The sequence below is a fragment of the Triticum urartu genome, chromosome 2 (genome assembly GCF_003073215.2).
Source record: "Triticum urartu cultivar G1812 chromosome 2, Tu2.1, whole genome shotgun sequence".
Classification (NCBI taxonomy): domain Eukaryota; kingdom Viridiplantae; phylum Streptophyta; class Magnoliopsida; order Poales; family Poaceae; genus Triticum; species Triticum urartu.
The window spans coordinates 69,759,729-69,831,817 of NC_053023.1; the positions used below are offsets into that span (position 1 = coordinate 69,759,729).

At 44.5% G+C, this 72,089-nt stretch overlaps 3 protein-coding genes across 3 annotated transcripts; 1 reads left to right on the forward strand and 2 right to left on the reverse strand.

Moving 5' to 3' along the window:
• Positions 1-15,829: 15,829 nt before the first annotated feature.
• LOC125535847 (protein EARLY RESPONSIVE TO DEHYDRATION 15-like) lies at positions 15,830-16,968 on the forward strand. Its single transcript, XM_048698915.1, has 3 exons — positions 15,830-15,988; positions 16,104-16,414; positions 16,524-16,968. Exons 2-3 carry the CDS (start codon positions 16,114-16,116, stop codon positions 16,691-16,693), a joined length of 471 nt encoding a protein of 156 aa, XP_048554872.1. The 5' UTR covers positions 15,830-15,988; positions 16,104-16,113; the 3' UTR covers positions 16,694-16,968.
• Positions 16,969-18,355: 1,387 nt separating this feature from the next.
• LOC125535846 (ubiquitin carboxyl-terminal hydrolase 24) lies at positions 18,356-23,779 on the reverse strand. Its single transcript, XM_048698914.1, has 7 exons — positions 23,380-23,779; positions 21,434-22,726; positions 21,169-21,353; positions 20,427-20,668; positions 19,850-19,992; positions 19,034-19,210; positions 18,356-18,805 (listed from the first exon to the last, which is right to left on the reverse strand). Exons 1-7 carry the CDS (start codon positions 23,395-23,397, stop codon positions 18,617-18,619), a joined length of 2,247 nt encoding a protein of 748 aa, XP_048554871.1. The 5' UTR covers positions 23,398-23,779; the 3' UTR covers positions 18,356-18,616.
• A 15,862-nt stretch (positions 23,780-39,641) lies between these two features.
• Positions 39,642-58,464, reverse strand: LOC125535089 (ATP synthase subunit beta, chloroplastic-like). The gene is made up of 3 exons (XM_048698146.1): positions 57,752-58,464; positions 40,837-41,271; positions 39,642-39,704 (listed from the first exon to the last, which is right to left on the reverse strand). The coding sequence occupies exons 1-3, from the start codon at positions 58,367-58,369 to the stop codon at positions 39,642-39,644; spliced, it is 1,116 nt and encodes a 371-aa protein (XP_048554103.1). The 5' UTR covers positions 58,370-58,464.
• Positions 58,465-72,089: the final 13,625 nt, after the last annotated feature.

The following is a 72,089-nucleotide window of genomic DNA, read 5'->3' on the forward strand; positions in this document are numbered from 1 at the left end:
AATCCACGAGAAGAGAGGGAGGGGTCATAGCTATTGATAGAGTCGAAGGGAGGATTAAGTGGGTGGATGCGAGATCGATGAAGAGAGCCATCAAAATTGTGTGTGTCTGCAAGTCCAAGATATAGGGCGAATGGCCTACCGGAACGTTAGAGGGCACATGTCAAGTTTGTGTGTGGCAGGGAGACATGACTAGAGCGCTCAATGTATCAGGGGGGGGGGGGGGGGGGGGGGGGGGGAGGGGTAGGCAGAGGCCTAACTTTAGAGGTAAAATGACTCGTATATGTGTTGAGAAGGAGAGACCCAGCTATGTCTTGAGGGAGATCGGTCGACATCCATACATAACTGAAGGACGGGAAATATGATGGGACGGAGAGAGAGAGGAGAGAGAGAGAGAGAGAGAGAGAGAGAGGGAGGGAGAGGGAGGGAGAGGGGTAGAGTGCTGGATGGGTGATGGAGTTGCTTCTCGAAGATGGTGGGAGAGGCCTACTAGACAAACTGAGGCTGGAACTGCAATGTTATCAATAAGAGTGGGGATGTGTTTCTGTGTGTGCCTGTGCGTGATAGATCTGTCGGGACGCATCCATGGATGATGAAGGGGAACCATGTGTGCTAAGCAAACCTAACTAGATCGGTAGATCAATTGTTGTTTGTCGGAGGAAGGGAGAGACACAACTAATGAGGTAGATCGATTGACGTGTGGGTAAAAACGAGTTATAAGGACCTAGCTAGCTATATGTATAGCGAGAGATCGGTCGATGTACGTCCATTTGTTAGAGGCAAATAAGGCCCAGCGAGACGGAAAGACAGAGAGAATGGATCTAGGAGGTGGTGCAAGAGGCCCAACTACTAGCTAGATAGGGGGAGGAGTGTGCGGTTATGAGATCGATGAAAAGATGGGCGAGAGTTTACACGTGTGTCTGACCGTATGAGAGACACGAGGCAAGGACGCATAAAGGAGGACATTGAAGGTGTGTGTGTATGTTGTAGGCAGGCATCGCTGGAGAGGTTTATCGATTGGTGTGTGTCGGAAAGGAGTTGTGGAGACTCTGGGAGAACGGCCTAAAGAAAAAAATGAATGTGCTCGGTGGATAGAATGCCAAGGGAGGGGGAGGGCGAGGAGGGCGTGTGCATGCACGAGAGAAAGTTAGTGGTAGCTACAAAGGTTAGAGGATTGTGTGGGTGTAAGAGACTAACAAAGATCATAATTTGATATCAAAGCAGATTCATATATTTGAATAGGAGATCATGGTGTTTTAAACATTGCATGCATGAATATAGCAGTGATACACGTGTTGTGCACATGATATACCATAATGTGATAATGCATGGCGTTTGCATCTCACAGCTAAATGCTGAACAATCTAAACCATGCTATACATCAAACAATCTCACATTTTATTTGAATTTGTGATAATGTATGGCATTTGCAGCTTACAACTAAATATCAAACAATCTAAACAATACTATATATCAAACATTCTCACATTTTATTTGAATTTGTGGTAATGTGTGGTGTTTGCAACTCACATCTAAATACTTGTAGGCGTAGGGGGCGGGACACCATACATAATGTGATATACACATTATACATATGAGACATGGTTTAGATTATGAAGATCTACCTAGAGCTAGAAATGTAATGTGATTTGAAATCAAAATAAAGTGGATTCAAAAAATCTAGTTTGAGTTCATATAGTACACATAGTTCATATGTAACTCGATACTAATCATGTGGTGTGATGTGAAGATAATACACAAACGATGGTTTAACTTGACAATAATGATGATTGTAGATCTTATTAAAACAGAGAAACAAATTCAAATGCTTTGACTTCACAACAATCATTACTGTAGATCTTATTCAAATAGAGAAATGAATTCAAATTTAGTTTATATTGAAGCGGTAGTATATACGTTTGGAATGCACTACAACGTTCATTTGAGTAGAAGGTTGCATGCATTATACACGTAGCAAAATATTTTAATTGAACATAAATGAATTCAAAGTTTTGAATGACATTTGTAGTGCGCATTGATTTGGTACAGTACACGTTAGGCTTGTCTGAAAATTTCAACCCGCGCCTTGTTAGCCCGAAATATTTAAGATATATCTTTGTCTCGTTGTGCTCCGGCAACTCCCTCCATCTCAACTCGTGCCTTGCTATTCCGAAATTACAAAGCGCGCGAAAACTCCCACCTCCTGTGAAATCCCGACACGCAAAATGCCTGTGGTACCCCTGAACCGAAAGAACCGCCTCAAATCGGTGGGGGTACTTTCGTAACTTACCCCACATTTCGGACAAGCACGTCTCTAAGCCATGGTTCCCCACTTCCATCCCATCCGCCCACCCATTCGTACACCGAGGCCGCGAAAACCCGCGACGAAACCCCACACCCTGCTCCGTCCGCCACCCAGCCGGAGCCTCTTCCCCGACGATGTCGTCCACAGCAACACCTCGACGTCCCTCATCCACCGTACTGGATGAGGATCCGTCGTCGATCTCATCGTCCCGGCGGTTCAGCCACCCCGTCCTTCACCTCCAAGGAGCTGCCCCGACATTCCCCTCGTTTTTTGCGCCACCTCCATTCCCACACCGCCGTCTTCACCTGCACCACCAGAAGAGCATCATCATCACCGTTTCCTCGGATGAAGCTGCGGCCTAATCGGCGCCACCAAAGAGGTTGTACACTAATCGCCGCATTTTCTTCTTGATTCGATCTCACGGTGCTGCCGGCGCTCGGTCCCGAGCCGACACGGCACGGCTCCATCCACGGCGGCGTCGCCGGCCACTTCCTCCACGGCGTCGCTCCCTCGGCGGCGACGTCCACATCAATAGGAGCTGCTGCTGCTTTAGCTCTCGCTTGCGCTGCTGCTCTGCTCTTGCTCTCGGTCCCCTGCCTGGTCTGCTCTTGCTATTGCTCTTGCTCGCGCTACTGCTCTCGCTCTTTCTCTTGCTTGCGATGCTACTCCGATTTAGCTCCACTTCAGTCAACTGAATCGACTTTTGGGTCAGTTGATTTTCAGGCGGTGGGGGGCTCGCTAGGGTGAAGAAAGAACCAGCCGTAGCGGGGAGGGGGGCTCGCCGGAGAGGTACCCCACTATCTATCTTAGGGTTCAGGATGGGAGCGGTGGTCGCCGGCGGTGACGGGGCGTTGGCGGGGCGGTGGCGAGGGGATCGCCGGAGAAAAAGCTCGGCACGGGGGGCCTAGAGGGATGGCCGGGGCGGCGGCGGACCGACGGTGGGGAGCGTTTTCGGGGTGGGCGGGGTGGCGGGGGGCTGCTGTTTGGCCGGTGGTGGCTGGCGGCTCAGGGGGTGGAGGTTGAAGATGAACCGTGGGCCCTTGATTTCGTATCCAACGGCTGCAAAATCGACTGACCAGAGATGAAAAAGTCAGTCGACTGACGTGTAGCCTCACCTTGCTAGTGCGTTCAGTTTCGACAGCCAAATTCAGTTGCGACAGCAAAATTCAGTTTCGACAGTAAAGTTCAGTTTCGACAGTTAAGTTCAGTTTCGATAGTTAAGTTCATTTTCGACAGTTAAGTTCAGAGATGAGCAGATGATGTATTTTACATCTAGCACTTTGTGGTTATGTATTTTACGTCATGTATTGGAGATGCTATTAGAATTCCACTCAGGTTAACGTTGTTCGTTGTCTCTCTTGTCCTGCTTCAGCCTCGGCGTCGTACAACTCACCGGATCTACTCCAACGACGAAACCCTCCATCACAGCGGAGCAGTACCTCGGGCTCCATCTCCAGACGCCTAAGATCTTCCTCCCCTCCTCCGACAGCAAAGTCAGCCGGAGCATCCTCATCGGCCAACCCAATCACACTGAGATCGACATGGCTTCGCCAAAGAGGTTGACTTGTTGCATCTCTTTTTTACTCTACATGTTATATATATTGTCCACTGAGCACACGGATTTGTTCCTTTAGTGTATCCTTGAAATAAAAAACATAGGGATTTTAATTTTCACTTGTCCTCCTTTTCAAATTCCTATTCATGAAGCACAAGACTAAGAGATAGTAGCATAATAGCATCATAACCGTACATTTTCTTGTGGTTTGACTTAATCTCACCATGCTTCTTTGCATCCTGTGATCTTCCAATTGTTGTGAATCAAACACCCAGATTGGCAGAAATCCTGTGTTTTTAAATTATCTATTTTGCACGTGCATTCCTATCCTATTCCTGTCTATTTCCTATCCCTGCATTGTTGGAATCCTCCAATTCAAACGAGCCCTTGTAGAATTACTTCTCTTACAGATAGTTGTCAAAGAAAACCTTGCGTGGTTTGTCCCGCTCCTGTTGCACCGTCGTCCACCCCAGCTCAGCTGCTCCAACGACAGAAGGGTCCAGCACAGCAGGGATCCGGCCTCCAGACTGTCTTTCGCCGCCTCAGATCTTCTTCCCCGCCGCTGGCAGCCATGAAAACTGCATTACCATCATCAACCGAGCAGATGACCTCGAGGACTACACGGGTCCGCAAGAGAGGTCGCACTCTTTCGTGTCTGCTTACGTTATGCATCGCTTAATATTACATGCTACTTTATCGTCCTGTTCACCGATTAGACTCTAAGTCAGCTCCAAACTAATGGTCAAACTTGAGTTTTTAAATGGTTGTGGGGAACATATCGGGCCGCTATCAATAGTATCTATCTACTATCTAGTTAATCTCCGGTGTCTACTATGAGTTTCATGTTGGGTGGGAAACAAACGGTAAAGAAGCCATTATCTGTATTTTTTAACTGAAGCCATTATCTGCCTGCTATTATTGGTTTTGGGTCTATCCACAGGTTGCTACCACCACTCTGGATTTCTGCATGCACTCCTTACATAATCTCACTATGTTTTATTCCTATGCATGACAGTTATTGTAAACAATGGAACTGAACATGTAGAGCAAAAGAGACGAGCCTTGCGTGGCAATAAAATTTCATGCAGACGTCGCTCCATGGTAGGCGCAAAGGCAGCCCCCTCCACGCATTTCGGATTGTAATCGAGAGGAAGATATCTGTTCTGAGGGGGATTCAGAAGGAGAAGACAACTCCTATTTACCCCCTGAGGTCTTCGCTCTAACTTGGCATGCTGATGTTGGTTATATCATGCATATGGTGTCTTGCATTGCTTACTTTATACATCAAATATGCCATCTGCTTAGTTTAGACATCCTTTGTGCGAATGTCATATGTTTAGTTTATTCATCATTTATGTGAATTATGCAACGCCATCTTGTTTAGCCAGGCATCATATATGTGAATTTTGCAGTGTCATCCTGCTTAGCTAGTCATCTTATATGTAAATTATATCAGGCCATCCTTTTTTTGTTACATATTACATTTGTCAACAATGTTAGTACAGTCAACTGCTCTTCGTGTGCATCAGCCATTTGACATGGTGATCGCAAATTCTGGAGTGAAAACAAGGTCTTCAGAGCAGACTATGCTATCTGACGAAGCGCATACCTCGGTGGTTACGGATAGCTCCTCAGAGGAGGATTCAGAGATAGATGACCAGTCCTATTCCCCCCCCAAGGTGTATGCTCTAACTTGGCATGGTTATGTTGCTCATATCGTGCGTATGGTGTCTCGCATTGCTATGTCATTTGATTAGTTTAGACATGCTTTGTGTGAATGCCACCTGTTCAGTGTCTAATTACCATATATGTGAATTATGCATTGCCATCTTGTTGCAAGACATTATATATGTGAATTATACAATGCTATCTTGTTGCAAAGGCATTATATATGTGAATTATGCAATGCCATGCTGTTTAGCCAATCATCATGTATGTGAATTATATCATGCTATCATTTTTTTGTATTATGTGTTCCATTTGTCGACAACATTTGTATATTCAACTACTCTTCTTGTGCATCAGCCATTTGAAGCGGTGATGGAAGTATCTGGAGTGAAAACAAGGTATTCAGAGCAGACAATGCTACCTGCTGAAGCAGACATCTTGCTGGTTACAGAGAGCTCCTCAGAGGAGGATTCAGAGATTGATGACCAGTCCTATTCCCCCCCCCCGAGGTCTATGCTCAAACTTGGCAGGGTTATATTACCCATGTCATGCATGTTGTCTTGCATTGCTTAGCTTTTACATCATATATGGATTGCCATCTGCTTACTTGCTTACTATATAAATCATATATTTGAATTATATCATGCCATCATGTTTACATAGTACATACACATCATCTATCTGAATTATGGCATGGCAACCCATTTAATAAAGACATCATATAGTTATATCATCTCATCCTGTTTAGTGTTTACAGTCATCATATTTTGAATTATGGCATTCTATCCGTGATTGTATGTGAATTATGGCATGCCAACCTATTTAATAAACACATTATATAGTTATGTCATGTCATCCTGTTTACATAGTCTCATATTTTGAACTATGTCTTTCCATCTTTTTTAGTTAGCTATCATAATGTGAAATTGTGTCATGCTATCCTGTTTAGTTAGCCATCATATATGTGAAATTGTGTCATGCTATCCTATTTGGTTAGACAACATAAATATGAATTATTTCATGCCCTCTTTTATTCCCCACTATCCATTGCACTTGTCTATCATACAATGTCTATACTTTCAATTACTTTTCTTGTTTATCAGCCATTTGAATTGGAGAGCGTGATGGCAGTATCTAAGGGAGTAACAACACGGTCTTCAAAAAAGATAGTGCTACCAGTTGATGCAGATAGAACCACGGTTGTACTTGCCCAAGGACCAGATCCACCACACATAACCCAGACTCTCGCAGATTGTACCCCTACCCAGTTGGACAGAGAATCGGGTACACCCCTTCTAACCCCAACCCCGGCAGATAGTAACCCAGTTCCAGTTGACACAGCACCGTCTCCACCACAGAGCACCCAAACACGAGCAGTTAGTAAGGTAACTGCAATGCCCAAAGCACGAGGACCACCACTCTGAATCCTAACTCAACGCTTAAAGGAGAAGAAGATTTGTTCTCAGGTCAGGTTCTGTAGCTATGGTTCATACTCCTTTGCTCTTGCATTACTGTATTTACTCATACCAACTATTTTCAAATTTGAAGGATGGAACTGAAACTCCAATGGCGCAACAGGTATGTTTTAAACCTGTTTCTTTAACTGGTTTGCTGTTGTAACCTGCTCTATGTTGATTTCAGTTTCAATTGAATAAACAGTTATGTTCTCATGTCATGCACATTACAAGTGTTGTTATTGCTCTATAGTTACCCACACTTATATTCTGTCTATTCTGCTTTGTCTTGAACAAATATTATTTGAACTATGTCTCTATCTTGATTTGGCAACAAAAACTAGAATGATATAGACCATAAAGTGACCATGGTACATAGATATATGTTTGTTTCATGTTGTTATCCTGTCCACTTTACTACTGAACTCATTTACCAAAATGAGTCTCATATACAACATGGTAAACATGTGATGTGTCTGCTTGTTTCTCTTTTAGAATGCAGACAAAATATTGGAGAACAGTACCGCGCTATCCAATGGTAAAGGAAGTAATGCAGATAAGGTTCAAGATAGTGAGACATCCCTGTTGGTCTCCAAGAAAGCTGATAAAAACTATCTTGACGACAGTGAGGGAACCCAAAAGTCCTGTCTTGATGCAGTGTTCGAGTTACTGGCCACTACTGCTCGCACAAGCTCTTCGAACTCGCTGCCTGAATCAGTTCGTCTTCTTGAGTCTCAACTTCAAGTTGAAAGACATCGATCAGATGTGCTGCGACAGGAAGCTGAAGGACTGAGGAAGTCCCTGCAGAATTCAGATGAATTTTTTCTGGTGCAACAGCAAGCGCTGGAGGATTTAAGTGCCAAAAAAGAGAAAGTTAATAAGCTTGCTAAGCATCTTGCCAGCATTATGGGTACCCAGGATATTGTTTCTTGAGATCTTCTGAAGTGGTTTCAGTTCTGGATTTATTTTGCTGCGGCGTTTATTTGCGTTGGTCGCCAACTTTGACAACCGGTGTATATGATATGCTACTTTGTTCCCTATATTTGCACTGGTGGCGAACTTTGATGCCCAGTGGATGTAATATGAAGCCTAGCGTTAGTTGCTTGCTTATTTATTTCCTTGTTGTCTTGTTTATTTGTTTGCTTGTAGTCATTGCAGTTCTTTTTCCGCGGTTAGCTAGTGGCTGCAATAACCTATTTTTTAAAACTAGGCCACAATAACCATGGGCTAATATTTACTGTAGTGACACTGGGCCTCCTACTGGTCGTAGAAACAGTGGGCCTTCTACGGGCCGTAGAAACAATGGGCCTTCTGCGGGCCGTATCATCAATGGGCCTTATACGGGTCGTATGATCGATTGGCCAAACATGGGCCAAACAGACCGCATTATGGCCGTAAACGGGCTAGAGTTGGAATCGTCCGTTCATGGGCCAACCATAACGGGCCATCGTTAATAGGCCGTATTTGATGACGCTATGAAAACGACCCAACGTATTAACGGACCACAAACGGGCCAACTGTAACCACGGGTTGAATTTGGCCCACAAGCAGAAAATGACAGTAAATGGCCGTAAGTAAACGAATGCTGGAAATGAGCCCAAGAATAAATGGGCTCTGAGAAGGCCGAAAGATAACATGGGCTGGAAACGGCCCAACGGAATAACGGGCCGTTAATGGGTATAAAGTGATACACTGTTTATTATGGGCCAGTTTCACCATGGGATGTTAATGGGTGTAAAGTGATACACTGTTCATTACGGGCTAGTTTCACCATGAGCCGTTAATAGGCCAAGAGTTACATAGGGCCTCATATGGGCCGGAAGACGTCATGGGCCATACATGCGCCAGAAGTGAAAACAAGCTGGAATCATATTGGATGGCCCAGATGACGCTATTGGGCCAAATTCGGATAGGGCGTAACGGGCCTTGGGTTAGCGGGCTGTAAATGGGCTATATGCGAACAGGCCGTTAACAGGCTTTCCATGGGCTGGCCCGCCACCTTTTGACCAAGTCAAACGAGCCGGCCTTTTCACAAGAATGGGCCTCTGTTGGGCTGTGCCATGTGTCGACGTATCATAGGCGCCTTCCGTCCAATGAGTGGATGACATCTGTCCCAACGATGAGCCGACACGTGTTTCCTCCAGCCAATGATGATTTTACACATGGAAAATCCCCATTGGTCGGGGCTGTTAACGGGTTATCGGATCCAAAACCCAACCCGATAGCTTAACGGCGTTCCGTTACGGTGGATGCCACATGTCGGTCACCCTTGACGAAAGCACTTCTGTGACGCGCAATTTATCGTCATGGAAGTGGACACTTCCGTGATGATAATTTTGGTAATGTCAGGGAACACTTCTACAACAGCACAGGTATGACTATCTTGATTATGTCATAAAATCGTCACGGATGTACATGCATGACAAAAAACGTGACCTACTGTGACAAACACGTATCATCATGGAAGTGTTTTTTTTGTAGTGCAAGACCACCACTGATGCATATCAAAGGGTGCCCAGAAGGCAGAGGTCTGCAGCAGTGCCAATGACAGATACTAGAGCTACCACCTCCTACAGCCACAAATTCAGTTGCCCCTTCGGTTGCAACTCCACCAGCTCCTTCAACCTCCTCAGATGCATTTGTTGCAGGACTCCTCTCCACGCCACCTCCCTAGGATCAAGCTTAGAGAGCCGCATATCACTATGCATTTTCGAGCTTTTTGGTAACTTGTTGCCAAAGGGGGAGAAAGTGTATAGATCATAGGCTTCGAGAGAGAGAGGGACATTTGCTTCTTTTTGCCTCTTTTGCTACTTATTTGCTACTTGTGTGTTTGCTTGCTTGGATGATACACTATGGTTATGTGTGTGAGATACTTGTATGTTCATGTGTTTGATCATATCATACTTTAACGTTTGTGCTTGGACGACGATATTCTCTATCTCTCATGTATGATCACTCACTTTGTCTTGGTGATGAGTGTATATTTCACATGCTATCATTTTGAGCGCTCCACCAAGATGTATGTGACATGGAAGAGTAACCCATGTTCCTAATCAATTGTGCATTTGCATTCCAAAGCAAATTTTAAACAATGCACAAATTTAGGGGGAGCTCTTGCTTATCACATACTTCTCAAAGCAACGATGTATTTCATTCTTATTATCATTTGTCAAAGCTTTGATCTATATGTTGTCATCAATTACCAAAAAGGGGGGAGATTGAAAGTGCAACTAATCCTTGGGTGCTTTTGGTAATTTTTAACAACATATAGCTCATTGAACTAATACTATTTCAAGATGATCATTTCAGAAAGTTCATTGATTGGCTTGGCATGGGCTAGAGATGTGGACCCCTCAAAATACTAAGGACACATATTGGCAAAAGCACAAGACTCTACATTTTCATTTTAGTGATCCAAGATCACATTGATTCCATAAGAAAAGCCAATACTACTAAAAGGGGATGAGGTGTTGCTTAATGGATTGCTTGCTCAAAATGCTTAGTAATATGCTCCAAAAGCCCTCAACCACTTTCTCAATTCCACATATGTCCTAAACCTAAAGTCAAACTCGGCCCCTCCGATTTGATCTACCCGGCGCCACCGAGTTCAATTGACATAGCCATAGCCGAAAACCCTAATCAGCTCGGTCTCACCGATAGGGATCTCAGTCTCACCGAGATGGGATTGCAAACTCTATGTTTTCCTTCGTAACGTTTCGATCTAACCGAAATGAGCGATCGGTCCCACAGAGTTCGCAATGCAAACTCTCTGTTTCCTTTTCGTAATATTTCGGTCTTACCGAAATGAGCGATCGGTCCCACCGAGTTTGCCTGACCAACTCTCTGTTTGCCTATTACTGAAATCGGTCTCACCGAGTTCATGTGATCGGTCTCACAGAGATCAGGTTATGCCCTAACCCTAGCACATCGGTCCCACCGAGTTGATCATGTCAGTCCCACCGAAAAGCCTAACGTTCACATTTTGAATTGAATCGGTCTAACCGAGTTTCACTATTTGGTCCCACCAAGTTTGGTAAATTGTGTGTAACGGTTAAATTTTGTGTGGAGGCTATATATACCCCTCCACCCTTCCTCCATTCATGGGGAGAGCCATCAGAACATGCATACACTTCCAACATTCATTTTCTGAGAGAGAACTACCTACTCATGTGTTGAGACCAAGATATTCCAATCGAACCACAAGAATCTTGATCTCTAGCCTTCCCCAAGTTGCTTTCCACTCAAATCATCTTTCCACCATATCCAAATCTGTGAGAGAGAGTTGAGTGTTGGGGAGACTATCATTTGAAGCACAAGAGCAAGGAGTTCATCATCAGCACACCATCTATTACCTTTTGGAGAGTGGTGTCTCCTAGATTGGTTAGGTGTCACTTGGGAGCCATCGTCAAGATTATGGAGTTGAAGCAAGGAGTTTGTAAGGGCAAGAAGATCGCCTACTTCATGAAGATCTACCCTAGTGAGGCCAGTCCTTCGTGGGCGATGGCCATGGTGGGATAGACAAGGTTGCTTCTTCGTGGACCCTTCGTGGGTGGAGCCCTCCGTGAACTCGCGCAACCGTTACCCTTCGTGGGTTGAAGTCTCCATCAACGTGGATGTACGATAGCACCACCCATCAGAACCACGCCAAAAATCTCTGTGTTTACATTGCGTTTGCTCCCTCTAAACTCCTCCCCTTTACCTCCATATGTAATGATTTACATTCCGCTGCTATACCTCTTAGAATTGCATGTGTAGGTTGATTGCTTGACTTGTGCCAAGTTTCTAAAATCTGCCAAGACTTAAAATTGGGAAAAGGCTAGATTTTTATTTGCTCAAGTAGTCTAATCACCCCCCCCCCTCTAGACATACTTTGGATCCTACACGGGCCCATGTCCAAGGCCAGGAAGAAGGGCGCCTGATTCCAGGCGGCAGCCATGGCGAGCGATGGTGGCGGCGTAGAAGAATTCAGGAAGGTTCAATTGGCTAATCCATGTAAGCACCGATCCTCAAAACTAGATGTGGTTCTGATGTGAATGTCCAGAATGGTGTGATCTCCATGTATGTCGGGCGAGGCGAGATAGGAGAATCCAGGGATGTTTTCACTTTGGTGGAGGCACCTGACTTGTTTTCCTCGATGATGAAAATACAAATCAAATGTTATTTTTGAATTAGAAAAGAAAGCTCGGGAACATACTATCAATGTTGCATATGATACCAGAAAAGCAAACACCAATTTGAACAATTTTCATTCCATACCATTCCACCAACCAAACATGGAGACGTAACCATTCCATTCCACTACATTATTATACCAAACACGGAGATGGAACCATTCCATTCCTATGGAACAGAACCATGACATTCCATTACACTTCATTCCCGAACCAAACACACCCTTAAGAAAGCAGTAGCAATAAACTGAACGATCATATGCAAGCTAACGGATGTGTTTTGTCCATCACATCATTCTCCTAATGGTGTGATCTCGTTATCAAGTGACAACACATGTCTCTAGTTAAGAAACCTTAACCATCTTTTGATCAACGAGCTAGTCTAATAGAGGCTTACTAGGGACACGGTATTTGTTTATGTATCCACACATGTATTTAAGTTTCCGGTCAATACAATTCTAGCATGAATAATAAACCTTTATCATGATTAAGGAAATATAATAATAACCACTTTGTTATGGCCTCTAGGGCATATTTCCAACATCAACTACGGTGATGTAGTGAAGAAGATTGCCGCAGCAGCGTGGACAAATGCGGCAAGTTCCCACCGAGTTTCACGGCATAGCTCCTCGCCGGAGTGGCTTCGGGCGCGGGCTTGGACTATAGGATGGAATACGGACTCGAAGGAAAAAGGCAGATGAACTGAGGAGGAGGATGGAGGGGTATTTATAGCCGAAGGCTTAACCACTTCGCCGAAATCGATGGTCCTCAAGCGATGGACGTTCCACATTCAACGGGTACAATCACGATTGTGGAGATTGTGGGCACGTGCCAAAATGTCGGGAGTGGAGCGGGAGACCGAAAGGTTTGAAGGGGCTTATGCCAAAAATAGATAAAAGTTCGAAGTCCATTTCTTTCGCAACCTAGGATGTTGGAAGGAAATTTTCTTCAGATTAAATTACATGCTGACAGGCAACATAGATTTAGACGAGAGAGAATAGAGGGGAAACATGGTCCAAAACAAAAACACTCAGCCAAAAAAGAAAGACGAAACAACAACTCTGAGTGAGTTGTTCATCGTACGAAACAAAAACACAACAGACGGCAACAAAACGAGTCAAACAAACAAAAGAAACAGACAAATGAGGGGCAAATAGCAACAACAATATACATCTCATGGCTCATGATTAGCGAAGGAAATCCCTGAGATTGTTCCTTCAAGAAGGGTTAGTTAGTTTTCACTACGCACACTTGTCTGGGAAGTGGAGACCTCATTTTTCTGGATTGAGCAAGAAACAATTTTCTTTGTTGTCCTATGGAGGTCACCTGTGCATTGCGAATGTAATCATATGAATATGCATTGAAATTATTTTCAGAGACATGAATGTAGTGATTTGAGGAAGTACGCATGTACTCCTTCTAACGGGAGTTTAACATGATTCCTTTCGAAGGAATAGCAACTCCGTTCTACAAGTGGTATTCATTTCTCCGGAGAGAAATATCATGCATGATGAGGTTAGCTGAGACAGATAGATTTTCAATTATGTTGTATCGTCAATAATCGTTTTCTTTGCGATATCTCAAGGATAAGAGGATGAGCATTCGTGGTGTTGGTGTGTCTTCATGGTAAGAGTCATCCCTCCAAGGGCGGCTAGCTTTCCTCCAAGTTAACTTCGAGGAACATTCTCATCTTTGTATCTTGAGTTATCTCTCTACCCCCTACTTGCGATTTACTTGGGCCACTTAGCCTTTGCATTCAGTATATCTAGTTGAACACATTGTATTGCATTGGTTATCTCACCGAAGCAATCGCTAGGCTCACATTTATATTCTACATTTCCTAGACTTTCTAATAATCAAATTAAATTTAATTGTACTTATTCACCCATCTCTGGATCCATCTCGATCCTTTTAGTTGTCTTCCTCCATGGAGGCCCTGTTGTGGTCTTATACTCCCCTCACTCGTCCCTTGTAAGTCTTCCGGGTGAAAATCCTACTCTGTTGGGTGGCGGCACTAGGGTGGGCAGCTCCATCTATCAACGGTGCCACGCCTTTCGAGCCGAGGCAAGAAGGTTGGAGCCTCCTCCCGTAATGGAACGAACGATTGTTTCGTGCAATGACCTCAGTTGTTTTGACGACTGCATGCCCTTATTTTGCTCGCGGGCTTTCGCCTTTCGAGCTGGCATGTTCCTCTTCTCCTATGTGGTGTTCGCGGAACAGGGCATTGATGTCTCCAACCTTCGTTTTTTTTGTCTTCCTATTCTCCGAGCTTGTAGCATTTGTTGCTTTGTGAGCTCTTTCTTCATCATCTTTGTATCAGTCGTGTTGCCGTCTCTTTTTTCTGTTTTTGTTCATGATTGTAATCATGGCCAGTTGATGACTTTATTAATTCAAAGTCAGACTCAAATTGTGCCTATTCTCTAAATAAACAAATCAAATTTCACTTACAACGTCTAAATGTCCTTACAATATTATCGATATCTAAAATTTCTCTTTTTGGTTTCGCAGATATCAAATTTGGTCACCCAATAGACGAGACATTGTGTCCACACAACAAAATTTTCTAAAAAAGCAAGTTCATGATATCTAGAATATATGACCGGCCAACTAGACTACATGGCTCGTACTTGAAGAACATATTTCACACTAGTTGCTCTCCCGAATCCTTCATAGCAAAAGTCGGTCGGTCCCCTCGGTGTACGTTCACATCGAAATGGTACCATGCGTTCACGTTTACTTCCTCCTCCGAGATATTTCTGAGACACCCTTCTTCCAGATATGCATCGGCTCTGGAATTTTTTGAGACGATCACGACAGTGACTTGGCATGCTCAGCCAGGAGGAGGATGCCAACGTGTCCTCCTTAAGATCGTGTAACCTGATCGTAATTTGGCCCACTGATGCTCATCAGCTCAGCTCACATAGCTGTCGAGATCAGTAACTGCTCCTCCTTTTCCCCCCGGCACCGGTGAACCGTGAGGCAGTGTGTGGTTCATGCGCCATGCGACCGTGTCCACTACTTTTTCCTAGCTTTCCGTCGACGACGCCACCGCCCGCCCTCAACTGGTTCCGGTTCTGGATCGCGACGCATTTGTTCGTACGTGAAAGCGCCCGATCTAACGTGACTATTCATCCGTGGTTTTGCTCCTGATGCTAGCTCATATAAGCATATAGTAATATCCTTATTTTAAAGCATACGTACGAACGAACGCACATACACAATAACAAAGGTCGTGCTCATGGCGCTTGCCCTTGGAAAAATCCGCCGAACCCCTCGTCTGCATGCGTTCACATCAAGCGGTGGGCCAGTGCGTGCTCCACGGGGTTGCCCGATTAAATTTCCAAAAGGTTGCGATGCGTACATAAAAAATGGTTCGCGAATTACGACCGACAGGCAGGTCGGGTGCGTTTGACTCGGCCCCAAACCAACCAAGCAACCGTCCGCGGGAAGGCAGAAGCTTCCGGCCGTTCCAGCCAAACCAAACCAAACCCATCAGCGCTCCACCGCCGCGGCGCCCACAGAAAATCCACCCCGCGCCGCGCACGGCAAAGCGCAGTGTACACCGCGGCGCCAGAGGTCTCCTCCCCATTGGCCGCGCCCCACCGCGTCACGGAAGAAGCCAGGCCGACCCGTCGCCGTCCCCCCCACACACACCCACCCCGGAGCCGCCCCCACCCCGACCCGACCCACCGCACTCCCCCCCGCCCCCTATAAACACCCCCTCCCCCCCACCCGGCACGGGCACGGCGAAACACCCCAGAAATCCCACCCGTCTCCACCCAGATAACCACGAGAGATATTTCGTCCGCCCCGACGACCGACGAACGGCAGAGAAAAGGTAAGCAAGAACGCCGGGAATTGGCCGCGATGCACAGATCTGTGGTGGCCATGGCGTGGTTACAGTACCGATCGATATGATGATCGGAAGCTGATTGGTTTGCTTCTGCGTGTAGTGAGGTGATCATGAGCACCATGGCGATGTCGGCGCTGAACCCGGACGCGCCCATGTTCATCCCGGCGGCGTTCAAGAAGGTGGAGGACTACTCGCCCGAGTGGTGGGAGCTGGTCAAGACCACCGCCTGGTTCCGCGACCACTGGTTCCGCCAGCACCAGCTCTACGAGGACCTCGCCGACGACGTCGACGTGGACGACGTCGCCGCCCTCCTCCCCGACGACTCCGTCGACCTGCTCGACGCCGACGACCTCTTCTACTCCCCGCCGTCGCCCCAGCCCCAGCCCGACTTCTACCACTACAAACCAGCAGGTACGGTACACCTCCCACCGTCTGTCCATCTCCTCCTCCTCACCGGGGCAGAGGTAGTATAGCAGCAGCCGGAAGCTGACCAGCGAACTTGATCGCTCTGAATTTGCAGGGTTCGGCGGCGACATGGACGCGGTGCTGAAGACGCTGAGCGTGAACTCGCCGAGGGGCGGCGGCCCGGCGCCAGCCTGGGCGCCGATGAGGCACGCCGAGAAGCCGGCGCAGCACGTCGGCCCCAGGGCCGGCGGCGGCGCCCGCCGCGCCATCCACCAGCCGCGCTAGAAGCTAAACGGGCCGGCCCTTGGCCGCCGCCGCTGCTGCTGTGTAGTGTAACCTTGAGTTCAGTTCAGTCGGGTTCAGTCTAGTCTCTCCCTGCATCTGTGTATACAGCTGAAAAATGAAGGGGAAAACAAACTGCAGGCCCCTGCTTGCTAGCTAGTGATCTCCCTTCCCTCCTCCCGTGTCCAGAAATGGGTCAAGAACAAAAGCCAAAAAAAAAAAGATCATGTGTAATATGATGAGATGGTAATCAGGTCCAACGCTGGACCTTTTCTCAAGTGCTTCTCTCTTTTGGCTTTGCTTCCACTGTGTTTTTTTCCTGATTTTGTGCATGATTCTTCACTGTCTGTGATTGCCATGAAGGGCTTAAAATAGAAGGAGAGAGATCACTGTCTGATTTTGTCATGGAGAGCTTAGCATGGAAGTGATTGATCAAGAAGGTTTCCGAGGGAGATCCCTTGGTCCGATTTGGCCATCAAGAGCTTAAATTGGAAGTGGATTGATCAAGAAGGTATCCGGCAGAGATCGCTCTGTCCTCTGCGCATAAGAGGAAAACACCTTTGTTGAGCAAGATACCTGTGTACAACAGGTAGTAGAGGGCAAACAAGAAGCTGCTTTTAGATTGATCTCCGGTACAGAGGCCTTGTTTGTTTCAGCTTTAGAGAGAAGATTCTAGTAGGAAAAATCAATCTGGATTCGGACCATTCTCGGTGCAATTGCCTGAAGCATGTCCAAGTTTACTTCAGTTGCGAAGCGAACCCGCATATGATTTGAAGCCAATTGAAGCTGAAACAAACAGGGCTCTGCATTCTCCGTGCCTCTCTTTCTGACTGAGCGGTTCATCACACGCATCGGAACTTGGAAATACAGGCATGCTACTTGATCATCTGCCACCATTAGGCCTTGTAAACCTGATTTTTCTGGCACCAGTGCCTAATTTTACATGAGACGTCTAATTAATCGTCTATTCTATGCAAATAAGCACCGGTGCTCAAAGAAACAGTGGTTTATTTATCTAAGCACCTCCACTGAACGCCTTGCATTGTACAATGCCTTGGCTTACAAGTTAAGATGCTGCAAGAGTGCATGTGTCAACGTATGGTTGTCTGAAGTGGAAGGAAAGCAATAAGCAGCAGGAAGGAGAACACTGGCCGTCACGAGATATCAACTGTCAGGTAGTACCAAGGTCAAGCCACCCAGCCGAGCACAGCGCAAGTGGATACTAGTTTGAATGGGTTAGTGGTCTGCACGTATGGAGAGAGGTCGTTGTTCAAAGTCTTCTATACATGCCATACGTCAAATAATAAAGCACTGACGTTTGGCTGCTGGAAGAACTGATGACCAGGATTCAACACCTTGAAATGGAAATGCTTTCAAGCTTTGCCAAATTGACCAGTGACTCTTGCAACTGTTCTTTCTCTTTGGTTGCTAAAAGGTATGAGATCAACAAAAACCAGATACCGGCTTTTCGAGAAGAAATGGCTCTCTTTGGTTGCTAAAGCTTTGAGATCGACAAAACCCAGATGCCGGCATTTCAAGAAGAAATGGCGCATGGTCGGTCATCCAATCGTGAGTGAGGCAGCCGAAGACTGGCCACTTTCAATTAGGTCGCCTAAAATGTAAAGAAGTGCACACATCACATCGCCATAACACGAGCACAAAGGATGAATAGCAACCTCATGGTTACCAAGATGAGCAGGTGCATTTTACAGGACCTCAAAAATGGGCTGAGCGGGAATGCCCACCCCCCTCATCACTACGTTACCAGGCATATATATAAATAGGGTCACGCAACCAGGGTACTTGACACACTCGATTCTGCGGTTACACGGCAGCTACCATTTAACACAACCATAGTTAGACAGTATAACTCACTGTTCCAGCAATGAGAGGAAGGGTGCGATCAACCGCATGGTAACACCAGACTTAAACTTGCTTGTAGAACAGGATATACGCTGGGTTATGCAAGACCTTGTTCACGTTGATGGGCATGACATGGCCGTCATCGAACCGAAGCCACTGCCCACCGTCACGCTTTGCATCAGCGGTGTAATGGCCCCTGGACGGGCCGCTCCCGTGATGAGTGATGGTTGCAACGAGCCCGTATCTTCTACCCTGCACTCAACCAAAGGCGAGATGTTAGATGAAGTAATCAATGTGTAATAACCAAGAAACAGCTGTTACATCTGATTTTACAAAGGGCTGTACAAACTTATAAAGAAGTCTAATCCCACACACTCATCAAGGATAAAGAAGACAAGATGATAAAAGCATAATTGACCAAATAGTAGATATACCAACTATATTGGCAATAATAAAATTGAGTGTCAAGGAAATTATCACCTCTGATGATGGTGAGCTCAGCAGATCCCGATTGAGGACCAGTTCAAGAGGGAAGTGGAGTGGCTTGTACAGTTTAGTACACCCACGATTTCCATAACTGAACCTCTTCAAGTGCAGTATCATTATCTTTGAAAGTTCATGTATCTTGAATGATTTCCTAGCTGTCACCACTCCGGCCTGCAAGATCAAGTTTCATCAGTCAATATTATAGCTAATTTCAAAAGGATAATTGTGAAGAGAACCATACTGTTGCACTGAGGTGTACAGTACATAGGTATAGTTCAACAACCTAGTTTCAGATTATAGCGGTATCAACAGAGTACTAAGATCTAGATCAAAGAAGGCAACCAACCAACTAATCAGGTACTCCCTCTGTTCCTAAATATAAGACCTTTCAGGGATTCCACTATAGACTATGTACGGTGCAAAATGAGTGAATCTACACTATAAAGTACTCCCTCCGTCCGGAAATACTTGCCATCAAAATGAATAAAAGGAGATGTATCTAGATGTATTTTAGTTCTAGATACATCTTTTTTTATCCATTTTGATGACGAGTATTTTCAGACGGAGGGTGTATGTCTATATACATCCGTATGTACTAGTTCATAGTGGAATCTCTAAAAGGTCTTATATTTAGGAATGGAGGGAGTAGTTTATAATATAATGCATCAGAGATGAATGGCGCTAATGCAGAATGCATGATGTCCCTTATATGTAATATAATTCTGAAATAATGTAAGCAAATTCTCTGACGAGCTAAGTAATTGCAAAATTCAGGAGTCAAAACTACTGAGCACAGATTTCAGTAAGAACCTTTCCAGCAGTTGTTCTGTATCCTTCCAAAGATTCAGGGGTGGAAAACAGATGAAGTGCATCGTCAAGCGTTTGAACAGCATCTGGAAATATATCAAGATGGAGCAGCAGGAAAGGCTGAACGGTTGCTGATGCTTTGTTACCTATAATGAATGGATCCGAAAAGAAGATACAAAATGAGGGTAAGAAACTTCATAACTGAAACTCCCTCATTTTTTACCAAACAACGCTAATGATTTCAATTTACAGTGAGAATTTGCTTCAGATAACCGACACAAATCTAATGCAGGATTTCTGACAACAATGATAAGAAACTTCTTTGCACAAATGAACAGTTGACGTGTTTTTATTTAAAGTTCAAGGATAAGCAAAAATGTCTTTTCCTTGACAGCACTTCTGCATGTTTAGGGAACATCGTTTCTATTACAAGCTAAGTTACTAGTATTTCCAGGGAAAACTTTACACGAGCACAAATATAGCTAGAATCAGGAGATAAAACCTTCCCAAAAGGGCATCTAGTTGATAGATCAGAGTTAAAAGGAAAGAACTGAAATTTCTCAGCACAAGAAACAGTTACCTGCAGCTTTCACTACACTTTGTAGCTTGCCTCCAAAAATAGCACTTAGATCGGAGGGAACAAAACTCTGTGTCCTCATGATTGCAGATTTGTTCTTCCTACCTACAGTCTCCCAGGCATCGTCATCATCAGAAGAAACAACCATACCTTCCTTTGAATTTGAACCATTGCCATTAAGCCTCAACAGTTCATCATGCATTCTATCCATGGCAAAACTTAGGAACTCTTGGGCATCTTCTTGTCTGCAGAAATGCAAAGCATCATAAACTGAATTAAGAAGCCATGTTACTAGGAAAATAAATTTTAACACATGATATTTACAGTAACACAAAATCAGACCAGCATGCATAATGTCCATGCATTCAATACAGCAAAATATATTGTTTGAACCAATTTCAAGCTAAGAGCCTAAGATGGCATCTATCTCAGTTCAATGTTCCATAAGTTTCAAGAATAAGATATTACTGGGAAGCTTCTGATTCTAGTGAAGTTCATCATGCTCATAAGCATTAGTTATAGTTTCAATGTCAAATTAGGATTCTAGTAAAGGACAAACAGGATATATTATGATACTGATGGGATCCATGTCTTGCTATACAAAAAGATGCCAAAAAGGCAAAAATAAGCACAAACAGGAAAAAAGAATGCTATTCTCAAGTAGTGCCTATGACAGCCCAAAATTAGCATCACATTTCATTAATTTCACTTCAAAAATTAATAACCAAGAACAGCGTCAACTTACCTTGGCCGAGCAGATGTTCCAGCCGGTACATCTGGAGTAAAATTTCTCAGAACTTGATCGAACATGGTAGGATTGATTACTTTTGCAGCGACTAAAGCAAACCTCTCGTCTTTCATAGTAGACTCGTCAAGTACATCAAACTGAGAGACGAGCTCAATGAATGCACTCAGAGTAGGGTAGCCAGCCTAAAATTAGCAGTAGTCAGAACAAAAGCCAATGAAATCAGCAGAGAGGACATTGAACTGATTAATTTAGGTAGTAGTACCTTAGGTATACTCCGGTTCCTCAGGCCTTGTACAAGCTGAACAAAAGGGAAGCATGAAAGGAAAGCCTGCAAAGTTGCATTCAGGAAGCATATATTTCCTGTATTCTTCAAACCATGAGGAAGCAACGGCTTATTCTGATAGTCTTCCTTATTTAAAATTGTGACGGAATCATCTGCTGGAGCTGCAATAATAGGTGCATCAGCACCTGTGCTTCCATTCTCAGTTACTAACATAGCTGAACTGCTGCTTTCTGTACATCTGAGACCATCATGGTGCGGCCCTGGCCCTTCAATTGGTGTTGAACTGCTAATGCTCTTGATAGGCGCAACTGAAGGAACCACAGATTCAGTCTTCTTTACAGTGTTAGCAGGGCCAGGTGAAGGAACTGTAGCTTCAGCCTTCTTCTCATTGTTGACAGGCCTGGGTGAAGGGACCGTAGCTTCAGCCTTCTTCACATTGTTGACAGGCCCGGGTGAAGGAACCGTAGCTTCAGCCTTCTTCACATTGTTGACAGGCACAGGTGAAGGAATCGTAGCTTCAGCCTTCTTCACATTGTTGACAGGCCTAGCTGAAGGAACTGTAGGTTCAGCCTTCTTCACATTGTTGGCAGACACAGCTGAAGGGGGCGTGGCTTCAGCCTTCTTCACATTGTTGGCAGGCCCAGCTGAAGGAGCCGTGGCTTTAGCCTTCTTTACATTGTTGACAGGCCCAGCTGAAGGAACTGCAGCGTCCTTCTTTACATTGTTGACAGGCCCAGCTGAAGGAACTGTAGCGTCCTTCTTTACATTGTTGATCGGCCCAGGTGAAAGAGCCAGAGCTTCATTCTTCTTTACATCGTTGACAGGACGAGCTGAAGGAACTTGAGCTTCAGTCTTCTTTACATTGTTTACAGGGCCAGCTAAAGCAACCGTTGCTTTGTTCTCCTTTAAATTGCTGACAGGCCCAGCTGAAGGGACCGAAGCTTCAGACTTCACATTCTTGAGAATACCATTATTAGGAGAAACTTCGGCAGGAAATCCATTGAACAGCACTGGTCCACCATTTGGTAAGGTAGATGTTACAGTTTCCTTCTTATTACTGCCAGCGTGATCCTTTGTATGGCCATAAGTTGGCTTTGGAGAATGAGCAGAGCCTTCAGTGATAGCATTCGATGCTTTCTCTAAACTTAGCACAGAAAAATTCAGTGAACCAAACTGGATCTCAGGCAGTTCCCATGATTTCTCCTCACTTTTAGCAGGCTGCCCCTGGAACAACTTAGTCTCATCCTCCGTGAAGGACCCAAACAACACAACCTGCATTACAGAAGAAACTATGATGAGAACAAATGACTACCTGAAAAACTTGTACTAAAGCGGCTTGCGTCGCGTCCAAACAACCACTATAGCAAGATATCAGTGTTAAATTGCTAGAAAAAGTGTATCTTTAACCACACCTGAAAATTTTGTACTAAAGCGGCTTGCGTCGCGTCCAAACAACCACTATATCAAGATATCAGTGTTAAATTGCTAGAAAAGGTGTATCTTTAACCGCTTCTATACAACTTTCACGCTGGCCGTCTGGCCTAAGGAAACTCAACTCTGGATCCCATCTGATCATACACACTTCCATAATGTGTACTCCGCACGACTCCAAGCAACAACACTTAAAAGCACTGATCATCTAGGTAACCACCAAATAAGCCTACATCATCAGTGCTTCGGCATCTAGTGCCGCAAGCATGCTTGACACACACGGTAGCATCACATCAGCCAGGCTAGACAGTGCTCCAAAACGGCAAAACCGCATCAATTCACTCAGGCCACCCAACTAGAACCCGCCCCCGCCGTAATTAATGCGGCGGCCGAGCACGGCGGCAGCATCGAGGATTAATTAAATCACGCGATTAATCGATGTGAATGCGCACGAACGCCCGGATGGGCGGATGTATGGATGCGATGTATTATACCTTGTCGGCGCCGCTCATCTCCGCTGCGGCGAGGGGACCGTGCACTGGGCGGGTGTGGGGGTGGAGCTGACCGCGCGGGGAGCCGCCTGGGAGCAGAGGGAGCCGAGGCGGCGGGTGGGAGACATCAAAGGGGGCGGCCGGCCGCGGGGGGTGGCGCCTAGATGCCGGCGGCCGCGCTGCCCTGCCGGCCACAGGAACGGCGCGGCGCGGCGGCGCGGGGGGCTGGGGACGGGGAGGAGGCCGGCGATCAGCGAGAGGCGGGGCGGGGGGGGGGGGGCGCGGGGCCGGCGGCGGAGGCGAGGGCGTAGGGTTTGGATTCGGTGTGGTTTAGGCGTGGGGAGAGAGGAGTTGGGAAGGAAGGGGGCGTGTGGGGGGAGGGCTGGCTGTTGCCTATGTGGGCGGCGACCCCGTGGTGGGCCGTGCCGCTGGGGTTTTATGGCCTCGTTCCGCTGCGCCGCGCGGTCTCATTGGGTGCCCTGCGGTGCCGTGCCATCATTTTCCCAATACAAAAATTCCTTTCTACTCCACTATTTTCGTCAAAATTGTCAAAACAGAAACATTTTCTAAAACAGTTTTGCTAAAGATGTGCTCTGAGTATTGCACATCTAACTCCTACATCATTGATTTTACGTGAAGATTCGTGTAAGCATTTTCATTAGTCTATTTTCTTTTTCTTTCTAATTTGATTGAGTCACTTAAATATGCAATAACTATAGCATATCTAGATGTGACATAGATAAACCATTTTTAAAACCATATGATACATGTGGTAAGCAATTCAAACAATTTGAAAAAAACATTTTCTAAATGAAAAAGGCCTCCAATACATACTAGTTCTGTTCAGAAAAATAGTATACATTTTCTGCCAACAAAATTTGTATGCGATGGTACTAATTAGTAATCTCCGTTATCACATTGTCACTGTATATTGGAATTTCATGAAAGGCGAGACGGCGACAATGACTTCTTGAAGATGAAATCAGATTCTCCCCGCCTAGCCCTCGTTCCAATGATGTGTCTTGCATCGGTCAAGGGCATGTGGGGTGTATCTCCGGCATATCTCATGTGAATTGGTCGGTTTTTGTCTTCGGTGGATCCGGTCTTCATCCTTCTGCGTTCATGTGTGTACTGATTGGATCCTTTTTATCTACATTTCTCTTCATCGGCAGCGATTGTTGTTTCGGTGTGCTGGTCCTTTGGGGCCTTAGCACGACGACTTCTTAGTTGTCTACTACAACATGGTTTGGCCGACTCCAGTGAGGGAGGGGCGATGATGACGGCACACCTTCGGCTTGCTCCAGTGTTTGTAGTTGTCGCTAGGTGATCTTAGGATCTAATTTTGTTTTACTTCTCGTGTCCTTTGTACTACCATGATGCTTGATGAATAGATCGGAAGTTATTTATGAAAAGAAAAAAGAAAGAAAAGAAGAGTGAAAGCGTAAATAACACGAGAGACTAGCCACATTAGTATAGTGCAATAGCAACGGTAACTCTATGTTTACATAATTAGTAGCTGGACTGCGATTAAGTATCGCTTCCCTCTCTAATATGGTTATAATTGTCCGAAACCTGGATGGCAGGTTATGATGTTGAGTATATTAGATGATTCCCTGCACGTTGTTGCGGGAAAATATTGCCTAAAATTGATGTTTTACTATGCAAACTGAGTGTCCTAAAAAGATTTACAGAATAATTTGAAAATGATTTTGGTTTGACAACGATCTTTGGAATGATACATGACTATAGTGGTACATAGGTAAGTAATATTGATCCTTCTACTTATTTCGTTCAAAGTTTGGACTATACATGAACAATCAGAATGTAGGATTATATTGTCATCACCCATGGAACCAACTGGTTTAAAGCTTCACTATAAGATACCAAGTCTGTGGGATCGCAAGGGAAAAAACTTTCAAGCTACAACAGAAACATCACCACCTTGGTATACCATATAAACCCAAGTCTTGACCATGCGCAATATCCATTAGAGCTCGGGCTCCCATGTACATTTACTTGTATCCATCTCGCATGAGGTAAAAAATGTCATACAAATGGCATTAGTCATGATAGAGTCGTAAGGCTTCACCTTGTAAACATATGTGGATAGCATAACTCTGCAGAAAAAACTAACAAAGTAATCCACGAATGGGTGATTATCTTTACAAAAATGGAATCATCAAGGTGGTGCCAAGCTTGCAAAAAAAGTACCTCAACTCTCAAGGTTCATACATTCATATGCAGAAGAATTTGTAGTTGAGAGTTGAGACACAATGAGAAAAGGAGAAGAACCGAGATCTGGACTTGTCTAGAATTTTAAATTTTATACTATGCATAACCATTTATATCTACATTCTCGCCCACCAATATATCGAGTGTGAACCAAACATTTCATATTCAATTCATTATGCTATTCCTCAATGCATAAATTGGCATTTGTGTAATAAATAAGGTTTTATTACCTTTAAAACATAAAGCTGTTCGAGAAATAGGGATACATGGAAATACTATCGGACACTGTGTACACAGCCATGGCAGGGAAAAATATCTTTACCTTCCTTCATTATCCTAACATTTGACATCACTATAAGTAGGAGAGTCAGTAGTGGCATGCATACATGTTGAAGCCAAGTACACTGTATATTAACACATGAAACTCATAGAAAGGAAACTGCAGAGTAAAGAAAAAAGTGACATGTAAACATCAAAATACTCCTGTCATTCATAAAAGGCACATCCATAATTAATAAAGTGGTCGTATGCATCGCCCAGATGCAGAGGCCGGGGATCATCCTCCTTTTCTAAAAAATAGGTTGCATCAAAGAATACCTTCAGATGGCTGCGTGAGTGGGAAGTTATATTCAGTAAGAAAATGAAAGTTAGAATAAAGTTCAGAGTTAGACTGCACCAACTAACACATCACTTCCAAACTGCTTGAGTTATTTTGTTTATCAGTGCCCCTTTCCAGGAAGAATCAAGATACTGTTTTAACATGATGTACGATACTGCAAACCACCATTTTTAATTAATAATTACATCTCTGTGAGAAGTATACCACTACAAAATATTGTGATGGGGAAAGGGGAGTCCACGGGGACGATGGTCAGTGTTGGGTTTCGTAGTAATTTCAAAAAATTTCCTACGCACACGCAAGATCATGGTGATGCATAGCAACGAGGGGGAGAGTATTGTCTACGTACCCACGCAGACCGACTGCGGAAGCGTTGACGCAACGTAGAGGAAGTAGTTGTACGTCTTCACGATCCAACCGATCAAGTACCGAAACTACGGCACCTCCGAGTTCGAGCACACGTTCAGCTCGATGACGATCCCCGGACTCCGATCCAGCAAAGTGTCGAGGAAGAGTTCCGTCAGCACGACGGCATGGTGACGATCTTGATGCACTACAGCAGCAGGGCTTCGCCTAAACTCCGCTACAGTATTATCGAGGAATATGGTGGCTGGGGGCACCGCACACGGCTAAGGAATAGATCACGTGGATCAACTTGTGTCTTTCTGGGGTGCCTCTGCCTCAGTATATAAAGGAGCCAAGGGGGAGGGGGGCGCCGGCCAGGAGGAGGGCGCAGGAGGAGTCCTACTCCTTCCGGGAGTAGGACTCCCCCCCCCAATCCTAGTTGGACTAGGATTCCCCGAGGGGGAAAGAGAGAGAAGGGGGGCCGGCCACCTCTCCTAGTCCTAATAGGACTAGGGGGAGGGGGAGGCGCGCGGCCACCTTGGGCTGCCCCTTTCTCCTTTCCACTAAAGCCCATCTAGGCCCATATGGTTCCCGGGGGGTTCCGGTAACCTCCCGGTACTCCGGTAAAACCCTGATTTCACCCGGAACACTTCCGATATCCAAACATAGGCTTCCAATATATCAATCTTTTACGTCTCGACCATTTCGAGACTCCTCGTCATGTCCGTGATCACATCCGGGACTCCGAACAACCTTCGGTACATCAAAATGAATAAACTCATAATATAACTGTCATCGTAACCTTAAGCGTGCGGACCCTACGGGTTCGAGAACAATGTAGACATGACCGAGACACGTCTCCGGTCAATAACCAATAGCGGGACCTGGATGCCCATATTGGCTCCTACATATTCTACGAAGATCTTTATCGGTCAGACCGCATAACAACATACGTTGTTCCCTTTGTCATCGGTATGTTACTTGCCCGAGATTCGATCGTCGGTATCCAATACCTAGTTCAATCTCGTTACCGGCAAGTCTCTTTACTCGTTCTGTAATACATCATCTCGCAACTAACTCATTAGTTGCAATGCTTGCAAGGCTTATGTGATGTGCATTACCGAGAGGGCCCAGAGATACCTCTCCGACAATCGGAGTGACAAATCCTAATCTCGAAATACGCCAACCCAACATCTACCTTTGGAGACACCTGTAATGGTCCTTTATAATCACCCAGTTACGTTGTGACGTTTGGTAGCACCCAAAGTGTTCCTCTGGCAAACGGGAGTTGCATAATCTCATAGTTATAGGAACATGTATAAGTCATGAAGAAAGCAATAGCAACATACTAAACGATCGGGTGCTAAGCTAATGGAATGGGTCATGTCAATCAGATCATTCAACTAATGATGTGACCTCGTTAATCAAATAACAACTCATTGTTCATGGTTAGGAAACATAACCATCTTTGATTAACGAGCTAGTCAAGTAGAGGCATACTAGTGACACTTTGTTTGTCTATGTATTCACACATGTATTATGTTTCCGGTTAATACAATTCTAGCATGAATAATAAACATTTATCATGATTATAAGGAAATAAATAATAACTTTATTATTGCCTCTAGGGCATATTTCCTTTAGTCTTCCACTTGCACTAGAGTCAATAATCTAGATTACACTGTAATGATTCTAACACCCATGGAGCCTTGGTGCTGATCATGTTTTGCTCGTGGAAGACGCTTAGTCAACGGGTCTGCAACATTCAGATCCGTATGTATCTTGCAAATCTCTATGTCTCCCACCTGGACTAGATCCCGGATGGAATTGAAGCGTCTCTTGATGTGCTTGGTTCTCTTGTGAAATCTGGATTCCTTTGCCAAGGCAATTGCACCAGTATTGTCACAAAAGATTTTCATTGGACCCGATGCACTAGGTATGACACCTAGATCGGATATGAACTCCTTCATCCAGACTCCTTCATTTGCCGCTTCCGAAGCAGCTATGTACTCCGCTTCACATGTAGATCCCGCTACGACGCTTTGTTTAGAACTGCACCAACTGACAGCTCCACCGTTTAATGTAAACACGTATCCGGTTTGCGATTTAGAATCGTCCGGATCAGTGTCAAAGCTTGCATCAACGTAACCATTTACGACGAGCTCTTTGTCACCTCCATATACGAGAAGCATATCCTTAGTCCTTTTCAGGTATTTCAGGATGTTCTTGACCGTTGTCCAGTGATCCACTCCTGGATTACTTTGGTACCTCCCTACTAGACTTATAGCAAGGCACACATCAGGTCTGGTACACAGCATTGCATACATGATAGATCCTATCGCTGATGCATAGGGAACATCTTTCATATTCTCTCTATCTTCTGCAGTGGTCGGGCATTGAGTCTTACTCAATTTCACACCTTGTAACACAGGCAAGAATCCTTTCTTTGCTTGATCCATTTTGAACTTCTTCAAAATTTTGTCAAGGTATGTTGTTTGTGAAAGTCCAATTAAGCGTCTTGATCTATCTCTATAGATCTTTATGCCTAATATGTAAGCAGCTTCACCGAGGTCTTTCATTGAAAAACTCTTATTCAAGTATCCCTTTATGCTATCCAGAAATTCTACATCATTTCCAATCAGTAATATGTCATCCACATATAATATCAGAAATGCTACAGAGCTCCCATTCACTTTCTTGTAAATACAGGCTTCACCGAAAGTCTGTATAAAACCAAATGCTTTGATCACACTATCAAAGCGTTTATTCCAACTCAGAGAGGCTTGCACCAGTCCATAAATGGATCGCTGGAGCTTGCACACTTTGTTAGCTCCCTTTGGATCGACAAAACCTTCTGGTTGCATCATATACAACTCTTCTTCCAGAAATCCATTCAGGAATGCAGTTTTGACATCCATCTGCCAAATTTCATAATCATAAAATGCGGCAATTGCTAACATGATTCGGACGGACTTAAGCATCGCTACGGGTGAGAAGGTCTCATCGTAGTCAATCCCTTGAACTTGCCGAAAACCTTTCGCGACAAGTCGAGCTTTGTAGACAGTAATATTACCGTCAGCGTCAGTCTTCTTCTTGAAGATCCATTTATTCTCAATTGCTTGCCGATCATTGGGCAAGTCAACCAAAGTCCATACTTTGTTCTCATACATGGATCCCATCTCAGATTTCATGGCTTCAAGCCACTTTGCGGAATCTGGGCTCACCATCGCTTCTTCATAGTTCGCAGGTTCATCATGATCTAGTAGCATGACTTCCAGAACAGGATTACCGTACCACTCTGGTGCGGATCTTACTCTAGTTGATCTACGAGGTTCAGCAGTATCTTGATCTGAAGTTTCATGATCATTATCATTAGCTTCCTCACTAACTGGTGTAGGTGTCACTGAAACAGTTTTCTGTGATGTACTACTTTCCAATAAGGGAGCAGGTACAGTTACCTCGTCAAGTTCTACTTTCCTCCCATTCACTTCTTTCGAGAGAAACTCCTTCTCTAGAAAGTTTCCGAATTTAGCAACAAAAGTCTTGCCTTCGGATCTGTGATAGAAGGTGTATCCAATAGTTTCCTTTGGATATCCTATGAAGACACATTTCTCCAATTTGGGTTCGAGCTTATCAGGTTGAAGCTTTTTCACATAAGCATCGCAGCCCCAAACTTTCAGAAACGACAACTTTGGTTTCTTGCCAAACCACAGTTCATAAGGCGTCGTCTCAACGGATTTTGATGGTGCCCTATTTAACGTGAATGCGGCCGTCTCTAGAGCGTATCCCCAAAATGATAGCGGTAAATCAATAAGAGACATCATAGATCGCACCATATCTAGTAAAGTACGATTACGACGTTCGGACACACCATTACGTTGTGGTGTTCCGGGTGGCGTGAGTTGCGAAACTATTCCACAATTTTTCAAATGTACACCAAACTCGTAACTCAAATATTCTCCTCCACGATCAGATCGTAGAAACTTTATTTTCTTGTTACGATGATTTTCCACTTCACTCTGAAATTCTTTGAACTTTTCAAATGTTTCAGACTTATGTTTCATTAAGTAGATATACCCATATCTGCTTAAATCATCTGTGAAGGTGAGAAAATAACGATATCCGCCACGAGCCTCAATATTCATCGGACCACATACATCTGTATGTATGATTTCCAACAAATCTGTTGCTCTCTCCATAGTACCGGAGAACGGTGTTTTAGTCATCTTGCCCATGAGGCACGGTTCGCAAGTACCAAGCGATTCATAATCAAGTGGTTCCAAAAGTCCATCAGTATGGAGTTTCTTCATGCGCTTTATACCGATATGACCTAAACGGCAGTGCCACAAATAAGTTGCACCATCATTATCAACTCTGCATCTTTTGGCTTCAACATTATGAATATGTGTATCACTACTCTCGAGATTTAATAAGAATAGACCACTCTTCAAGGGTGCGTGACCATAAAAGATATTACTCATATAAATAGAACAACCATTATTCTCTGATTTAAATGAATAACCGTCTCGCATTAAACAAGATCCAGATATAATGTTCATGCTCAACGCTGGCACCAAATAACAATTATTTAGGTCTAATATTAATCCCGAAGGTAGATGTAGAGGTAGCGTGCCGACCGCGATCACATCGACTTTGGAACCGTTTCCCACGCGCATCGTCACCTCGTCCTTAGCCAATCTTTGCTTAATTCGTAGCCCCTGTTTCGAGTTGCAAATATTAGCAACGGAACCAGTATCAAATACCCAGGTGCTACTGCGAGCATTAGTAAGGTACACATCAATAACATGTATATCACATATACCTTTGTTCACCTTGCCATCCTTCTTATCCGCCAAATACTTTGGGCAGTTCCGCTTCCAGTGACCAGTCTGCTTGCAGTAGAAGCACTCAGTTTCAGGCTTAGGTCCAGACTTGGGTTTCTTCTCTTGAGCAGCAACTTGCTTTCCGTTCTTCTTGAAGTTCCTCTTCTTCTTCTCTTTGCCCTTTTTCTTGAAACTAGTGGTCTTGTTGACCATCAACACTTGATGCTCCTTCTTGATTTCTACCTCCGCAGCTTTCAGCATTGCGAAGAGCTCGGGAATAGTCTTGTTCATCCCTTGCATATTATAGTTCATCACGAAGCTCTTGTAGCTTGGTGGCAGTGATTGGAGAATTCTGTCAATGACGCAATCATCTGGAAGATTAACTCCCAATTGAATCAAGTGATTATTATACCCAGACATTTTGAGTATATGCTCACTAACAGAACTGTTCTCCTCCATCTTGCAGCTATAGAACTTATTGGAGACTTCATATCTCTCAATCCGGGCATTTGCTTGAAATATTAACTTCAACTCCTGAAACATCTCATATGCTCCATGACGTTCAAAACGTCGTTGAAGTCCCGATTCTAAGCCGTAAAGCATGGCACACTGAACTATCGAGTAGTCATCAGCTTTGCTCTGCCAGACGTTCATAACATCCGGTGTTGCTCCAGCAGCAGGCCTGGCACCTAGCGGTGCTTCCAGGACGTAATTCTTCTGAGCAGCAATGAGGATAATCCTCAAGTTACGGACCCAGTCCGTGTAATTGCTACCATCATCTTTCAACTTTGCTTTCTCAAGGAACGCATTAAAATTCAACGGAACAACAGCACGAGCCATCTATCTACAATCAACATAAACAAGCAAGATACTATCAGGTACTAAGTTCATGATAAATTTAAGTTCAATTAATCATATTACTTAAGAACTCCCACTTAGATAGACATCCCTCTAATCCTCTAAGTGATTACGTGATCCAAATCAACTAAACCATAACCGATCATCACATGAGATGGAGTAGTTTTCAATGGTAAACATCGTTATGTTGATCATATCTACTATATGATTCACGCTCGACCTTTCGGTCTCCGTGTTCCGAGGCCATATCTGTATATGCTTGGCTCGTCAAGTATAACCTGAGTATTCCGTGTGTGCAACTGTTTTGCACCCATTGTATTTGAACGTAGAACCTATCACACCCGATCATCACGTGGTGTCTCAGCACGAAGAACTTTCGCAATGGTGCATACTCAGGGAGAACACTTCTTGATAATTTAGTGAGAGATCATCTTATAATGCTACCGTCAATCAAAGCAAGATAAGATGCATAAAAGGATAAACATCACATGCAATCAATATAAGTGATATGATATGGCCATGATCATCTTGTGCTTGTGATCTCCATCTCCGAAGCACCGTCGTGATCACCATCGTCACCGGCGTGACACCTTGATCTCCATCGTAACATCGTTGTCGTCTCGCCAAGCTTATGCTTCCACGACTATCACTACCGCTTAGTAATAAAGTAAAGCATTACATCGCGATTTCATTGCATACAATAAAACGACAACCATAAGGCTCCTGCCAGTTGCCGATAACTCGGTTACAAAACATGATCATCTCATACAATAAAATTCAGCATCATGTCTTGACCATATCACATCACAACATGCCCTGCAAAAACAAGTTAGACGTCCTCTACTTTGTTGTTGCAAGTTTTACGTGGCTGCTACGGGCTTAAGCAAGAACCAATCTCACCTACGCATCAAAACCACAACGATAGTTTGTCAAATAGACTCCGTTTTAACCTTCGCAAGGACCGGGCGTAGCCATACTTGGTTCAACTAAAGTTGGAGAGACAGTCGCCCGCAAGCCACCTGTGTGCAAAGCACGTCGGGGAAACCCGTCTCGCGTAAGCGTACGCGTAAGGTTGGTCCGGGTTGTCTCGTCCAACAATGCCGCCGAACCAAATTATGACATGCTGGTAGGCAGTATGACTTATATCGCCCACAACTCACTTGTGTTCTACTCGTGCATATAACATCAACATAAATAACCTAGGCTCTGATACCACTGTTGGGTTTCGTAGTAATTTCAAAAAATTTCCTACGCACACGCAAGATCATGGTGATGCATAGCAACGAGGGGGAGAGTATTGTCTACGTACCCACGCAGACCGACTGCGGAAGCGTTGACGCAACATAGAGAAAGTAGTCGTACGTCTTCACGATCCAACCGATCAAGTAGCGAAACTACGACACCTCCGAGTTCGAGCACACGTTCAGCTCGATGACGATCCCCGGACTCCAATCCAGCAAAGTGTCAGGGAAGAGTTCCGTCAGCACGATGACGTGGTGACGATCTTGATGCACTACAGCAGCAGGGCTTCGCCTAAACTCCGCTACAGTATTATCGAGGAATATGGTGGCTGGGGGCACCGCACACGGCTAAGGAATAGATCACGTGGATCAACTTGTGTCTTTCTGGGGTGCCTCTGCCTCAGTATATAAAGGAGCCAAGGGGGAGGGGGGCACCGGCCAGGAGGAGGGCGCAGGAGGAGTCCTACTCCTTCCGAGAGTAGGACTCCCCCCCCAATCCTAGTTGGACTAGGATTCCCCGAGGGGGAAAGAGAGAGAAGGGGGGCCGGCCACCTCTCCTAGTCCTAATAGGACTAGGGGGAGGGGGGAGGCGCGCGACCACCTTGGGCTGCCCCTTTCTCCTTTCCACTAAAGCCCATCTAGGCCCATATGGTTCCCGGGGGGTTCCGGTAACCTCCCGGTACTCCGGTAAAACCCTGATTTCACCCGGAACACTTCCGATATCCAAACATAGGCTTCCAATATATCAATCTTTACGTCTCAACCATTTCGAGACTCCTCGTCATGTCCGTGATCACATCCGGGACTCCGAACAACCTTCGGTACATCAAAATGCATAAAGTCATAATATAACTGTCATCGTAACCTTAAGCGTGCGGACCCTACGGGTTCGAGAACAATGTAGACATGACCGAGACACGTCTCCGGTCAATAACCAATAGCGGGACCTGGATGCCCATATTGGCTCCTACATATTCTACGAAGATCTTTATCGGTCAGACCGCATAACAACATACGTTGTTCCCTTTGTCATCGGTATGTTACTTGCCCGAGATTCGATCGTCGGTATCCAATACCTAGTTCAATCTCGTTACCGGCAAGTCTCTTTACTCGTTCTGTAATACATCATCTCGCAACTAACTCATTAGTTGCAATGCTTGCAAGGCTTATGTGATGTGCATTACCGAGAGGGCCCAGAGATACCTCTCCGACAATCGGAGTGACAAATCCTAATCTCGAAATACGCCAACCCAACATCTACCTTTGGAGACACCTGTAATGCTCCTTTATAATCACCCAGTTACGTTGTGACGTTTGGTAGCACCCAAAGTGTTCCTCCGGCAAACGGGAGTTGCATAATCTCATAGTTATAGGAACATGTATAAGTCATGAAGAAAGCAATAGCAACATACTAAACGATCGGGTGCTAAGCTAATGGAATGGGTCATGTCAATCAGATCATTCAACTAATGATGTGACCTCGTTAATCAAATAAAAACTCATTGTTCATGGTTAGGAAACATAACCATCTTTGATTAACGAGCTAGTCAAGTAGAGGCATACTAGTGACACTTTGTTTGTCTATGTATTCACACATGTATTATGTTTCCGGTTAATACAATTCTAGCATGAATAATAAATATTTATCATGATTATAAGGAAATAAATAATAACTTTATTATTGCCTCTAGGGCATATTTCCTTCAGTCAGGACCCATAACCTGAACTTCACGCTGGCACCGGTAACGACAGTTTGCACGGGGACGTAGTTGCTGCAGCCGTGAGGACCCCCCTGCCAGTACGGAAGGAATGTGTGTTGCCGCCTATCCTCCACTGGTCTCGCCTTGTTGAGCGACGTGTGCGTCGACTGCTTCCTCCAGTGCCTCACTGCCGCCCGAGAGGGTTTATTCTTGGGCATGGACACCGGTGGCGAGTCAGGGTGTGACATCCAATCTGATGTTGACTTATTATTACTGAAGAGCCAATCGCAAGAGTCAGTGAAAGGAAATAGGATTCAACGTTCATCTGTTGAATTGGAACTCATGATGGCAAAATCACAAATCCAAATCTAACCTCGGATCTTTTAGAGCACCAGGCACCTCCCACCTTCCAAACGGGTGATGGCGAGAATATGACACGGCTCGCGGCTTCTCCGGGTAGGCTACCGATGCAGCGGTAGATCGTAGGCAACCACTACCCATGCGGCAAGGCACACATGGGCGACATGAGGTGAGGGCGGAGGCGTGCCGCGTGGTAGCCATCGATAGAGCAGAAAGGTAGGTGGAGAGATGAAGACGTAGGGATCGAGAGAGGAGTGGAGAATAAAGAAGGTTCAGGATGCAGCGGGCCCAATGGGCACAAGCTAGTGCTGGTGGATTTTTATGGTGCGGGAGAGTGGTCCGTAGAACAGAAAGTTTGCTAGTTATGTGGAAGGCGAAAGAGGAAGAGACAAGTCGGTTCAGTGACCATGGGATGGCTAAGCAAAGAAAAAATGTATCAATGATTTGTGGATTTGTGGGTGGATTGCTGACCAGGCTAAATTGATTTGCTGAGGTGGAATGTTGCTGATGTGGACAGCTTGCATCTCTAGAGAAATAAGACTGTGGGGTAGTATGTTGATGAGTTCAACAAATTATCTCGCTATGCCCCAGATGATGTGGCCACAGATGCCACTAAACAGGAGAAGTTTCTCGAGGGACTCAATGATGAGCTGGGAATGCAGCTAATGGTGGCTACCTTCAACAACTACCAGGAGCTGGTAGACAAGGCCACCATACTTGAAGGCAAGCAGCAGCAGATTGATAGCCGCAAAGAGGAAGTATAGCCAGGGGAAGTACAACTCCGGAGCTCGGCAGAAGCCCCGCTATGCCCCATACTCGGGAGGACATACCCATCACAACCATGGAGGACATAACCATGGAGGGAATGGAAACAATCGCAACCACGACAACAACTCCAAGTCAGGCAATGGAGGCAATGGCAACCAGCACCGTCCTACTCCGGCTCAGAAGGATCTGAGTCATATCACCTGTTTCAAGTGCCAGAAGACAGGACACTATGCCACCGATTGTCCGGAGGCCAAGAAGAGGAATGGAAACGACAACGGCAATGGAAGCTCAACAAAGATGCCCAACCCTTTTCCTCATGCTGAGGTGAATCACATTAACATGGAGGACGTCTATGATCAGCCAGACATTGTGGTTGGTAAGTTTTTATTAAATTCACGTCCAATGTTGGTACTCTTTGATTTCGGTGCAACGCATTCATTCATATCAAGGGTAGTTGTGGAAAAGTACGGGTTGCCCACTAGGACCCTTAGAACCCCGCTCCAGGTCACTTCCCCAGGAGGAGAGATGATGGCGGGCTTAGGTTGTCATTCAACCCTCAGCATCGGAAATCATGATTTTTTTCCATAGACCTCATAGTCTTAGAATCCCAGGGATTGAATGTGATCCTAGGCATGGACTGGTTGACGAAGTTTGAAGGGAACATTGATTGTGCCCGCAAGACGATTTTGCTCACCACCCCGGAGCAGAAGAGTTGTATGTATCTAGACGCACACCGATGAAGAATCAGGTGAATTCCCTCACGGGAGTTGTTCAGGAGGAAGTGCCTGTAGTACAAGATTTTTCGGATGTATTTCCGGAGGAATTACCAGGAATGCCACCGGACAGAGAAATAGAATTTTTGATCGAGTTATTACCTGGCACAGCCCCAATATCCAAGAGACCTTATCGGATGCCCCGGAATGATTTGGAAGAGATCAAGCAACAGATCAAGGAATTATTGGAGAAAGGATATATTCACCCAAGTTCGTCACCTTGGGGAACCCCAGTTCTTTTGGTAGAGAAGAAGGATGGAACCCTGAGAATGGTTGTAGATTATCGTTCATTGAACGACGTGACCATCAAGAATAAGTACCCTCTGCCGATGATTAATGATTTATTTGATCAGCTAGTCGGAGCCAAAGTATTTTCCAAGATCGATCTTCGATCAGGGTATCATCAGCTGAAGATTCGTGAACAGGATATACCCAAAATAGTTTTCACCACCAGGTATGGTTTATATGAGTATACCGTCATGTCATTCGGATTGACTAATGCCCCTGCGTATTTCATGAGCATGATGAACAAGGTATTTATGGAATATCTGGACAAGTTTGTCGTGGTGTTCATCGATGGCATATTGGTTTTCTCCAAGAGCGAGGAAGAGCATAAGGAACATCTGCGTCTAGTTCTGGAGAAACTCCGAGAACATCAGTTATAGGCCATGTTTAGCAAATGTGAATTCTGGTTGAAGGAAGTCGGATTCCTCGGACATGTTATTTTAGGAGAAGGAATAGCATTCGACCCCACCAAGGTTGAATCGGTCACCAACTGGCAGTCCCCCACCTCAGTCAAGGAGATCCGTAGTTTTCTCGGACTTGCAGGATATTATCGGAGATTTATTGAGAATTTCTGCAAGATTGCTAAGCCCATGACGGAGCTGTTGAAGAAGGAAACTAAGTACGTTTGGATCGAGGATTGTGAAGCCAGTTTTCAGGAGTTGAAGAAACGTCTGGTTACAGCCCCAGTGCTCATTTTGCCGGGCATACACAAGGATTACCAGGTATATTGTGATGCTTCTCGTCAAGGACTCGGAGGAGTGCTCATGCAGGAAGGAAAAGTTGTAGCTTATACCTCCAGACAGCTACGACCTCACGAGATGAATTATGCCACACACGATTTGGAGTTAGCAGCCATAGTGCACACACTCAAGACATGGAGACATTTCCTTGTCGGAAATAGTAGTGATGTTTACACGGATCATAAGAGCTTGAAGTACATTTTCACGCAGAAGGAGTTGAACCTCGGACAGAGGAGATGGCTTGAATTGATCAAGGACTATGACATGAGATTGCATTATCACCCAGGGAAGGAAAATGTTGCAGCAGATGCCTTGAGCCGTAAAAGCTATGTGAACACCCTCATAGCTGGAGGATTATCTCAGGAATTAGCCGACGATCTCAGAGAGCTCCGACTGGAGATAGTACCAAGAGGATTTGTCGCCACCTTGGATATACAGTCCACTCTGACCGAAAGATTTCGTGAAGCGCAGAAGACGGACAAGGAAATTGCAGAGATAAAGGAAAAGATGAGTAACGGAAAGGCTAAAGGTTTTCATGAGGATGAACACGGAACTTTATGGTTTGAGGATCGTATCTATGTGCCCAATGACCCAGAGGTCAGGAAGTTAATTCTTTAGAGGGCCCATGATTCACCGTACTCAATTCACCCAGGCAACACCAAGATGTATCTGGATTTGAAAGAAAGTTTCTGGTGGACAGGTATGAAGAAGGATATTGTCGAGTACGTAGCAGTATGCGATGTTTGTCAGCGAGTAAAGGCGGAACATCAGAAGCTGGCAGGGTTACTTCAACCATTGCCGATTCCCGAGTGGAAATGGGAAAAACTTGGAATGGACTTTATCACAGGAGTACCCAGGACCCGTTCAGGTTATGACTCCATCTGGGTAGTAGTTGATCGCTTGACCAAGGTAGCTCATTTCATTCCCGTGAAGACTATATATACCAACGCTAAGTTAGCCAAGATATACATGACCAGGCTCGTATGTCTGCATGGAGTTCCGAGGAGTATCATGTCAGATAGAGGAACACAATTTACCTCAAAGTTTTGGAATCAGTTGCATGAAACTTTGGGTACGAGGCTGGAGTTCAGTACAACTTTTCATCCGTAGACAGATGGACAGACCGAGAGAGTCAACCATATTCTGGAGGACATGTTGAGAGCCTGTGCGCTAGACTACGGGTCTAGCCGGGATGACAATTTGCCATACGCAGAGTTCTCGTACAACAACAGCTACCAGACCAGTCTGAAGATGGCCCCTTTCGAAGCTCTATACGGAAGGAGGTGCAGAACACCATTGTTGTGGGATGCTGTTGGAGACCGAAAACTTTTTGGTCCCGATCTTATCAGAGATTCTGAAGAGAAGGTCAAGCTGATTCGAGACCGACTTAAGATAGCCCAGTCGAGACAGAAGAGTTATGCCGATAGTAAACACAATGAGATAATGTATGAAGTTGGAGACCGAGCATATCTCCGTGTGTCCCCACTTCGAGGAATCAAGAGGTTTGGTGTTAAAGGAAAATTAGCACCCAGGTTCATTGGCCCCTACAAAATCCTCGAACGCAGAGGAGAAGTTGCATATAAGCTGGAATTGCCAGAAGGATTGTCAGGAGTTCACGATGTCTTTCACGTATCCCAGCTGAAGAAATGCCATGCCGAGATGGACGATATTCCTTTGAGAGACACAGTACCCCTAGAGGCCATACAGCTTGACAGTGATCTGACTTATGAGGAGAAACCCGTTAGAATTCTCGAGACTGCGAATAGAGTTACCTGCAACAAGATCATCAAGTTTTGCAAGGTTCTATGGAGCCACCACTCCGAGGAGGAAGCCACCTGGGAGCGAGAAGAAGATCTCCGCCGAGACCACCCGCACCTATTTGCTAGCCAACCCGAATCTCGAGGGCGAGATTCATCTTAAGGAGGGTAGGTTTGTAACATCCCAAATTTTAAATTTGGAATGTTTTACAATTATTAGTTAAGCATCTGTGTATATTGTTTGAAATTGTGTGGCATTTGGAATTTTCAAAGGCATTTGAGTTTTGTTTGAATTGGATTCAACTTGGCATTTGATAATTTACTTCAAATATCCCTGACAAATACTTGATCAAAAGTATGACAGGAGCTAACATGACACTCCAAAAATGTCAGAACAAAAATATGGCCAAAAAGTTTGAATTCAAATTTGAATTTTATTTGGGATTTCCGGAAAATGTTTTTTTAGTTTGTGTTTTGCCTCTGGAAAAATGTCCACGTTTTAGGATTATTTCCCCTGAGAATTTTGATATATATATATGTCATATATAAAAATACTATAGTTTTTTCTATATTTAGTTTTCTCTCTGTGGTTATTCAAAAAAACAAATAGGAAAAAAACCCAGGCGCGCCAGGCGCCAGGCCAGCAGGCCCAGTCGCCAAGGCCGCAGCCCACTAGCGCCGAGCCGCCAGCCCAGCGCAGCGCGCCGCACGCCCGAGCCGCCTCCGCTTCGGTCGCCCGCTCGCCTCCTCCCCTCTCTCTCCCACTGGCCCGCGGGGTCCACCCTATCCCTAACCACTCGCCCACGTCATGCCGCACCAGAGCGCGACCGCCGCCGCCCGTCGCCGCGATCTTCTCGGGATTGCGATCCCGCGTTGCCTCCTCGCCCACGATCATGCCCTATATAAAGCCTTGCCCCTTCTCTTCTGAACCCCCCCAAAAACCCTACCCCAACACCCACCATAGCTCGCGCCATCTCCAAACGCATCTCGCCGCCGCCGCCTCGGTTCACCGCCGTTTCTGCCGCCGGTGAGCATTCCCCTTGCTTCCAAGCTACACCACCCAAACCCCTTCTCGTCCCGCACCTCTTTGACATCCTATCGTCGCCCAGGAACCATTGAAGCCGTTGCCCCGAGCTCGACCGCCGCTCGCCGGAGCTGCAGCTCACCAGGGAGCAGTCGTCGTCGCCCCGACCGCCACCGTCGTCCCCAAGCTCCAACAACTCCACCACCACCTCCGCCTCGCTCCGTCGCATCTCCCTGACATCACCGCCGTCGCCCCGGACCACCGGAGCCCCTCCGCCACCGATGCCCGAGTCGCCCCTGTCATCTTCGTCCGTCGCCGCCGTCCACTGTAAGCCCGAGCTCCCCTCCACCGTTAGATCTCGCATGTACGGCTTAGATTAGATCCGCGAAGGGTTAGGTTATTTTCAATAGATCGGTTTAGTTTACGATTTATTTTCCGGTTTAGTTAGACCGGACCGATCGGTTTTTTACTTAGCCCGTATATGTTTTAGTTAAAGGTCGCTCGCGCGTTAGATAGTTTTAGAGCGCTCACTGTTTCGGCCCGTTAGCGCATTAGTTTATTTTAGTTTTATTCCAGTTTCTATTTTTAGCAGAATAGTTCTGTTTTTGTAAAATATATATCTTTTAGGTTATTTATTATTTTCAGTTGATTATTTTTTTTGTTAGTTTACAAATTTCCTATAGTTTCTGTAGAAAATAGATTCGGCCATGTTTAAGTTTATAAAAATAGTTTTATATTAGTTTTAGTCAGATTAGTATTTCTACTATAATTTGAGTTAGGATTATTCCTTTTTAGTGATTCTTTTTGTCACTGCTTTGTTTTGACCTTGCCTAACACTAGGAATTTATTTGGGTATTTTTAGTCTTTATTAAAAATAGTTTTACTCGAAATCAAGCTTTTCTAGTTTTTTAGCTGGCTGCTGTTTTCTGTTGTTCTAATTAATTTTGGATTTTATTTCACCTCTGTTATAGTTTGTTTTAGATTAGTTTCTGTAGTTACAGAGGGTGAACTTTTATTTACAGAAAAAATAAAATGTTTTTTCTTGCTAGTTGTTGGTTTGGAGTTCTTCGAGTTTTCTTTGGTTTTGGTTTGAGTGCTTGTGTGATTTCCTTTAGCTTGCTGTTATGATATTTAGTGGAATATTTATTTGTGCTATTGTTTAACTCGATAGAATTTTTGAAGTGCGAAGCTTGCTATCTCGAGTCACTAGCGTTTGAAGACTGTCAGCCAGGCAAGTCATTTGATCATGTTTTACAATACCTATGATTTTGTTGCATTAGAATTATTCCTCCCCACCATGCATGCAGTAGGAGAATTTTAAGTTATGTCTTGAGTAGTATCATGAGGTAGGATGAACCCATTTCCCCTTGTTACTATTGCCCGGGACGATGTAGTTTATTTTGCTATGCTTGTAGACGGGGTTGGTTGAGAGATTCATAAGGGAGATGTGAGAGTCAAGATGATGACAACCCCATGACTTCAAGCTCAAGATGGACTTCAAATTCACTACTGGGTGGAGGACGGTTGACGGGCACCCTGGAGGAACCAGCGGATGGCCGGGATGCATGGAGAAGCGCCATGACATCTTGCGGAAAGCTTCACCCAGCCACGAAGAGACGGATGGATACCCCTTAACCGGAAGCTTACCTGTGTAGCCGCAAGCCATTATGGGCTCTGGCTGGGTTGACCTTAGGCGTGACTCTGGACGGACGATGCCAGCAGATGTAGAAGAACGGTAGGACATGGATGGGCACCGATAGTGCCCAGAGAAACTCTACGGAAGACCCTGTTTCGTTCGTCCCGTCTTCAAACACCAGGCAGTGCGAGGACATAAAGGAGGGAACGAATCTTGCGGGTAAAGTGCAGAAGACTCTGCAGAGCAACAACCTAATCGATTAGCCGTGTCCCCGGTTACGGACATTTGAGCCTCTGGAATTGGAGTATTTCCAAAATCTCAACACCGAACAAATAAATTAATTGAGGGGTTAATTAATAATTGGGAATGAGACATTGGTTGGCGGAACCATCTCAATAACTACCAACATTTTGTAGTAATTGCAAGCAAGACCTTTGTTGCAGGGAAAAACTGCCTTTTCGCAAAAATATAAAACTTAGAGCCCCACAGCCAAATTGCATATAGTGTTAGCATTATCATTTGCTGTTTTCTCTATGACTTGTCGGCATATTCAAAATGCCGACCTACACGGCTGCAATGTCTCATGTTGCAGAGGATTTTTCCGACCAGGCGTGAGGCTACGATCTACGCTTGGCGATTGCCCTATGGAGTCGGATGGACTCGCTATTCGTCTACGCTTCCGCAGCTTTATTTAGTTTATTTCTCATGAGTTGGCCTTCGGCCGAATTTATTATGATGTAATAAAGACTCAATATGAGAATCGTGTAATAAATTCAGGAGTGATTGAACTTTGAATCTTTTCATCAATGTACTGTGTGTGCCAGCATGATCTTGGGATGGTACAGCTACACAGAGACTTGACCGATTTTGGGTCGGGTCATTACAGAGATGGTATCACTATAAGTAGGAGAGTCAGTAGCGGCATGCATACATGTTGAAGCCAACTACACTGTATATTAACACATGAAACTCACAGAAAGGAAACTATAGAGTAAAGAAAAAAGTGACCTATAAACATCAAAATACTCATGTCATTCATAAAAGGCACATCCATAATTAATAAAGTGGCCGTATGCATCGCCCAGATGCAGAGGACGGGTGTCGGTGTCAAAACCAGCGGATCTCAGGTAGGGGGTCCCGAACTGTGCGTCTAAGGCGGATGGTAACAGGAGGCAGGGGACACGAAGTTTACCCAGTTTCGGGCCCTCTTGAAGGAGGTAATACCTACGTCCTGCTTGGTTGTTCTTGATGATATGAGTATTACAAGAGTTGATCTACCATGAGATCGTAGAGGCTAAACCCTAGAAGCTAGCCTATGGTATTATTGTATGTTCTCCTACGGATTAAACCCTTTGGTTTATATAGACACCGGAGGGGGCTAGGGTTACACAGAGTCGGTTACAAGGGAGGAGATCTACATATCCGTATTGCCTAGCTTGCCTTCCACGCCAAGGAGAGTCCCATCCGGACACGGGACGAAGTCTTCAATCTTGTATCTTCATACTCCAACATTCTGGCCAAAGGATATAGTCCGGCTGTCCGGAGACCCCCTAATCTAGGACTCCCTCAGTAGCCCCTGAACCAGGCTTCAATGACGATGAGTCCGGCACGCAGTATTGTCTTCGGCATTGCAAGGCAGGTTCCTCCTCCGAATACTCCATAGAAGATTTTGAACACAAGGATAGTTTCCGGCTCTGCAAAACAAGTTCCACATACCACCGTAGAGAGAATAATATTTCCACAAATCTGATCTGCTGACACGTTTTGCCCACATGACATCACGTCATGGCCCTGTCATTATTCGAACTGTTTTTCTCAACCAGCACCGCACATATCGCGAGGCGGTTTTCTCGACACGTCTTGTCGAAGCAGAGATCGTGTCCCCCTTATTACGGGATTCTCATCAATACGGACGTGGGTAACCCAACCGTGCCCGTTGGTATGACTTGATGACCCACAAGTATAGGGGATCTATCGTAGTCCTTTCGATAAGTAAGAGTGTCGAACCCAACGAGGAGCAAAAGTAAATGATAAGTGGTTTCCAGCAAGGTATTCTCTGCAAGTACTGAAATAAGTGGTAACAGATAGTTTTGTGATAGGATAATTTGTAATGAGCAACAAGTAACAAAAGTAAATAAAGTGCAGCAAGGTGTCCCAATCCTTTTGTAGCAAAGGATAAGCCTAGACAAACTCTTATATGATGTAAAGTGCTCCCGAGGACACATGGGAATATCGTCAAGCTAGTTTTCATCACGTTCATATGATTCGCGTTCGGTACTTTGATAATTTGGTATGTGGGTAGACCAGTGCTTGGGTGCTGCCCTTACTTGGACAAGCATCCCACTTATGATTAACCTCTATTGCAAGCATTCGCAACTAGAACAAAAGTATTAAGGTAAACCTAACCATAGCATGAAACATATGGATCCAAATCAGCCCCTTACGAAGCAACGCATAAACTAGGGTTCAAGCTTCTGTCACTCTAGCAACCCATCATCTACTTATTACTTCCCAATGCCTTCCTCTAGGCCCAAACAATGGTGAAGTGTCATGTAGTCGACGTTCACATAACACCACTAGAGGAGAGACAACATACATCTCATCAAAATATCGAACGAATACCAAATTCACATGACGACTAATAGCAAGACTTCTCCCATGTCCTCAGGAACAAAAGTAACTACTCACAAAGCATAAACATGTTCATAATCAGAGGGGTATTAATATGCATATAGGATCTAAACATATGATCTTCCACCGATTAAACCAACTAGCATCAACTACAAGGAGTAAGTAACACTACTAGCAACCTACTAGCACCAATCCCGGACTTGGAGACAAGAATTGGATACAAGAGATGAACTAGGGTTTTGAGATGAGATGGTGCTGATGAAGATGTTGATGGAGATTGCCCTCTCCTGATGAGATGAGTGTTGGTGATGACGATGGCGATGATTTCCCCCTCCGGGAGGGAAGTTTCCCTGGCAGAACAGCTCCGCCAGAGCCCTAGATTGGTTCCGCCAAGGTTCCGCCTCGTGGCGGCGGAGTTTCGTCCGAGAAGATGGCTTATGATTTTTTTCCAACGAAAGACTCCATATAGCAGAAGATGGTCACCGCAGGGCCACCAGGGGGCCCACGAGGTAGGGGGCGCGCTCTAGGGGGTAGGGCGCGCCACCCACCCTCGTGGGCAGGGTGTGGCCCCCCTGGTGAGTTTCTTCCGCTGAGTATTTTTTACATATTTGGAAAACATCTCCCGTGAAGTTTCAGGACTTTTGGAGCTGTGCAGAATAGGTCTCTAATATTTGCTCCTTTTCCAGCCCAGAATCCCAGCTGCCGGCATTCTCCCTCTTTATGTAAACCTTGTAAAATAAGAGAGAATAGGCATAAGTATTGTGACATAATGTGTAATAACAGCCCATAATGCAATAATATTGATATAAAAGCATGATGCAAAATGGACGTATCAACTCCCCCAAGCTTAGACCTCGCTTATCCTCAAGCAAAAAGCCGAAGTCGAAAAATATGTCCACATGTTTAGAGATAGAGGTGTCGATAAAAATAAAATACGGACATGAGGGCATCATGATCATTCTTAGAACAACAACTTATATAATTCTTGTCATATAATCTCTTACGCTAGAGTAATAATTCAATCACAATATCAAGTATGAATTGTAAACTTCATTGAAAACTAACAAACTACAATCTCAGTCATTGAAGCAATTGCAATTTATCATAACATAGGAAAGAGTCAATGTATAAGAGTTTTTCAGCAAGTCCACATACTCAACTATCATATAATCTTTCACAATTGCTGACACTCACGCAATACTTATGGGTATGGAGTTTCAATCGGACACAGAGAAAGATAGGGGCTTATAGCATTGCCTCCCAACGTTTTACCTCAAGGGTAATGTCAACAATAATAGTTCATGAAAACTCACATCCAATTAGCCATATATACCAGGATCTTTCCAACATATTGTGCTTGCCAAAGGAAAAAATGTAAAAAGGAAGGGTGAAGATCACCATGACTCTTATGCAAGGTAGGAGGTAAAAGTAAAAGATAGGCCCTTCGCAGAGGGAAGCAGAGGTTGTCATGCGCTTTTATGGTTGGATGCACAAAATCTTAATGCGAAAGAACGTCACTTTACATTGCCACTTGTGATACGGACCTTTATTATGCAGTTTGTCGCTTTTATTTCTTCCATATCACACGATCGTATAAAGCTTATTTTCTCCCACACTAATAAGTCATACATATTTAGAGAGCAATTTTCATTGCTTGCACCGATGACATCTTACTTAGAGGATCTTACTCAATCCATAGGTAGGTATAGTGGACTCTCATGGCAAAACTGGTTTAAGGGTATTTAGAAGCACAAGTAGTATCTCTACTTGGTGCAATGAATTTGGCTAGCATGAGGGGGAAAGACAAGCTCATCATGTTGGAAGATCCAAGACAATATAATTCATCTTAGATGTAAGAAAACATAACCCATTATGTTGTCTTCCTTGTCCAATGTCAACTCTTTAGCACGTCATATTTTAATGAGTGCTCACAATCATAAAAGAGGTCCAAGATAGTATATTTATATGTGAAGACCTCTCTTTCTTTATTACTTCCTATTAATTGCAACGATGACCAAAACTGAGTTTGTCAGGCCTCAACAACTTTTATTCATCACACTCTTTCTATGTGAGCTCATTACTCTCCATAAGACTCACATGATCTCTTTGTTTCTTTTTATTTCTTTCTCTTTTCTTTTATTCCCTTAGGATCATGGAAAAATAATTAAGCCCTTGACTCAACACTAATCTTTATTATATAGCTCACGGACTCAATTACATAGAAGGATAATAAAGCAAAACTCATGACTAAATCATACTAAGAACTTTTATTCTACTAGATCAAGATATTACCAAAAGGATAGAACTAAGAAAAACGGTAAAGATAAAAGTGATGGTGATACGATACCGGGGCACTCCCCCAAGCTTGGCAGTTGCCAAGTGGAGTGCCCATACCCATGTGATTATGTCTCCTTCGTTGGTGAAGAAGGTGGGGTTGTTGATGATGGATAGTCGCACATCGGTCGTAGGAGGTCTTCTAACTTGCGGATAATGCCCTTGAGTGCGATGATATGCTCCTTCAACAAAATATTTTCACGTGTGAGATACTTATTTTGTATACGAGCTAACTCAATCATCTTGAAAGCTTCGATCTCTGTTGGGGTAAGAAGATTGTGATCAAGTTGAAAGGTGTCTTCTGTTGCCGGAACTTGGTCCTCCATGGCCTTCTTGATCCCTTCATCCTTGTTGATCTCCATGGGTTCTTCTCTCTTCAGCTCTATCTTCATTAGCCAAGCATCGTTGCCCTCATGATTGGAGGAGGAGGGAGATGACATAGTGCCTGGCCTTGACAACCCTGACAGAAAACAGCTCGAAACAAAGACATGAGATTTTTGCGTGATACGGGAGTCAAAACCCCCGGGAGATTATATAATGAATTTTTACCGACCAAAATACGTGTCGTGTACAAAAACGAAGTCCGGAGAGCACACGAGGTGCCCACGAGGTAGGGGGGCGCGCCCAGTAGGGTAGGGCGCGCCCTCCACCCTCATGGAGCCCTCGTGTCCTTCCCAGACCGCTACTTATTTTCCTATTTTTCTAAATATTCCAAAAAGGAGAAATATTGCCTTAAAAACTGTTTTGGAGTCGGTTTACTTATCGTACCACATACCTATTCCTTTTCGGAGTCTGAAACGTTCCGGAAAGTGTCCCTTATGTATTCCTCCGGGGTTACGGTTTCAATAACATTGGTTACAACATTTATGGGATTACCTGATATATAATGTTTGATTCTTTGACCGTTCACCACCTTCCGATTTGTGCCTTCGAAGTTGTTGATTTTTATGGCACCGGAACGGTAGACCTCATCGATAACGTAAGGACCTTCCCATTTAGAGAGAAGTTTTCCTGCAAAAAATCGTAAACGAGAGTTGTATAGTAATACATAATCACCTACATTAAACTCACGCTTTTGTATTCTTTTGTCATGCCATCTTTTAACTTTTTCTTTAAACAACTTGGCATTTTCGTAGGCTTGGGTTCTCCATTCATCAAGTGAGCTAATATCAAATAACCTCTTCTCACCGGCAAGTTTAAAATCATAACTAAGTTCTTTAATAGCCCAATAAGCCTTGTGTTCTAGTTCGAGAGGTAAGTGACATGCTTTTCCATAGACCATTTTATACGGAGACATGCCCATAGGATTTTTATATGCAGTTCTGTAGGCCCATAATGCATCATCTAGTTTCTTGGACCAGTTCTTTCTAGACCTATTAACAGTCTTTTGCAAAATTAATTTGAGTTCTCTATTACTCAATTCTACTTGACCACTAGACTGAGGATGATAAGTACATGCAATTCTATGATTAACATCATATTTAGCATGCATTTTACGAAAAGCACCATGAATAAAATGTGAACCACCATCGGTCATTAAATATCTAGGGACTCCAAATCTTAGAAAAAATAACTTCTTTAAGCATTTTAATAGAAGTGTTATGATCAGCACTACTAGTTGGAATGACTTCTACCCACTTAGTAACGTAATCAACAGCAACTAAAATATGTGTATAACCATTAGAGGAAGGAAAAGGTCCCATATAGTCAAAGCCCCAAAAATCAAATGGTTCAATAACAAGTGAATAGTTCATAGGCATTTCTTGACATCTACTAATATTACCAACTCTTTGACATTCATCACAAGATAAGACAAACATGCGGGCATCCTTGAAGAGAGTAGGCCAATAAAAACCAGATTGCAATACCTTATGTGCAGTTCTATCTCCAGCATGGTGTCCTCCATAAGCTTCGAAGTGACACTTGCGTAGGATCTGTTCCTGTTCATGCTCAGGTACACAACGTCTAATAACACCATCTACTCCTTCTTTATAAAGATGTGGGTCATCCCAAAAGTAATGCCTCAAATCATAGAAGAACTTTTTCTTTTGCTGGTATGTGAAACTAGGTGGTATAAACTTAGCAACAATGTAATTAGCATAATCAGCATACCATGGAGCAGTATGAGAAGCATTTATGACATTTAATTGCTCATCAGGAAAGCTATCATCAATAGGTAGTGGGTCATCAAGCACATTTTCTAACCTAGACAAGTTGTCTGCAACGGGGTTCTCAGCTCCTTTTCTATCAACAATATGCAAATCAAATTCTTGTAGCAAGAGAACCCATCTAATAAGTCTAGGTTTAGCATCTTTCTTTTCCATGAGATATTTAATAGCAGCATGATCAGTGTGAATAGTTACTTTAGAATCAACAATATAAGGTCTGAACTTATCACAAGCAAATACAACCACTAAGAATTCTTTTTCAGTAGTAGCATAATTTCTTTGAGCATTGTCTAGAGTTTTACTAGCATATTGAATAACATTTAGTTTTTTTTATCAACTCTTTGTCCTAGAACAGCACCTACAACATAATCACTAGCATCACACATAATTTCAAAGGGTAAATTCCAATCAGGTGGCAGAGATCAATGCTTTCTTAAGTATTTCAAATGCTTCTACACAATCATCACAAAAACAAATGGTATATCTTTTTGTAATAAATTAGTCAGAGGCCGAGAGATTTTTGAGAAATCCTTAATGAACCTCCTATAAAAACCGGCATGACCAAGGAAACTTCTTATACCTTTGATGTCCTTGGGACATGACATCTTTTCAATAGCATCAACCTTGGCTTTATCAACCTCAATACCTCTTTCAGAAACTTTATGCCCCAAGACAATACCTTCATTAACCATAAAGTGACACTTTTCCCAATTCAAGACAAAATTAGTTTCTTCACATCTCTGCAAAACTCGCTCAAGGTTGCTCAAGCAATCATCAAAAGAAGATCCATAGACGGAAAAGTCGTCCATGAAAACCTCACAAATCTTTTCACAAAAGTCAGAAAAATATAGCCATCATGCATCTTTGAAAGGTAGCAGGTGCATTACATAGACCAAAAGGCATACGTCTATAAGCAAAGGTACCAAAAGGGCATGTAAAAGTAGTCTTTGATTGATCTTTGACTGACACAGGTATTTGAGAGAAACCAGAATAACCATCTAGAAAGCAAAAATGTGTATGTTTGGACAATCTTTCTAGCATTTGATCGATAAAAGGTAAGGGGTAATGATCTTTTTTAGTAGCCTTATTTAATTTGCGGAAATCAATTACCATCCTATAACCTGTAATAATTCTTTGAGGAATCAATTCATCTTTATCATTAGGAACAACAGTAATACCTTCCTTCTTAGGGACACAATGGACATGACTTACCCACTGACTATCAGCAATGGGATAGATTATACCTGCCACAAGGAGCTTTAGTATCTCCTTTCTTACCACTTCTTTCATTTTAGGATTCAGTCGGTGTTGATGATCACGAACTGGTTTAACATCTTCTTCCAAATTAATTTTATGTTGACATAGAGTGAGACTAATGCCATTAAGATCATCAAGAGTATACCCAATAGCAGCACGGTGCTTCTTCAGAGTTTTCAATAATCTCTTGAGCGATGATTTCTCCTTCATGAGGCCAAAAATCTTATATTTACTAATTGGAGGCAGCTTTCTAGCATTTACATTAATCCACATCATCAAGATTAATTTATCCATTAGATTAAAATTTTAATGGCTAAGATCTGTTAAAAGTCCGTGACTTATATAAAGATATGGCGTACGTAAAGAATAGAACATGCACGTATATAAAAGATAGACACAACCTTATAATATAGAAAAGGGAATCACGCTTTCCAAAAGAGAAAAAATAGAGAAGGGAATCACGTAAACAAGAGTCCTCATGCTACAAGAAAAGACCATAGTACAGAATCATATAAAAAAGAGTCCTCATGCTACAAGAAAAGACCATAGTACAGAATCATATAAAAAAGAGTCCTCATGCTACAAGAAAAAGAGCCATCATGACTTTATAACAAAAAGGCCATTATGACACACGACCAAGTTTTCCTTTGACAATATCTGCCTTCTCCCATTGCAAAAGAAATATACTCTTCTGTTTTTTATAAAAAGTAAAAAAGATACATAAGAATACTCACGTTCTGTCTTCTGAACAAAAGAAAATGCATAAGTACAAAATTTAATGGTCAAGATTTTTCAGAAGTCTCGGCTTATAAATGTACACCACTACTTGCAGAATTGTACCAACACGTATAATGAGAGGACACGGCTTTATCTAATATAAGAGAAAAATATCCGGTACAAAAAAGGACCCCTCATGCTATAGAGAAGGAGATATCACAGTTTTAAAAAATGTCATCATCTCACACGTGCAAGTTCTAAAATATTTGTGTTATCTGTTTTTAAGACAGAGAAAAGATGATAAGTACAAATAATCACAAGACTTCTTCCAAAAAAAGAAAAAAACTAAAACTAAAAGATGTACGAATAAATAATCTTCTCCTCCCGTGAAAAAAGCACACATCCCAGTTCGCGCCAAAATAAAACTACTTGCATCCTTCTCTTGAAAAAAGACAAAAGGATCTTAAAATATAGGAGTCGACTAGCCGCATGTTAGAAGTAAAGTCTATGCCTGATTGAAAAAGAAATTTCAATCTCACCACATGCAAAAATAAGACCAATTGAGATATTACTGTCAAGGTCATTAATGTGCGAAATTGCTTAATCTATACACATAAAAATATATCATACTCCCTCCATCCCAAAATAAGTGTCTCAATAGTGTACTAACTTTAGCCGTCAGAAAATAATACATGTGATTATTGTTTGTTACAATTGTTTCAAATAACTTATAATTTGTTCAATATTATGATATCTAAAATTTAACCTCCTATCTTATACATGTTAATATAATTTTGTTAACAATTGTCTCCAAATAATAGCTAGACCGTGCAGGTGCACCGGATGATGACTAGTTATATATAAAATTGCGATCGCGATGAACAAGATGCATAGGATAAAACTTCTGATGAAATTCCAATTTCAATCGTTTGTAATTCCAAGACCTCATATCATCACATAGCCTATACCATGTCGATGCATCTCCCCTCAAAGATAAAGGGAAGACCTTCTTCTTAACAACATCCCCGGGTACACCTGCAAGCTTAAATAATCCACAAACTTCATCCACATATATCAGATGTTCATCAGGATATTTTGTTCCATCTCCTAGAAAAGGATTAGCTAGCAGTTTTTCTATCATACCCGCAGGAACTTCAAAGCAAGCATTTTCATTTTTATATTCATTTTCAGTAGGTCGAGTAGGTTGAGGAGCAACTCTTTGCTCTACTGGTCGAGGTGAAGATACCCCGAACAAGCCCCTCAGAGGATTACTTTCCATTGTAACAAGTGACAATAAATTTCAGCACACTATATAATTTTTTCCTTACCAAATTCCACCTACCAAAGGCGCTTCACTCCCCGGCAACGGCGCTATAAAAGAGTCTTGATGACCCATAAGTATAGGGGATCTATCGTAGTCCTTTCGATAAGTAAGAGTGTCGAACCCAACGAGGAGCAGAAGGAAATGATAAGCGGTTTCCAGCAAGGTATTCTCTGCAAGTACTGAAATAAGTGGTAACAAATAGTTTTGTGATAGGATAATTTGTAACGAGCAACAAGTAACAAAAGTAAATAAAGTGCAGCAAGGTGGCCCAATCCTTTTGTAGAAAAGGACAAGCCTGGGCAAACTCTTATATGATGTAAAGCGCTCCCGAGGACACATGGGAATATCGTTGTGGGAGTCATGGATTAGGGGGTCTCCGGACAGCCGGAGTATCTTCATTGGACGGACTGTTAGACTATGAAGATACAAGATTGAAGACTTCGTCTCGTGTCCGGATGGGACTCTACTTGGCGTGGAAGGCAAGCTAGGCAATACGTATATGGATATCTCCTCCTTTGTAACCGACCTTGTGTAACCCTAACCCTCTCCGGTGTCTATATAAACCGGAGGTTTTAGTCCGTAGGAGAACAATCACAACATACAATCATACCATAGGCTAGCTTCTAGGGTTTAGCCTCTCTGATCTCGTGGTAGATCTACTCTTGTAACACCCATATCTTCAATATTAATCAAGCAGGACGTAGGGTTTTACCTCCATCAAGAGGGCCCGAACCTGGGTAAAACTTCGTGTCCCTTGCCTCATGTTACCATCCGGCCTAGACGCACAGTTCGGGACCCCCTACCCGAGATCCGCCGGTTTTGACACCGACATTGGTGCTTCCATTGAGAGTTCCTCTGTGTCGTCGCCGTTAGGCTTGATGGATCCTACTATCATCGATAGCGATGCGATCCAGGGTGAGACTTTTCTCCCCGGACAGATCTTCATATCCGACGGCTTTGCACTGCGGGCTAATTCGCTTGGCCATCTGGAGCAGATTGAAAGCTACGCCCTTGGCCATCAGGTCAGATTTGGAAGTTTGAATTACACGGCCAATATCCATGGGGACTTGATCTTCGACGGATTCGAGCCACAGCCGGGCGCGCCGCACTGTCGCGATGGGTATGACCTAGCTCTGCCGCCGAACAGTACCCCAAAAGCCGCGCCCACATCAGCTCCGACCCTCAGTTCGGAGCCAACTGCGCTAATCGAGGACGGGTGGTTAGACACCACCTCAGGGGTTGCAGTCTCAACGGCGATCAAGCCGAACACTAGCATAAATCTCCGCGCAGCCCGTGATTCCAAGGCATTAGACTCTTTTCCGGACTCTAAACCATCCGCACTCCTGCCGATCGAATCCAATGGGGCGCCAATCATGGAATTCACCGCCGCGAGTATCTTTCAGCACTCGCCCCTCGGCGACATTCTGAATTCACTAAAGTCTCTCTCTTTGTCAGGAGAGCCCCGGCCGTATTATGGCCAACAGGATTGGGATGCAGACGACGAAGAAATTTGACACCCACCCACCACCCACTTAATAGCCACTGTCGATGACTCAACCGACATGCTCGACTTCGACTCCGAAGACATCAACGGTATGGACAACGATGCGGGAGGCGAACAGGAGCCACCACCCACAGGGCGTTGGATGTCCACTTCATCATATGACGTATACACGATGAACACACCACAAGACGACGACGAGGAACAGAACGATGCACCGAAGGCTTGTTCCCTCGAGAAGTAGTCAAACCGGCGACGCAGGCACCGTCCCAAATCCCGCCTCGCCAGGAATAACGATCACACAGACCCAGCGTTGGAGCAGGGCGAACCACTGCCGGACCACGGCCATAAGGAGAGTCAAACCGAACAAACCAATTCGGTCAAAGATAATAGTCCGGCCGACACAACGCCGGACAAGCACCCGGAGCAGCAAAATGCCCGTCAAAGGCTTGTGGCCACCGCGAGGAGTCTGAAAAAGCAGAAGCAAAGGCTCAAGGCTGCGCAGGACACACTCCAAATCAGATGGAGTAAAGTACTCAACACAGCAGCGAAGTACGGCGACAATCGCCCCACCAAGAGCTACCCAAAGCGGAAGTTGCTACCCGAATTCGATGAGGAGGCCTCAGACCCCTCACAACCAAAAATCAAAACAGCCACCTGGCCGGATAGACGACCTCACGACCAACATAGAGCGGCAAACAATGCCACTCACAAGACAATATGCGATCCACGCGAGGGCTTGCACCAAAAGGACAGCGCAACCAGATCCATCTATGGACCACGCAAGCGCGCCCCAGCATATGATATAACACAACAAACATCCGAACAACGCGGTACACCCAGATACAGGGGTGCCGCACACCCCCTATGTTTCACCGATAAGGTGCTGGATCATGAATTTCCAGAGGGATTCAAACCTGTAAACATAGAGGCATACGACAGAACAACAGACCCTGGGGGTCTGGATCGAGGACTATATCCTCCACATCCATATGGCTCGAGGAGATGATCTCCACGCCATCAAGTATTTACCACTCAAACTCAAAGGGCCAGCCCGTCACTGGCTTAAAGGCATCCCCGAAAACTCGATTGGAAGCTGGGCAAAGCTCGAAGACGCTTTTCGGGCAAACTTTCAAGGGACCTATGTCCGACCTCCGGACGCGGATGATTTGAGTCATATAACTCAACAGCCCGGAGAGTCAGCCCGAAAGCTTTGGAACAGGTTTCTTACCAAAAAGAACCAAATTGTCGACTGTCCGAACGCCGAAGCCTTGACAGCTTTTAAGCACAGTGTCCGTGACGAATGGCTTGCCCGACACCTCGGCCAAGAAAAACCAAGAACAATGGCAGCACTAACAAGCCTCATGACCCGCTTTTGCGCGGGTGAGGACAGCTGGCTAGCCCGATGCAGCACCAGCGACCCCAGTACATCTGAAGTTAGAGATGGAAACGGGAAATCACGGCGCAACAACAATAACAAACGCTGGAATAAAGGAGACATCACGAAGAGCACGGCAGTAAACGCCCGATTCATAAGCTCTCGGCCAGGTCAGCAAAAGCCGCCCTCTAAAGGTGCTAGAGATGAACTGTCCAGCCTAAAAAAAATTCTGGACCAAATATGTCAGGTCCATAGCACCCCCGGCAAACCAGCCAATCATATCCACAGAGAATGTTGGGTCTTCAAGCAGTCCGGCAAGCTCAATGCCGTACATAAGGGGGAGGAAACGCCAAGCAAAGATGAGGATGAGCCTCTCAAGAAAGACACCGGGGAACAAAAGAAATTTCCACCAGAAGTCAAAACAGTAACGTGTTACACGCGATCAATGGAAAAAACAAAACGACACTCCCAGAAAAATACGCCCGAGGGCCTATCACCGCGGAGTCCTGCCACTGGTCGTCTCAACCGATCACTTTCAACCATCATGATTACTCAGCAAGTATCCGGCGTGCAGGATGGGCTGCCCTGGTATTAGACCCAATAATTGATGGATACCACCTCACACGAGTCCTGATGGACGGTGGCAGCAGTCTAAACCTGATATACCAGGATACAATCCGCAAAATGGGGATAGACCCAGCAAAAATTTGCCATAGCAATACTACCTTTAAAGGAGTAACGCCAGGCCCAGGGGCTCATTGCACGGGCTCCCTGCTACTAAAGGTTATATTCGGCTTCCCCGATAACTTCCGTAGCGAACATTTAACCTTCCACATTGCCCCCTTTCAAAATGGCTATCAAGCACTATTCGGACGCGAAGCTTTCGCTCGCTTTAACGCAATACCACACTACGCTTCCCTCACACTCAATATGCCCGGTCCACGTGGCATCATTACAGTGAACGGAAGTATTAAGCGATCCCTGCACGCCGAAGAGCGTGCGGCTGCCTTGGCAGCCGCACACTAAAAATGGCCTCACGACCTCGGACACGGTTAGACGAGTCCGGCACAGCTATATGCAATTTATACCGGATCAAGGGTCACACCCCTATTACAAATACAAGGGGCTCAATGCGCGCAGGCAAGTGGCAATTTTTACTCATCTTGAATAATACATGGTTTCTTTAATTGCACGACAACTTTTTCACCTAAGTCCCTCTTTTTTACAGATGATCATCGTGCTACACCCGTCCAAGATACGGCACAATGGAGACACAGGCGCAGACGTGCAGCAGGGACCCGCTCCAAGGATTCTTTTTAGATTAAGACCCTGCGTAAACCTTTTTTTACCGTCTCTTGTTGATATATCCACCGAATTCTCAGCACAGTTGAGAAGGATGTTGACGTCTTGGCATGTGGCCATGCCAGAATAATGCACGTACCTGGACACAAGGGGCTTCTTACAAAGGGCACTACTTTGGCCCGGTTTATACCATAAAGACTGAATACCTTAGGGAGTGTTCGGCGTCGCGAGTTTGGCCTTATATGCATCAGCTCCGAATCATTGTCTTTGGTCAAATGTTGGGTTTGCCCGGCTCTTGTGTTTTGGTGCCTTACGTTCCACTTTCCTGCTAAGGTAGCACCGGGAGAACTACTGCGATTGTGCCCTGGTTCATCCGGACGAGCACCTCGGTAGAGAAAGCCGAAAACTGTCTGTCATGATATAGCGTGAGACTGGTCAACCACTCGATGACCTATCGGAATGTTAGAATTCCTCCGCCTTAACGAAGGGCCGTTTTCTGGCCAGGCATGTACGCACCCCACGATCGGGAGAGTGCGGAGCCACCAGGGGCTATCTAGTAGCCCCATTGTCAAACTCCTATGGCTAAGTGAAAGTGTTAAAGCATTATAGTCCTCTTCCGATAATTCATCCAAGCCAAGAATTGCGATAATGTCCTGAAGTTCTTTGTAACGTTGTAAAGTTTCCTTAACTCTTTGCGCAGTTTCATAATGTTCGTTGCCAACGATCCGAGGCTGTAACATAGTCGAGGTTGAATCTAAAGGATCTACTGCTGGATAAATACCCTTGGAAGCTAATCCTCTGGAAAGTACGGTAGTAGCATCCAAATGTGCAAATGTTGTGGCAGGGGCAGGGTCGGTCAAATCGTCTGCAGGTACATAAACTGCTTGAATCGAAGTTATAGATCCCTTTTTAGTAGAAGCAATTCTTTCTTGCAAAGAACCCATTTCTGTACTAAGAGTAGGTTGATAACCCACTGCGGAGGGCATTCTCCCTAATAAAGCGGATACCTCTGATCCTGCTTGAACAAAACGAAAGATATTATCGATAAATAAAAGCACGTCTTGCTTATTAACATCTCGGAAATATTCCGCCATAGTTAGGGCAGTTAAACCAACTCTCATACGAGCTCCCGGTGGTTCATTCATTTGGCCATAGACTAGAGCTACCTTTGATTCCTCAATATTTTTTTCATTAATTACTCCGGATTCCTTCATTTCCATATAAAGATCTTTCCTTCACGAGTCCGTTCCCCTACTCCACCGAATACGGATACGCCCCCATGAGCTTTAGCAATGTTATTGATTAATTCCATGATCAGTACTGTTTTACCTACTCCAGCCCCCCGAAATTATCCATCTTTGAAACAGGTATTAAGGTCGTCGATAAGGAGCTAAAAGATCGACGACCTTAATACCTGTTTCAAAGATGGATAATTTCGTATCTAACTCGATAAAGGCAGGCGCAGATCTATGAATAGGGAACGTTGCACTACTATCTACAGGACCCAAATTGTCAACAGGCTCCCCAAGAACGTTGAAAATTCGTCCGAGAGTAGCTCCACCGACCGGAACACTGAGAGGATCTCCCGTGTCAATCACTTCCATTCCTCTCATCAACCCGTCCGTAGCACTCATAGCTACAGCTCTAACTCGATTATTTCCTAATAATTGTTGTACCTCACAAGTCACATTAATTTGCTTATCGGCAGTGTCTCTACTCTGGACTACCAAAGCGTTATAAATATAAGGTAACTTGCCTGGGGGAAAAGTGACATCCAGCACGGGTCCAATAATTTGATCGATACGACCTGTACTTTTTTCTTCAATTGTGGAAACCCCGGGAGGAGAAGTAGTAGGATTGGTTCTCATAATTATCACATAATTAAAAAAAAGGAATTTGTCGAATTTTTTCTTTTTTTATGGTTGCCTCGCTCGCTGCGCTATCACCTCCTTATTAGGACCAAGACATTGGGTTAAGTGTGAACACGCGTTTTTTGCAAGCACCCCCGCATTATATGCGTGGGGGTTGAAGCCGACGGCTGCAATCTTTCAGGTTATACACATGTATACATAAACGGCTGCACAGGAGGCATCACACTACTTTCAGGCAAAAGTGTAAACATAGCCTTATAAAAACTTCATAAAAGCATTGTGTTTACAATGAGAATACATATCACTCAAACATAATATTCTTCGAGCACTGGGCCTCTATCAAACGAGCACCCTCGAGAACCTCCTCGAAATAATGCTCGGCTGCCACTCGGCCTATGGCCGAACCCTGCACCACAACTACGGAAGCGTCCATCTCTGCCCAGTATGCTTTAACACGGGCAAGGGCCATCCGCGAGCCTTCTATGCACGCCGACCTCTTCATTGCATTAATGCGCGGCACCGCACCAAGGAACTGCTGCACTAAGCTGAAATAGCTATCCAGTTTTTGCTTCTCCGACCACAGCTGATCCACAACAGCCCTCATGGCGAGTCCGGACAACCTATTCAGTTCGGCCCATTCGGCTAGCTGGTCAGTCAATGAAGGCGGACGCTCTGGAACATTGAACTGCGACCAGAACAGCTTGTCCACTTCATGATCTGTCTGACCTTGGAAGTACGTGGCAGCATCGGCAGCACTCGCCACCAAATCCATATATGCATCTTCCGAACTCCACAGACGATCTAGAGGGGCATACCGTGGATCTCCGAACTTCCTCCGTAACATGAAGGGTTTCCCAGCCGCAATATCCCCGGCTTCCCGCAGCTCCTCCTTCTTCACTCTCATAGCAGAACGGGTGTCCTTCTCCGCCGCCGTGGCCTTCTCGAGGTCTATTGCCTTTGCTTGGTTTTCCTTTTCAAGGACCCGGCAACGGTCGGCGGCGTCTTTTAATTCCACGGCCATTTTGGCCATCTTATCTTGGCTCTCGCAATGTGCGGCCTTCTCGGCCTTCAACTCTTCGGCCGCCTTCAAAGCAGCGGCATTACTAATCCTCGCTTGTTCCTTGGCTCGGGCAAGTTTTGCCCGCAAGGCTTCTACGAAGGCAGCTCCATCTGCAGTCACAACATATTAAAGATACTGGCATTACGCTGCTCTTACTATGTGGCTTTCACCAGATAATAATACTTACCCTGTGCCTCGTCAAGCCTCTTATTAACAAGCTCGAGGTCGGCGTCTGCCGCATTCAGTTGCCGTTTTAATTTGGCAAACTCACTATTCCGGCTAGCCACCGGAGCCTCCACCACCTGCACATAAAGGCAGTCTGGTTATTGCCTAAGAATATGATCCTCTGTTCGCCGCCGTTCTCGACGACAACCAGAGTCTCAGGGGCTACTATTTACACAGGGCACACCTAACATGTGCAGCATTGTCACGTATTATTTTACGTACCTCAAAGCCCGTCAGTAGACTCATAAAGGCTTCATGTAAACCGCTTTCGGCGAACGAGATTCTCTCCATCACCGTACCCATCAACATACGGTGTTCTTCTGAGATGGCTACTCGCCCCACCAACTCTCTCAAAACGTCCGACCGCACACTAGATGGTGCCGGACTCTTTTGTCTGCTCTCCTCGGGAGTCAAACGCTGGGGACTTCGGGGGTCTATGGGATTATCTTCTGGCCTCACCGGATTCGGAGAGGCCCTCCGTGACGACACTTCGGGGTTGCCCGCTTCTGGAGTGGAGGAGTTCGGGGGAGGCATTTCTCTCTCCATCATCTCTGGAAGAAGATCCCCCGAAGACGAGCTCATCTGAGAGGGGCTAAGGCCCAAACTGCAAGATATATGCGGTGGTTATTTTCTCAGAAGAAAAATAGCATACCTTTACTATTAAAATATTTTGGGATCGCTTACGACTCGTTGGAGGGCAGATCCCCCCGCGGGCTTTGTGCGGCAGAAGCACCCCCCAAGGCGGGACCCTCTGTGGGAGATTTCTTCTCCCGTTTGGAGGCTTCAGCTTCCGGATCCTCGGAAGCAGTCCTTTTCCTCCACCGGTTGTCCTCCTTCGTGGAGGTGCTCACTCCCTCGGTTAGAACAGGCGGTGATGGGGGCCCGCGGTCCGTCCGTATTATCCCTCCCGGTATCTTCCTTCGGGGGCTCCGGGCAAGGTGCGACCTCGAGCATCTTTTCCAATACCGGATTTTCCAGACCCTTAGGAAGGGGGTCGGACACCGAATCATCTTCGCCTTCGTTAACCAGTCCTGGTCAAAAAGCGAATTCTCAGAAATAACTTCGTGACAAATAAAAGATGGTGTGTTCAGCCAGAGGATTTCTTACTTGTTCGGCGGCACGGTTACTGCTCAGACCCACATCCTCGGTAATATCCGGACACTCTACTTGAGGTCCGAAGAATGACTTATACATATCCTCATGCGTCCGGCCGAGGAGACTTTGAATAGCACGCGGTCCCTCGGGGTTGAACTCCCACAAGCGAAGGGGGCGGCGTCTGCAAGGCTGGACTTGATGGACCAGCATAACTTGTATTACCACAGCCAAATTGAAATCTCCCTCGAAGAGATCTCGAATGCGACTTTGCAGTATAGGCACGTCCTTGGCTGGACCCCAGCTCAGGCCTCTGCTAATCCATGACATCAGTTGTGGCGGCGGGCCCGAGCGGAAAGCGGGGGCAGCCGCCCACCTGGCACTTCGGGGAGACGTGACGTAAAACCACTCCCGTTGCCATAGTTTGGACACCTCTGGAAAGGAACCTTCCGGCCATGGAGCTCCTGCCATCTTGCCTATTGATGCACCTCCGCACGCTGCTTGTTGCCCCTCGATCATCTTCGGCTTTACTTCAAAGGTCTTGAGCCATAGGCCGAAGTGAGGGGTGACGCGGAGGAAGGCCTCACACACGACAATAAACGTCGAGATGTGGAGAAAGGAGTCCGGAGCTAGATCATGAAAATCTAGCCCATAATAGAACATCAAGCCCCTGACAAAAGGATCTAGAGTGAGGCCTAGACCTCGGAGGAAGTGGGAGACGAACACAACGTTCTCGTTGGGTTCGGGAGTAGGGACGACCTGCCCTTGAGCAGGCAGCCGATGCGACACCTCGGCGGTTAGGTATCTGGCCTGCCTCAACTTCTTAATGTCCTCTTCCGTAACAGAGGAGGGCATCCATCGGCCTTGAAGGCTGGATCCGGACATGATTGAAGATCCGGAGCACCTAACCTGGGCTTTGGGTGTTAGAACTCGAGGCGGAGGAAGGGTTCGATTGAGCGCGAGAGAAAAAAGCTAAAACCTCGCCCCTTTATAAAGGGGGTGAATATCAAGCGTCCTCTCCGTAGCCGTTTAGGACTTGCCTATAATCTAGGAGTCCTAGACACGGTTGGGTTACGCATGATCGCATTAATGAGAATCCCGTAATTGGGGGAACATGATCTCCGCTTCGGCAAGACGTGTCACGAAACTGCCTCGCGTTATGTGTGGAGCTGGTTAAAAGAAACGGTTCGAATAATCATCGGGCCATGATGTAACGTCATGTTGCTAAAATAAGCCAGCAAATTAGATCTGCGAAAACGCTATTCTCTCTGTGGTGGAATGCGGAATTTATTTTGCAGGGTCGGACACTATCCTCATATTCAACTTCTTCTGTCATGTATTCGGAGAAGGAACCCGCCTTGCAATGCCGAAGACAATACTGCGCGCCGGACTCGTCGTCATTGAAGCCCGGTTCATGGGCTACTGTGGGAGTCCTAGATTAGGGGGTCTCCGGACAGCCGGACTATCTTCATTGGCCGGACTGTTAGACTATGAAGATACAAGATTGAAGACTTCGTCTCGTGTCCGGATGGGACTCTACTTGGCGTGGAAGGCAAGCTAGGCAATACGTATATGGATATCTCCTCCTTTGTAACCGACCTTGTGTAACCCTAACCCTCTCCGGTGTCTATATAAACCAGAGGTTTTAGTTCGTAGGACAACAATCACAACATACAATCATACCATAGGCTAGCTTCTAGGGTTTAGCCTCTCTAATCTCGTGGTAGATCTACTCTTGTAACACCCATATCTTCAATATTAATCAAGCATGACATAGGGTTTTACCTCCATCAAGAGGGCCTGAACTGGGGTAAAACTTCGTGTCCCTTGCCTCCTGTTACCATCCGGCCTAGACGCACAGTTCGGGACCCCCTACCCGAGATCCGCCGGTTTTGACACCGTCAATCGTCAAGCTAGTTTTCATCACGCTCATATGATTCACGTTCGGTACTTTGATAATTTGGTATGTTGGTGGACCGGTGCTTGGGTGCTGCCCTTACTTGGACAAGCATCCCACTTATGATTAACCTCTATTGCAAGCATCCGCAACTACAACAAAAGTATTAAGGTAAACCTAACCATAGCATGAAACATATGGATCCAAATCAGCCCCTTACGAAGCAACGCATAAACTAGGGTTTAAGCTTCTCTCACTCTAGCAACCCATCGTCTACTTATTACTTCCCAATGCCTTCCTCTAGGCCCAAACAATGGTGAAGTGTCATGTAGTCGACGTTCACATAACACCACTAGAGGAGAGACAACATACATCTCATCAAAATATCGAACGAATACCAAATTCACATGACTACCAATAGCAAGACTTCTCCCATGTCCTTAGGAACAAAAGTAACTACTCACAAAGCATAAACATGTTCATAATCAGAGGGGTATTAATATGCATATAGGATCTAAACATATGATCTTCCTCCAATTAAACCAACTAGCATCAACTACAAGGAGTAAGTAACACTACTAGCAACCTACTAGCACCAATCCCGGACTTGGAGACAAGAATTGGATACAAGAGATGAACTAGGGTTTTGAGATGAGATGGTGCTGATGAAGATGTTGATGGAGATTGCCCTCTCCTGATGAGATGAGTGTTGGTGATGACGATGGCGATGATTTCCCCCTCCGGGAGGGAAGTTTCCCTGGCAGAACAGCTCCGCCAGAGCCCTAGATTGGTTCCGCCAAGGTTCCGCCTCGTGGCGGCGAAGTTTCGTCCGAGAAGATGGCTTATGATTTTTTCCCATCGAAAGACTCCATATAGCAGAAGATGGTCACCGGAGGGCCACCAGGGGGCCCACGAGGTAGGGGGGCGCGCCCCCACCCTCGTGGGCAGGGTGTGGCCCCCCTGGTGAGTTTCTTCCGCTGAGTATTTTTTATATATTTGGAAAACATCTCCCGTGAAGTTTCAGGACTTTTGGAGCTGTGCAGAATAGGTCTCTAATATTTGCTCCTTTTCCAGCCCAGAATCCCAGCTACCGGCGTTCTCCCTCTTTATGGAAACCTTGTAAAATAAGAGAGAATAGGCATAAGTATTGTGACATAATGTGTAATAACAGCCCATAATGCAATAAATATCGATATAAAAGCATGATGCAAAATGGACATATCATGACTCCTATTAAAGTTGAAGAAAAGATTGTCACTTATAATGATCCTATTGTACCTACTTCTTATTTTGGGAAACCACCTTTCCCTATTAGGATAAAAGATCATGCTAAAGCTTCAACTGTGGTTCGTAAAAGCAACATTAAAACTTATACACCTCCTGAGCAAGTTAAAGTTGAACCTAATATTGCTATTGTTAAATATCTCTTGTCTGATAATATTGATGGGCATGTTATTCATTTCCTTGATGAAACTGCTAGAATTGCTAAACCTTGTGCTAAAGATAAAAATAGACCTGTGGTAGGCATGCCTGTTATTTCTTTTAAAATAGGAGATCATTGTTATCATGGCTTATGTGATATGGGTGTTAGTGCTAGTGCAATACCTTATTCCTTATACAAAGAAATTATGCATGATATTGCGCCTGCTGAGATAGAAGATATTGATGTCACAATTAAACTTGCCAATAGAGATACTATTTCACCAATGGGAATTGTTAGAGATGTTGAAGTCTTGTGCGGGAAAACTAAATATCCTGCTGATTTTCTTGTTCTTGGTTCCCCACAAGATAGCTTTTGTCCCATTATATTTGGTAGACCCTTCTTGAACACTGTTAATGCTACCATAGATTGCAAGAGGGATGTTGTTACTATCGGTTTAGATGATATGTCTCATGAATTTAATTTTTCTAAATTTAGTAGACAACACAGTGAAGAAGAATTGCCTAGTAAGGATGAAATTATTGGTCTTGCTTCTATTGCCGTACCTCCCAGTGATCCTTTAGAGCAATATTTGCTAGACCATGAAAATGGTATGTTTATGAATGGAAGAAGGGAAATAGATGAAGTATTCTTTAAATGGGAACCTATTCTGAAAAACAATTTACCTGTTGAAATCCTAGGGGATCCTCCTCCACCCAAGGGTGATCCCGTGTTTGAGCTTAAACCGTTACCTGATACTCTTAAATATGCTTATCTTGATGATAAAAAGATATATCCTGTTATTATTAGTGCTAACCTTTCAGAGCATGAGGAAGAGAGATTATTGAAAACTCTGAAGAAGCACCGTGCTGCTATTGGGTATACTCTTGATGATCTTAAGGGCATTAGTCCCACTCTATGTCAACATAAAATTAATTTGGAAGAAGATGCTAAACTAGTTCGTGATCATCAACGACGGCTGAATCCTAAAATGAAAGAAGTGGTAAGAAAGGAAATACTAAAGCTCCTTGAGGCAGGTATAATCTATCTTGTTGCTGATAGTCAGTGGGTAAGTTCTGTCCATTGTGTCCCTAAGAAGGGAGGTATTACTGTTGTTCCTAATGATAAAGATGAATTGACCCCTCAAAGAATTATTACAGGTTATAGGATGGTAATTGATTTCCGCAAATTAAATAAGGCAACTAAAAAGGATCATTACCGCTTACCTTTTATCGATCAAATGCTAGAAATACTATCCTAACATACACATTTTTGCTTTCTAGATGGTTATTCTGGTTTCTCTCAAATACCTGTGTCGGCCAAAGATCAATCAAATACTACTTTTACTTGCCCTTTTGGTACTTTTGCTTATAGACGTATGCATTTTGGTCTATGTAATGCACCTGCTACCTTTCAAAGATGCATGATGGCTATATTCTCTGACTTTTGTGAAAAGATTTGTGAGGTTTTCATGGACGATTTCTCCATCTATGGATCTTCTTTTGATGATTGCTTGAGCAACCTTGATCGAGTTTTGCAGATATGTGAAGAAACTAATCTTGTCTTGAATTGGGAAAAGTGCCACTTTATGGTTAATGAAGGTATTGTCTTGGGGCATAAAGTTTCTGAAAGAGGTATTGAGGTTGATAAAGCCAAGGTTGATGCTATTGAGAAGATGCCATGTCCCAAGGACATCAAAGGTATAAGAAGTTTCCTTGGTCATGCCGGATTTTATAGGAGGTTCATTAAGGACTTCTCAAAAATTTCTCGGCCTCTGACTAATTTATTACAAAAAGATATACCATTTGTTTTTGATGATGATTGTGTAGAAGCATTTGAAATGCTTAAGAAAGCATTGATCTCTGCACCTATTGTTCAGCCACCTGATTGGAATTTACCCTTTGAAATTATGCGTGATGCTAGTGATTATGCTGTAGGTGCTGTTCTAGGGCAAAGAGTTGATAAGAAATTAAATGTTATTCAATATGCCAGTAAAACCCTAGACAATGCTCAAAGAAATTATGCTACTACTGAAAAAGAATTCTTAGCAGTTGTATTTGCTTGTGATAAGTTCAGACCTTATATTGTTGATTCTAAAGTAACTATTCACACTAATCATGCTGCTATTAAATATCTCATGGAAAAGAAAGAAGCTAAACCTGGACTTATTAGATGGGTTCTCTTGCTACAAGAATTTGACTTACATATTGTTGATAGAAAGGGAGCTGAGAACCCCGTTGCAGACAACTTGTCTAGGTTAGAAAATGTGCTTGATGACCCACTACCTATTGATGATAGCTTTCCCGATGAGCAATTAAATGTCATAAATGCTTCTCATACTGCTCCATGGTATGCTGATTATGCTAATTACATTGTTGCTAAGTTTATACCACCTAGTTTCACATACCAGCAAAAGAAAAAGTTCTTCTATGATTTGAGGCATTACTTTTGGGATGATCCACATCTTTATAAAGAAGGAGTAGATGGTGTTATTAGACATTGTGTACCTGAGCATGAACAGGAACAGATCCTACGCAAGTGTCACTCCGAAGCTTATGGAGGACACCATGCTGGAGATAGAACTGCACACAAGGTATTGCAATCTGGTTTTTATTGGCCTACTCTCTTCAAGGATGCCCGTAAGTTTGTCTTATCTTGTGATGAATGTCAAAGAATTGGTAATATTAGTAGACGTCAAGAAATGCCTATGAACTATTCACTCGTAATTGAACCATTTGATGTTTGGGGCTTTGACTATATGGGACCTTTTCCTTCCTCTAATGGTTATACACATATTTTAGTTGCTGTTGATTATGTTACTAAGTGGGTAGAAACTATTCCAACTAGTAGTGCTGATCATAACACTTCTATTAAAATGCTTAAAGAAGTTATTTTTTTCCAAGATTTGGATGTTGGGGAACGTTGCAGAAAACAAAAAATTTCCTACGGTTTCACCAAGATCCATCTAGGAGTTCATCTAGCAACGAGTGATCGGATTGCATCTACATACCTTTGTAGATCACGCGCGGAAGCGTTTCAAAGAACGGGGATGAGGAAGGCATACTCGACGTGATCCAAATCACCGGAGATCCTAGCGCCGAACGGACGGCACCTCCGCGTTCAACACACGTACGGTTAGCATAACGTCTCCTTCTTCTTGATCCAGCAAGGGGGAAGGAGAGGTTGAGGGAGATGGCTCCAGCAGCAGCACGACGACGTGGTGGTGATGGAGCTGCAGTACTCCGGCAGGGCTTGGCCAAGCTCTATGGAGGAGGAGGATGTGTTGGAGAGGGAGAAGGAGGCACCAAAGGCAAAAGGTAAGAAGTCCTCCCTTCTCCCCACTATATATAGGGGGCCTAGGGGGGGGCGCCGGCCCTAGGAGATCCAATCTCCTAGGGGGGCGGCGGCCAAGGGAGGAATCCCTCCTCCCCAAGGCACCTAGGGGGTGCCTTCCCCTTTTGGGACTCTTCCCCTCTTGAACCCTAGGCGCATGGGCCTCTTGGGGCTGGTGCCCTTGGCCCATATAGGCCAAGGCGCACCCCCTACAGCCCATGTGGCCCCGGGGCAGGTGGCCCCACCCGGTGGACCCCCGGGACCCTTCCGGTGGTCCCGGTACAATACCGATGACCCCGAAACTTGTCCCGATGGCCGAAATAGGACTTCCCATATATAAATCTTTACCTCCGGACCATTCCGGAACTCCTCGTGACGTCCGGGATCTCATCCGGGACTCCGAAAAACATTCGGGTTACTGCATATACATATCCCTACAACCCTAGCGTCACCGAACCTTAAGTGTGTAGACCCTACGGGTTCGGGAGACATGTAGACATGACCGAGATCGCTCTCCGGTCAATAACCAACAGCGGGATCTGGATACCCATGTTGGCTCCCACATGCTCCTCGATGATCTCATCGGATGAACCACGATGTCGAGGATTCAAGCAACCCCGTATACAATTCCCTTTGGCAATCGATCGTCGGTATCCCAATACCTCGTTCAATCTCATTGCCGGCAAGTCACTTTACTCGTACTGTAATGCATGATCCCGTGACCAGACACTTGGTCACTTTGAGCTCATAATGATGATGCATTACCGAGTGGGCCCAGTGATACCTCTCCGTCATACGGAGTGACAAATCCCAGTCTTGATCCGTATCAACCCAACAGACACTTTCGGAGATACCCGTAGTATACCTTTATAGCCACCCAGTTACGTTGTGACGTTTGGTACACCCAAAGCACTCCTACGGTATCCGGGAGTTACACGATCTCATGGTCTAAGGAAAGGATACTTGACATTGGAAAAACTCTAGCAAACGAACTATACGATCTTGTGCTATGTTTAGGATTGGGTCTTGTCCATCACATCATTCTCCTAATGATGTGATCTCGTTATCAATGACATCCAATGTCCATAGTCAGGAAACCATGACTATCTATTGATCAACGAGCTAGTCAACTAGAGGCTTACTAGGGACATGTTGGTGTCTATTATTCACACATGTATTACGATTTCCGGATAACACAATTATAGCATGAATAAAAGACAATTATCATGAACAAGGAAATATAATAATAATGCTTTTATTATTGCCTCTAGGGCATATTTCCAACATTGGAGTCCCTAGATATTTAATGACCGATGGTGGTTCACATTTTATTCATGGTGCTTTTCGTAAAATGCTTGCTAAATATGATGTTAATCATAGAATTGCATGTACTTATCATCCTCAGTCTAGTGGTCAAGTAGAATTGAGTAATAGAGAACTAAAATTAATTTTGCAAAAGACTGTTAATAGGTCTAGAAAGAACTGGTCCAAGAAACTAGATGATGCATTATGGGCCTACAGAACTGCATATAAAAATCCTATGGGCATGTCTCCGTATAAAATGGTCTATGGAAAAGCATGTCACTTACCTATCGAAATAGAACACAAGGCTTATTGGGCTATTAAAGAACTTAGTTATGATTTTAAACTTGCCGGTGAGAAGAGGTTATTTGATATTAGCTCACTTGATGAATGGAGAACCCAAGCCTACGAAAATGCCAAGTTGTTTAAAGAAAAAGTTAAAAGATGGCATGACAAAAGAATACAAAAGCGTGAGTTTAATGTAGGTGATTATGTATTACTATACAACTCTCGTTTACGATTTTTTACAGGAAAACTTCTCTCTAAATGGGAAGGTCCTTACGTTATCGAGGAGGTCTATCGTTCCGGTGCCATAAAAATCAAAAACTTCAAAGGCACAAATCCGAAGGTGGTGAACGGTCAAAGAATCAAACATTATATCTCAGGTAATCCCATAAATGTTGAAACCAATGTTATTGAAACTGTAACCCCAGAGGAATACATAAGGGACACTTTTCGGAATGTTTCAGACTTCGAAAAGGAATAGGTATGTGGTACGGTAAGTAAACTGACTCCAAAATAGTTTTAAGGCAATATTTCTCCGTTTTGAAATATTTATAAAAATAGAAAAATAAGAAGCAGTCCGGGAAGGACACGAGGGCCCCACGAGGGTGCAGGGTGCGCCCTACCCCCCTGGGCGCACCCCCTACCTCGTGGGCACCTCGTGTGCTCTCCGGACTCCGTTTTCGTACACGACACGTATTTTGGTCGGTAGAAATTCATTATATAATCTCCCGGAGGTTTTGACTCCCGTATCACGCAAGAATCTCCTTTCTTTGTTTCGAGATGTCCTGCTGCAGATTTGAGCAACATTTCGTCCCAGGATTCGGAAGGAGAGAGCTATGTGGCTGATTACCTTGCAGACCCTAAAGTCTATGGGGATGTGGAGCATTGTGGTTGGACTAAGGAAGAAGAAGAGGACTATGAACCTAAGGGAAAGGAGGAGACGAGCTCAGATGAAGATGAAGTCCCACTACCTCAACCTGGGGACATGCATGTGGAGTTCAAAAAGTTAAGCCTCCTTGATAGAGTAAAGAAACCTAAGATTGAGTTTATCCTTTTTTGCCTCTTGCAGAAAAACAAACAGGAACTGTGCAAAAAGATACTGAGCCTGGAGCAGGAGATCGAGGACCTAAGGGACCAAAATTCTGTCCTCAAGCGTAAATTAAGGAAGAAACCTACGCCATCAACAAAATCACCACCGTCTCCACCAACAAAGAAGAATTGAGTATCTGGTATGGGCACTCCCCTTGGCAACTGCCAAGCTTGGGGGAGTGCCCCGGTATCGTATCACCATCACTTTTATCTTTACCGTTTTTCTTAGTTCGATCCTTTTGGTAATATCTTGATCTAGTAGAATAAAAGTTCTTAGTATGATCTAGTTGTGAGTTTTGCTTTATAATTCCTCTATGTAATCGAGTCCGTGAGCTATATAATAAAGATTAGTGTTGAGTCAAGGGCTTGATTATTTTTCCATGATCCTAAGGGACTAAAAGAAAAGAGAAAGAAATAAAAAGAAACAAAGAGATCATGTGAGTCTTATGGAGACTAATGAGGTCACATAGAAAAAGTATGATGAATAAAAGTTGTTGAGGGTTGACAAACATAGTTTTGGTCATCGTTGCAATTAATAGGAAGTAATAAAGAAAGAGAGGTCTTCACATATAGATATACTATCTTGGACATCTTTTATGATTGTGAGCACTCATTAAAATATGACATGCTAAAGAGTTGATGTTGGACAAGGAAGACAACGTAATGGGTTATGTTTTCTTACATCTGAGATAAATTATATTGTCATGGATCATCCAACATGGTTGAGCTTCCCTTTCCCTCTCGTGCTAGCCAAATTCATAGCACCAAGTAGAGATACTACTTGTGCTTCCAAATACCCTTAAACCTGTTTGCCATGAGAGTCCACCATACCTACCTATGGATTGAGTAAGATCCTCCAAGTAAGTTGTCATCGGTGCAAAGCAATAAAAATTGCTCTTTAAATATGTATGAATTATTAGTGTGGGAGAAAATAAACTTTATACGATCGTGTGATATGGAAGAAATAAAAGAGACAGACTGCATAATAAAGGTCCATATCACAAGTGGCAATATAAAGTGACGTTCTTTCGCATTAAGATTTTGTGCATCCAACCATAAAAGCGCATGACAACCTCTGCTTCCCTCTGCGAAGGGCTTATCTTTTACCTTTATCTCCTACATTGCATAAGAGTCATGGTGATCTTCACCCTTCCTTTTTACATTCTATCCTTTGGCAAGCACAGTGCTACCTCTTGAGCACTGCGTTGGATTTCCCCGAAGAGGAAGGGATGATGCAGCAAAGTAGCGTAAGTATTTCCCTCAGTTTTTGAGAACCAAGGTATAAATCCAATAGGAGGCTACGCTCGAGTCCCTCGTACCTACACAAAAACAATAGTTCAACGCAACCAACGCGCTTAGGGGTTGT

Coding starts and splice junctions, on each gene's coding strand:
- LOC125535847 (XM_048698915.1), top strand. CDS start 16,114: ATGAGCACCATGGCGATGTCGGCGCTGAACCCGGACGCGCCCATGTTC. Junction 16,415..16,523: donor CTACCACTACAAACCAGCAG/GTACGGTACACC, acceptor CTGAATTTGCAG/GGTTCGGCGGCGACATGGAC.
- LOC125535846 (XM_048698914.1), bottom strand. Junction 21,354..21,433: donor GGAACCGGAGTATACCTAAG/GTACTACTACCT, acceptor TGCTAATTTTAG/GCTGGCTACCCTACTCTGAG. Junction 19,211..19,849: donor ACAGAACAACTGCTGGAAAG/GTTCTTACTGAA, acceptor TTGATCTTGCAG/GCCGGAGTGGTGACAGCTAG.
- LOC125535089 (XM_048698146.1), bottom strand. CDS start 58,369: ATGGAAATGAAGGAATCCGGAGTAATTAATGAAAAAAATATTGAGGAA. Junction 41,272..57,751: donor TATCGGAAGAGGACTATAAT/GCTTTAACACTT, acceptor ATCTAATCTAAG/CCGTACATGCGAGATCTAAC. Junction 39,705..40,836: donor TGGAGATGGCGCGAGCTATG/GTGGGTGTTGGG, acceptor TGGCAATTCCAG/CTTATATGCAACTTCTCCTC.